Source organism: Argentina anserina, chromosome 3, assembly GCF_933775445.1.
Source record: "Argentina anserina chromosome 3, drPotAnse1.1, whole genome shotgun sequence".
Lineage (NCBI taxonomy): Eukaryota > Viridiplantae > Streptophyta > Magnoliopsida > Rosales > Rosaceae > Argentina > Argentina anserina.
The window spans coordinates 3,982,709-4,054,797 of record NC_065874.1 but is presented as its reverse complement, the minus strand read 5'-3'; the positions used below and the strand labels follow the sequence as shown (position 1 = coordinate 4,054,797).

General features: G+C 39.0%; 5 protein-coding genes, 1 long non-coding RNA gene and 1 pseudogene across 6 annotated transcripts; 3 read left to right on the top strand and 4 right to left on the bottom strand.

Annotated features, from left to right (window-relative positions):
- The first annotated feature begins 2,031 nt into the window (after positions 1-2,031).
- Positions 2,032-3,306, top strand: LOC126785833 (protein SRG1-like; annotated as a pseudogene).
- Positions 3,307-3,740: 434 nt separating this feature from the next.
- LOC126788618 (uncharacterized) lies at positions 3,741-5,776 on the bottom strand. Its single transcript, XR_007671391.1, has 2 exons — positions 5,525-5,776; positions 3,741-4,000 (listed from the first exon to the last, which is right to left on the bottom strand). It is a non-coding gene; the product is annotated as an uncharacterized LOC126788618 (long non-coding RNA).
- Positions 5,777-9,020: 3,244 nt separating this feature from the next.
- LOC126785830 (ABC transporter B family member 9-like) lies at positions 9,021-10,358 on the top strand. The gene is given in 5 exon segments (XM_050511480.1): positions 9,021-9,293; positions 9,382-9,646; positions 9,718-9,769; positions 9,771-10,198; positions 10,201-10,358. Coding segments are annotated over 5 exon segments (1,176 nt in total).
- An 11,966-nt stretch (positions 10,359-22,324) lies between these two features.
- Positions 22,325-25,500, bottom strand: LOC126785829 (uncharacterized). Its single transcript, XM_050511479.1, has 6 exons — positions 25,156-25,500; positions 24,925-25,037; positions 23,737-23,908; positions 23,498-23,623; positions 23,042-23,064; positions 22,325-22,715 (listed from the first exon to the last, which is right to left on the bottom strand). The coding sequence occupies exons 1-6, from the start codon at positions 25,498-25,500 to the stop codon at positions 22,325-22,327; spliced, it is 1,170 nt and encodes a 389-aa protein (XP_050367436.1).
- Positions 25,501-49,069: 23,569 nt separating this feature from the next.
- LOC126785827 (uncharacterized J domain-containing protein C17A3.05c-like) lies at positions 49,070-49,821 on the top strand. The gene is made up of 2 exons (XM_050511477.1): positions 49,070-49,690; positions 49,804-49,821. The coding sequence occupies exons 1-2, from the start codon at positions 49,070-49,072 to the stop codon at positions 49,819-49,821; spliced, it is 639 nt and encodes a 212-aa protein (XP_050367434.1).
- An 841-nt stretch (positions 49,822-50,662) lies between these two features.
- LOC126785821 (alpha,alpha-trehalose-phosphate synthase [UDP-forming] 1-like) lies at positions 50,663-58,949 on the bottom strand. The gene is made up of 19 exons (XM_050511471.1): positions 58,200-58,949; positions 57,814-58,133; positions 57,187-57,434; positions 56,955-57,052; positions 56,354-56,736; positions 55,779-55,893; positions 55,547-55,648; positions 54,903-55,053; positions 54,461-54,549; positions 54,043-54,091; positions 53,419-53,519; positions 52,751-52,938; positions 52,455-52,572; positions 52,145-52,321; positions 51,943-52,065; positions 51,782-51,869; positions 51,527-51,633; positions 51,330-51,425; positions 50,663-50,943 (listed from the first exon to the last, which is right to left on the bottom strand). The coding sequence occupies exons 1-19, from the start codon at positions 58,947-58,949 to the stop codon at positions 50,827-50,829; spliced, it is 3,420 nt and encodes a 1,139-aa protein (XP_050367428.1). The 3' UTR covers positions 50,663-50,826.
- Positions 58,950-64,312: 5,363 nt separating this feature from the next.
- Positions 64,313-70,509, bottom strand: LOC126785818 (eukaryotic translation initiation factor 4E-2-like). Its single transcript, XM_050511469.1, has 7 exons — positions 70,311-70,509; positions 70,158-70,237; positions 69,927-70,039; positions 68,736-68,907; positions 65,180-65,305; positions 64,681-64,746; positions 64,313-64,577 (listed from the first exon to the last, which is right to left on the bottom strand). The coding sequence occupies exons 1-7, from the start codon at positions 70,507-70,509 to the stop codon at positions 64,527-64,529; spliced, it is 807 nt and encodes a 268-aa protein (XP_050367426.1). The 3' UTR covers positions 64,313-64,526.
- Positions 70,510-72,089: the final 1,580 nt, after the last annotated feature.

Here is a 72,089-nt window from a genome sequence, read left to right as displayed (position 1 = left end):
CAGGTGACGAGTTCAGCACAGCTAAATGTTGTTCATAAAACATTGTTCACGGAACACTGTTCATGTTACTAATCACTGTTTTTACTAAACCACTGTTCACAGTTACTGTTTTACCAAAACAATGTTCATAGTACTGTTTTACCACGCACTGTGCACATTTACTGTTACAGATCACTATTCACAGTTACTGTTACATATCACTATTCACATTTACTGTTACATATCACTATTCACAGTTACTGGTACAGATCACTATTCATGCGGAGTTACTATTCACAGTTACTATTCATTCGGCGCTACTGTTCACCGACCGCCACCAATCATCACCAAATTTCACCACCACAACCTAAACAACATTTCCAACAACTTCCTAGTTGACACCAAGGTCTAAATCCGAGCCTAAACAGTCCAAATAACGAAGAACATAAAATCGGCACTATTCACAAACCCTAAAAATTGAATTTTTGATTTGGGTACTTACACTTCGATTTGGCTCGATTCCTTTTGTGAGAATGTTGCTGGGACTGAGACAAGCAAAACCCCCCAAGAATCTCGAGCCATGGTGGCCGGAGGAGGCGGCGCCGCCACAGCAGTAACTTCCGGCGGTTGCTACACCGTGTGTCGTTGTCGCCGGAGTGCAAGGCGTAGCCCAAAAGATGGAGCTCGTCGAGCCCGTCAGTTTAATAGGTGGCACGACACGAGGCGACGTCGGATGGTGGAGAAATCGGCCGGAGAAGGTTTTTGGGTCGGGTGAACAGTACCCGAGCTCGGGTGAACAGTACCCGAGCTGATTTTTAGAAAAAATCTGATTTTCTGATTTTTAATCTCCTCTCCTTCCTTTTATACTATTTCCAAAATCGGAAACGAACTTCCGACGTTAATAACTTTCGCGTCCGACGTCCGATTCGAACGCATGACATATCCACGAATTCGTATCGATGAGCTCTACGACTTTCGTGAAGGAAGTTTTTGCAACCGAGCGACGGAATAAAAGTCAATCTATACGTTGCGGTAACGTTACGTTTCTAATTAAACGATCCGAGAACGTTTCCGTTTTCGTTTCGAAATGTCGCAAACCTCCAATTGTCGTCTTGAATTAATTTCACAAGTTTAACACTTTGAAAATACTCGACATTTAGTTTCTAAAAATTCGGGTTATTACAGTACTCATGAGTCAAAGGACGGTCCATCTGGTTGTCCAATAATATCTGAAAATATAAGTGCTCATGAGAAATCAGGCAACCCATCTGTTTACCCGATTACAGTTATAATACGGGTACTCGTGAGACCCAGGTACTCATCCGTTATCCCTCATGCAGTACACCGCCGGGCATTGGGCAACCCAACTGTCACAAAAAAATCCCAAAAATATGGGTACTCATAAGCTGGTAAGTGGTAACCCATCTGTTTCCTCTCATGCCAGTACACCGGCAGACATACTAGAGCTCTAACTGTATCGTAACTATCGCCCGACCAAGGCTAGGTTCTGACATGCCAACACGTCCGAAGATAACAAATTTTTTTAAACATAACTGAAGTTAAAACCACGTACAAAACAATCATCATATGTTATTGTACAAAACCAAGTGACATGCTCAAATAAATAAATATCAATGCTATAAATGAACTTATTTTGCAAACGGAAATATGACAGTATATAATATAGCAACTCATATATATGTATCAATTTTACCAATTATACACATACACAACCCACTATATCATATACATATCATAGTTCAATCTTTTTAAATAAGTGTAATTATGAATCTCCGCTAAGGGTAGATTCATCACTGTGAGATTTTACTCACCTTAGTTTCCTGAGCGTATTTCTCACAATAATGAAAGCAATTCCTTCACTCGATTCATCGATCACCTAGTTTGAAGAAGAAATGATTAGAAACGTTATGTAAAACCTCGAATGCCGAAACAGTATTAATGTTTTACTGTTCAACAAATTTATTTTTTTTAACGAAATTACTGTTTACGTAAATTACTATTCACTTATTACTATTCAAATACGTACCGTCCATGTATTACTTTTCATATACGTACTGTTTATGGCCTCCTCCTGCACCCCTCACCCTCCCTCACGCACCGCCTAAGGCGGCGATACTCCCTCCACCTCCTTCTCCTCCGATTCTCCACCAAAACGTCACAATTTCAATCCAATTCAATCACAACTATCATAACACAAACCCTTACCTAAATCGAGCCTTGGAACTACCGGAGCGTCACCGGAGGAGCAGCTTGGACTGCGACGGTTTCTGCAGGATCTTTCTGTTCCCGGAGGAGCAGCTTGGACTCCCAATTGAAGAGAAGAAATAGTTTTGGCAGCGGCCACAAGATATGGAGGGTTTTGGACAGGCATTTGTTATGTCTGAGAACCAGAAACTTGATTGGTCAGACATGTTCTACTTGATCACACTCCCAAAACATTTGAGGAAGCCATATTTATTCCCCTAGCTTCCTCAACCATTAAGGTCTTCTCCTTTTTCTAATTATGACTTTGTAAGATTGTTTCAACACCCGATATTATACTATATTTCACTGATGTAGGGATAACTTAGAAGCGTACTCTGCTGAACTAGAAGGTCTTGCGAAGAAGATGCTTGAACTCATAGCAAAAGCACTGGAAATGGATGCTAATTATGTGAGAGTTATTTGAACAAGGGACTCAAATGTTTAGGATGAACTATTATCCACCATGTAAGCAACCAGAGCTTGTTATTGGCCTTAACCCTCACTCAGATGGTGGTGGATTGACCATCCTTCTCCAAGTGAATGAAATGGAAGGCCTTCAGGTTAGAAAAGATGGGAGTTGGATTCCGATAAAACCCCTGAACAATGCCTTCATCATCAACGTTGGAGATATTTTGGAGGTAAGGCACTAGATGCAAAATTTACTATTAATTTACTATATAACATTACGAATTATCATAATGTATATCTACACGTCTCAAACAGATTGACGAATGGAATTTACCGTAGCATTGAGCATCGACCTACGGTGAATAAGGAGAAGGAGAGGCTGTCAATAGCCACATTTTACAGTCCAAACCTGAAGGAGACGTGGGTCCTGCTCCGAACCTTATCACTCCAGAGAGACCAGCATTGTTCAAGAGAGTAGCTGTTGCAGACTTCTTCAGGGGATATTTTAACCGCAAACTCGATGGGAAGTCTTACATAGATGTGATGAAGATTCAACAAGGTGAGGATGGCAAGGGCACCTAAATTTAGAGATGTGCTCTCAAGTTCATGTGCCTAAGTTATCTCTCCAAAGAGGACAGCAACATCATGGGGGAGGTTAATAATATTTATGGAATTTTCTCATACTTCAGAATAAAAAGCCTCTAGCTTTATGATTTCGCTGGATCATCAACCTCAGGCTCTGTTGTTTCACTCGGGTAATTAGATTCACCCATCGTCGTATCAGCACCTGTACAGGGTTCCAAACTTACAATGTCTCATGAGTGAGTCAAGTAGTTAAGACAGGTGACAGATGTAAGTGCTACTCTACAACCAAAGAGCTAGAAAAAACGAAGTCTTCCGCAAGGAAGAAGAGGAAGTATTCGTTTTGTTCCAGTAAGACCAACTTCCCTACTGAATCATAATCTGGAGCCCCAGTTATACCTATCTCTATTGCTGAACCATAAATTAGGTCCAGTGACTCCAGTCCTGAGCCTTTTTACTAGGAAACACAAGCGCTAAATGACTTGCTGTCAAAGCAACGAGAAAAATTGAAGTTGCAGCACAAAATCTATTATCCATAAAAAATGTCAAAATAATAGGTGATTTACAAAAATTGTCATAGCTACGACATTTCTAAATATTAACTATGCTACACGGACCAATGGCTTCATTCCCCATTTCAAACCTTATGTATTCCAATTTCCAATACATAAACCCACAGTACCTTAGAGAGATTCAATCATCTATCATGTACAGTATTGGAAGGGAGCAATTCGCTGGAGCAGCATTACCTTCTCTGAACCTATCACTGACAGAGTTGAGAGAATGAGTGCAAGAAAAACTACACACAAATTTCCAAAAGTTAACAACATGGATAATATATATAAAAGGATAAAAATCACAAATCATCCCTCAGGTCATTCATAATGTTGCCAATCTCAGTTAGAAGTCTGAAGGAATAACAAATGGGAAGGAATTATGGGTTTGGACTGAGATTGGAAACATTCACGACCACAAGTTAACATTCTGACCGACCCTTCTGACACAGATGATTCACGACTTTTGGCCTACTTTGAAATTGTTCACGCACTACATAGATTGAAAATGTATCAGATGCCGGAATACAAATGTTCAACTAAACCTCAGTGCCTGATAATAACAAAGAGAAAGGAAGAAACAGCACTCATGCATTCAAGATTATTAACCAAAAGTTAAGATGCATCACAACATCAAGCAACAGGCTTTCATATATCTTAGCAGTCAGCACTAGCTATAAAAGATATCAATGCCTAAAATATAATTCATACAAGTCATATAGGCTTCACTGTATATATATATAGTAAAAGTAGTTTAAGCAAGGAAATCAGGTTCTTCTTTTGGCTTGAAAGATTCGTTTAGAACAATATCAATTCCAATCTATCACAGCCAAAATAATCAGCCACTAGGGGCGTAGAAATGTCATGTTAACATCAAGGTACAGATGAACCTGCTTCCATACCCTTAAGCCCACTCCATCAACAAGGTACAGTGCATGTGCTTTGATGGATACAGGTCTCAAATTTCAACGACCAAACACCTAAGCCAAGTCTACCAGAATTGCGGAATTTGAAATTGAAGTTGAAACTAACTTAAGAATACGCTAAAATCCCTATGGACCTTGTCATTGAATTCTGAAACTGACCCAAAGACACAGAGTGATTGAACTCTCATCATCCATAACAATTGCAAGAGGTATCCAATCCAGTCCATCTCCATATTAGGCTTTTAACACAAAGGAACTAGCATAGGCTTGGCATCTGCACTGTTTACCATATCAAAACCCATCTCCCATCTATCTAAATCTTCACGATCTCATCCACCTACATTTCCCCATGAGAAGACTTCGATTCCTACTCGTCATGTTATCTAATTAACCTTGATCCGCAAAATCCACCTACTCTAAAATTGTAATTCCAGTCTCCAAGCAAAGTAAGCCCATAACATCATGTTCTCTAGAACAACAAAAGACTCAAGCTTTAGATGTGACACGAGCTAAATTGAACACCCATGTAGAGGGCAACAGCAGATCAGCATTATCAATGAAGCTGCTCACATTAAAAAATATAATCTTTATCTCTCTAAACATAAGAAACCCAAAATGTACATTGAAACAAAATCAGATCAGTAAAACTCAAATAGACAAAAGCATCAACACCCACTTCAGAAAACAAACCATCTACCACATTAATCAAAGATCTTGAAGAGCCTAGCACAAAGAAACAAGCACATTGAATCTATCTCAACACATCCAGCTCAAGAAATACAAAACCAAGTGAGGAAAAAAAAAAGCTACCTCCTTTGAGCAGAGGAAGGTTCAGAGGAGTGATAGTGCAGGCCATGGGCAAGGTATGGCTGGGACTGAGTTGGAGGATTCATGAGGAAACACCCTAGTGTTTTCAGAGCAAAGAGAAAGGGGGGAAATGTGAGTAAAGGTGGCGTTGTGGGTTTAAAGAAGAGAGAGTGAGAGTGAGTGGGGTTTTGGTTGAATAGCACGATTACAGAGGCAGACAGAGAAGAAAGAGACTTGGGGGGTTTGCCGGTTTAATTCGCGAATCCGAGGTATTTTGTTTTGGTTTGAAATCAAGTGTGAAACCCAACCCCGCACTTTACACTTGGACCGAGGCTTCTCTGCAAATACTTGACCCGTCAGAAGTACATACCGGTTCGTCTTATTTCTTTGTTTCGTTTTTCAGATTGAAAAGTATTGAGTACTAGTAACAAGTAACAAGTTTGAATGTGGCTTTGCCAACATGTGAAATACTTCTCAATGGATTCACTGAGATTAGTAATAAGTTTGATGGCTTCACTAGTGCATTTGGTAAGCTTCATTTCATTTTTTCTTTTGGTTTGCTAAGATTAAACATCACTCTCGAGGTCTCTAATTACAAAAGAAAAAAGAGAAATTAAGAGAAAGAGAACATGCGACTTCTATCATGTTCACAAGGAGCATTTGTGCGCTAGAGAGTTCATTTGTGTAAAATGAGTGAAACATAGAATGTATATGACATATGATCAAAGTCATCTAAGTCATATAAACGCACCACATTCGGTTATGATAACATGAGTTCATTCCTAATCGAATATCCATAAGTACAATTAAACTCACACAATGAGAAGAAAATTAGAGAGGGTTGGAAATTTGAACATATCATAGTGTGACATGGGAAGAGCTAGCAATGGAGAGTACGCTTGATGGAAAATCTAAAAAATCCAAAAATCTTTTACCTTTTGATATTTTGCCTATTAACTGTTGATTTTTTTAATCTTAATTAAACGAAAATCTTCTCTCCTTTTCTTTTAATATATCGGAAGAAAATCTTAAGAATTACTATCATATAGATGCAAGTAGAATTTAGAAGAATATAAATGGAAGAGAGAATAGACGTAGCAGCTGATCTCAAGGACGGATTCGTCAACACCAACAAATTACTCATCTACTTGCGTCACACTCAGCACGAACCATGACAAATTTAGCTCCACATTCACTTCTTCAACATATATAAAGATTATCATCTGTATCTTTACTCGAACAATCGATCGAGTAAGACCGGCTTGTCATGGCAGATGGAGATGGAGATGGAAAAGCCAAAGCTAACAATTTAGACAAGCAGAAGGTCCCGTTGTACAAGCTATTTCAGTTTGCAGACCAATATGATGTCGTCTTGATGATCGTCGGGATTATCTCTGCCGTCGGAAACGGGCTGTCGTAGCCGTTTATGACGCTCATCTTCGGCAATCTCATCAATACGTTCGGAGCTACAGACCGCGCTCATATCGTCTCCACGGTTTCTAAGGCACATACATGCAATACGTATGTCAATATTGTGCCTCCATTCTTCATTATACATTGATCATGGTCAGCTAAAAAATCCTTCAAGTTGGCAAGTAATATTCTCCGATTGGGTAGTACGAATCTTTTTGGTTTTATAACAAATGCACTGTTGGGGTTCGTTTCATAACCCAATACGGGCATGAATGTGTTTATTTTCTAGAAAAAGCTAGGTTTCATTAATCTTCCGTATTGATCGAGTTCATTTTCCAAAAGAGATATAAATCTTTAAGATATGTACCCTAAAATCAATCGTTATGACCATATTTGCGAATTATGATAGTAACTAGTGATAAATTGATTTAGAGTTCACATCCAAAATCAATTGATAATGGATGAAGTAACCGAAATCTTTATAGACCCACATGTTAGGTCTTAATTCCCAATGTAAGATGTATATTCTCAACAACTAGTTCTCTTTTTTTATTTTCCACCATTTGAATCAAAAAATAAAATAAAAAATCTTGTCAAATGAAACAACTGGATCAATATTTAGTTAGGTTTTGTTTATCTCCTCTTATTGCAAAAGAATTTGGGGCAAACCTATTGTATAACTATGAATCTATCAATCTTTGTACGTATGAATGGTATAGCATTGTCTTTTATATCTAATGAACTTATTTTCTCTTCCGTACTTTGGTTTATGTGTCTCTACAGTCTGTATACCTGGGCATTGGCACTGGAATTGCTGCATTTTTTCGTATCTAATTAGTAATTACTTTGATTTTTTTTGGTTAACTTCGTGATTACTTTGATAAGCTAACCATAAGTTTGATGTTATTGACTTATGTCGTTTAATAGTCTATTAGACTTCATTTTATTGTCATCTACTATAGTATTTATGTTGTTTGATTGATATTTAAACTTCACCTTTGTTGTTTTATATAAGCAATTACGTTGTTTCCATAAACTTCAAAGAAAGTATTACTTAATTGATTCTTGAATAATCCACTTCAAAGACAAACCTTTGAAGTGTAACAATACATGCGTATAAATAAAATGAAGGAATAAACACTAAATGAGAAACCAAATCATTAATTTTAGATTTAAGATTTCTTGCATCTCAATTAAGCATTTGGAGCCTTGTACAACTTATCCACCATCTTCCTATAGTCTGTAAGAGACAAAGAAACACATCAATCGTCAGACAACTCATATACCCCTGCAAGCACAAAAAATTCCATTGCCAAAAACCAAATAACATTTTGAAAACAAATTAATAATAATGCAATTCCAGGAACATAAAATTGAAAATTAGAGGGAAGAAGAACATACAACTACTATAACCAAACAATCATTTCTCCACCATGGGGCAGCCCTACAAGGTCCTAATGCTTTCATCATCCGGAGGTTCCAGGGAGGGCGTAGGAGGCGGAGAGTATTCGCGGTTAACATCGCTCTTGGGGGATGGTGTCGTCGGAGTCGATGGTAAGGGCGGTGTTGCGGACCTGGACTCATGAGTACATTTATAATTGAATGTTTCAATATTTATTCTCGTTATTACGATGCACGATATTTTGTTGTTTTACTCATACGAGCTGCAAAGCTTACCGGGTTTGTGTTTTGCAATCTCGGTGCACCTATTCGATGGTGTATGAGATAGTTCCGCAGGTGTGGATTAGAAGAATCGACGAACAATTCTGAAGATTTCGAAGTTGCCTTGTTTTATTTTGTGGTGAGAATTGAGAGGATTTTTACATTTCCATTTGATATAATACTTGAATTATAAATTTAGTTTGTAATAATCAATTTGACTGAGTTGTACCATGAACTCAGTAATGATCCGCTGTGACGATAAGATGATTTCGATTTATTGATATTGTTTAAGAGTTTTCACGACTTCGAATTCGAGTTTCATACTTAAAATTTCGGAGTCGTGACAGCTGATGTCAAAATCAATCTAATCTTTCTGCAGTGAGTATATTTCAAACTGAACAAACAACTACTGATTGAATATTACATGCAGCTTATGTATGAAGAAGCAAGTCAAGTGGCAAATGATGCAATTGGTAGCATCAGAACTGTTGCGTCATTTTGTTCTGAAAAGAAGGTAATGGATGCGTATGAGAAGAAGTGTGAAGGTCCACTGAAACAAGGAGTACGATTGGGAGTTGTAAGTGGTACAGACTTTGGCGCCGCATTTGTTGTACTGTTCTTCACAAATGCATCAATTTTCTATGTTGGAGCTCACCTGGTGAAAAGCGGGCACGCCACATTTGAACAAATTTTTATGGTAAGCTTACATTTGCGTCCTCACTTCCTCACTCTTAGTTTTCTCCATGAAAGAGTTTGCTCTAACTGTAGCAAACTCTTATTTGTAGGTGTTTTTTGCTCTAACAATTTCAGCAGTAGGAGTTTCACAATCTACTGGCATGGCTCCTGACTCCACCAAAGCCAAGGACTCAGTAGCTTCAATATTTCAGATTCTTGATAGCAAACCTAAAATCGATTCAAGTAACGATGAAGGCAAAACACTACCGAGCATTACTGGAGAAATCGACCTTGAACATGTCAGTTTTAGGTACCCAACAAGACCAGATGTGCAAATATTCAGAGACATTTGTTTGAAATTCCCATCTGGAAAGGCAAGCACAAACCACCACCACTCAGTTTATGTCTAATAGTTAGACGATGGTCATATGACTCATTTCTCATCTTAATATGTTTGGTCGGAGAGAGCGGCAGTGCTAGATCAACAGTAATAAGCCTTAGAGCGATTCTATGATCCGGATTCAGGTCGCGTACTATTAGATGGAGTTGAAATCCACAAGTTCAAGCTAAATTGGTTGAGACAACAAATTGGCTTGGTAGGTCAAGAACCTATTCTCTTTAGTGAATCAATTCGTACCAACATTGCCTATGGCAAGCAAGGAAATGCAACCGAAGAAGAGATCATAGCTGCAACAAAAGCATCAAATGCTAACAATTTCATATCTTCATTACCTCAAGGATATGACACCTCTGTGGGGGAGCGAGGTGTTCAATTATCAGGTGGACAAAAACAAAGAATAGCCATTGCCAGGGCTATACTGAAGGACCCCAAAATCCTTTTGCTTGATGAAGCTACTAGTGCACTAGACGCAGAGTCGGAAAGGATAGTACAAGATGCTTTGGATAGAGTTATGGTGAATAGAACAACTGTGTTGTTGCTCACCGCTTGACTACGATAAAAGGGGCAGATATAATCGCTCTGGTGAAGAATGGTGTGATTGCAGTGAAGGGAAGCCATGATTTTCTAATGAAGATTACTGATGGAGCATATGCATCTTTGGTGGCACTTCACGCTAGCGCATCATGATGAGTGATAATTAGAAGAGTAATAACTGGACTAATGATCTAATTTAGGTGCTTCAGATTTTGTTTGGTTACTTTTGTTAGTTGTGCGGCACAGAATTGTGTGCTGCTAGATACAGGTTTAGATATTTCAAAATAATGTGCGATTGTCTCTGCTGACCTATCTGAGTAGGATGATGTTTAATTAGATAGTACAACTCCAGGAATGTTTACAATAGTGACAAGCTTACATCAAATGACAACCCCAATAAATCAGCACACAACTATGTGCATGGGGTTGTGACAAGAACGTGCATTCATATGATCAGGATCAGAAATACAGAATCGATCGCTCTGTTGAAAAGTTATCTTAGTTTTTTTTTGTCTTCCGTCTTAGTAAGATATGGATACGAATTACTCTACATATATGAAAATGAAAGGATGAACTTTCGTGCCACACATATTAGTGATATTACATCTATGTTTCCTCAATCAATACGAATTTACAGTTAAGATATGGATTTGTGTCAGAAAAAAAGGTTAAGATATGGATTCCTAGTTCTTCTAGGAATCTATTATTATGTGTGAAGATTTTATTCGACCCTGGCTAAGGAGCAAGGATTTGTTAATTTCTACTCAAAGAGGACCTCGACGGCTTATTCTAGTTGGTGATGGTTTCTATATATATTGTGATTCGGGAATTGGATTGCAACGTCTTATAAAATCAGGTCATCTATAAATCATACATAGGTTGCAGTAATCGATACGAACAAATTTTAACAGAAAAAAATAAAATAGAAACATTAATCAGAAAATTGTAAAACTTTTACTATAATTAACCACCCATTATGTGCAAATAACTACTCATTTCGTCATCTTCCTATGACTACAAAAGGTTAATTTTGGGACGGGACACTACTAACAAAAAGAACTCTCACATTGATTTTAATCAGTGATAATTGCAGGTATTTCATACGGATGTCAGTGTCGAAAAACTATTAGACACGGTGCGCATACAGAATGTCTATCAGTGTACTTTGGAGGAGGGGCTAATAGCTATTAGAAACGGATTTTAAAGCCCGTGTGAATTATTGACGTGGACCCCATGAATATCCACAACCATACTCAATTTGTACAAGTTTTCAGTGTGAATAAATTTTTTTATTCACATTGATATTTGTGTATCATACTACAATACACATTGATATTACTGTGATGTCCTGAGCCTTATATCCACACTATTTTGTGTGAGTAGTTATAATAGATTTAAAAAAAATCAATATTGGCCTAATATATATTACCATACTCATATATCTCTATTATATATATATATATATATATATATATTCAAGCTTTTAACAACAAAGCAAACAAATTCATAACTCCATCTAAAATATTACATTTAGCATTCAGACCAAATGTTTGTAGTTCGTATTCCTACCAAAATATATATTTTCAAACTAGATTCATTCTTAGATTACAAAAAACACAAGGATGGTCTTCTAGAATACAAAGTTGTTCAAGATGGAACATCACTAAGAATGTATAAGAAATATAAGCATTCTCCTCAGCAAGATACTGGATCAGCTATTTACTCCTTGTCTACTCAAAATGTTATTAGAATTTGATTTTTGAGAGGTACCTTCTCTGGCTTTATCTTCTTCTTGTTAATTGCAGTTCCATTTTTCTTTAGTTGAACTTTAGTTGTACCATTAATAATCTCATAACTCTGCAAACAACCATCAAAGTACTCATAATGTATTTTGCACATTAGTAGCACAAAAAGCCAATTTAGGAGCACCAATTTCAGTCAAACTTTGAGAACTAAGATCTGAACTAAGAGATATGGTAAGAATAGTTTTGATATCGTGCATAGGTTGTAGTAATCGATATGAACAAATTTTGTAAAAAAAAAAACAATAATCAAAAAATTGTAAAACTTTTACTATAATTAACCACCCATTATATGCAAATAACTACTCATTTCATCATCTGCCTATGACTACAAAAGGTTAATTTTGGGACGAATGGGGGCAAGGTGTGAGGTTAAGTGATCAACCGTGCAAGACTGGCCTCAAGCTGTCAAGCATCGGCTGGCAAATGTTGCATCCCTTTTTTTTTCTCATCCTTCGATCTGCTCTCTTTGGTCGAGTAGCTACGTCAGTGAACCGGCTTGGCATATATAGGTGTACGTCTTGTGATGGTACATACGTCGTTCGCCACGATTTTGGGATCATGGCTTTGGATGATCATTTTCTATACAACTAACATGGATGTTACTTCCCAAAAAAAAATGGATGTTACTTTATTAATTAGGATTCTATTCCACCCTGGCTTAGAATTTATTAATCAGCATATTACTTTAGAGTTTTCATTTCCTCCTAGAATCCTGTATGAATCCTGTAATACTTTGGAGCGTAACTTTTCTTTAGACCTTTTAATGATGTGAAGTGGATGGTTTGTAGAATCATGTATTAAAGTCCTCAGCTAAGTACTTATTTTCGATGATTTCACATTTTTTTTTTCATTAAAACAGTACAATACAGTATATGGGTTAAGATAAAGTATCTATGAGTTTGAGGTGTTTTGAAGGTGCAATATGCATATAAGAGTTAGGTTGTGCAAGATTAAATTCATATTAAACTCTAAAACTGATAAAATATGATTGCTAAATGATCTTACCGAAAGAGCGACAGAGAAAATAAAATGAATGACGCACGGGTGCGGATTTCTTACACGCGCATAAAGCGTGTAGAAATACTAGTATATAATAAGAAAATAAATAAAAAAACTCTTTAGATACCATGGTCAGCAGATTTTCTTACCATCTTGATAAGGCGGTGGGTGAGGTTCTCCTTCGCGGCCGACGTGGTCATCACCTTGTTCTTGAAGAACCTACATCCAACTATATCAAGACCTAGCAACACTAGAGCTACAAGAAGATTCTGACCACACCGACGTAGAGGAGAGACCACCTCTCTTCAGCTCGGAGAAGTCGCCAACTTGTGGACGTAGCGGATGATGGAGGGAAGCTCCAGGACAATGTTGTAGGGGAAGTCGAGGACATTAACTATCCATGTTGTTGTGGAGCAAGCAAGCGTGTGATTCCTCCTCAACTAAGCCTCAAACTCCTCCATATTTCTCTTTGCAACACCCCCAAGGCTGGAAAAGGTTGCCATTACTGATTTTTTGTTTGATTATGGACGAACAGTTATTGGGGATACTATTTGTAAGCACTGCTCCGACTTGGATGATACTTTGACTTGGATGGTACAGTCTTAACGTATGCATGCTCTCTCTCAGTTTTAGTAAATTGTCATCTTTATTGGTTCTTTAGAATCAAACTTGACATTCCACTTTCACAAGTCTCCTAGTGCCTTTGATTTCATGCGAGATGATTTAATTGAAAGAACTAAGAATTTTATTGGGGATTGTTATTTGTTTTTACTTTGAAATTGAATGTTGGTTTAATTATCTAAGACTTTAGATATTATGTTGTGGGATAGTTTGTAATTTGATTAATTTCTCTTATTGATAGAGTTCGATAGTTATATATTGCATCAAATGATAGAATGTATTACGTAGATACATAGTTACATATTCATTTTGGAACCGAATAGAACCGAGAACCGAACCGATTCATTTCGGACCCGGATCTGCTCTGGTCTTATCTTGAAAAATACAAAATCCAAACTGAATAATTAACATGGGTTGGATCTTGGTTCCATTTAAAAATAATTAATTAAGCCCCAAACACAACCCTACTCATCAGTCATGACAGTGGCATGCATGTTTTCTTTTTCTTTTTAGTACATAATTGTGTTTGTGAGTACTATGGCATAATACTTTTTATTTTTTGATGACTGATTTTTTCCATGATATTGTTGTGAAATGTGTGAACATCGTTCTATGCCACAAGAAAAAACTCATTTCTTGAAAATATATTAGATAAGAATAACTTTTGCATAAAAAATAGAGAATATTATAAAAAAGTCAATTTGAACATGCTTAATTAGAAAAAAAATAAGGCAAAAACCGAAAATTTAGATTTAGTCACTTTTCTAAAATCCTTATACCGTTGTCCTTGAATTTCAAGAAAATTACATTGTGCCATTGCAGCTAATCTCTCATTTCTCTCTTTAAAACCGAGATCTACAATTTCAAACTAGTTAAGAAAATTCCGATGCAGCTTCTCTCTCTCTCTCTAGGCGCGGAGATGACATCAGAGCAAGTGTGGTACGATGTCGGAGGTGCGGGACGACGCTAAAGGAGCGGTACTGGACCACATCAGAGGCGCATGTAGGACCTCTGAGATGCGGAGACGAGGTGCGAGGATGATCCGAGTTGCGGGGATGACATTGGAGATGCGGGGACGATGTCAAAGCTTCGGGAAAAAGTCGAAGCTGTGGGGACAACACTAGAGGCACGGTGGTACTGGACCACGTCAGAGTCGCGAGTACATGTACGACCTTTGAGATGCGGAGACGAGGTGCGGGGACGATTGGAATTGTAGGAAAACTCGGAGCTGTGGGGAAAGCTTAGAACTATGGAGATGCAGAGGAAAGCTTGGAACTGTGGAGATGTGGGCGGTTGATGCACATAGGCTCTAGATTGAACTCATCGGAGAAGATTCAGAAGATGGTGGATAGTGTAGCTGGGTGCCTAGAGTAAATTCATATATTTGTGTTGTTCTTTTTCTTTTCTTTGTAGATTGTAGTTAATCTGTACACTACTAGTTATAATGACAGTCACACTACTAGTCACAATGACAGTCACACTACTTGTCACAATGACAGTCACACTACTTGTCATAGAACAATGTTAATGAATTATTGTGTGAATGATAGTGTAGCCGACTAGTTTTTTTGTTATAAAAGTATGTAATTACCAATGTGACTACCGATGTAACTCCCAATGATGTGATTACCAGTGTGACCACAAGTGTGACTACCTGTATGGCTCCTAATGTAGCTATTGGTGTGACCACTGATGTGACTACTAGTGTGACAATGTCAAATATTGATATTTGGCTTATTTGAGAAGTTTAAGATCTTATAATAGGAGACAAAGGTTCTTATTCTTATTCTTCTTTTTCATATTTTCTTCTTATCACAACATAGTCACACTACCATATACAATAACAGTCACAATGGTGATATTGTAGCTACCAGTGTGACATCTACTATGACTGGTGGTGCGACATGCAGAGAGAAATTTGTAAATCCGTGTATTATGTTAAAATTCAAAGGAGATCGGTATAATTGTGCTCATAATGAAGCAAATAAATAGAATTATGGAGCCTTGGGCTCCGGTTTTGTCGAAAAAGCTTGGAGCACCGCCAGGTCGACAGTATCTCTTTTTGAGGATTTATGCACCTTGTACGATAGTCGATTCAAAGGGTATGATATGAAATGAAAGAGGGAAGAGAGATATTTCCAATGGTATCAATCACGCTAAAATCCATCGCCGGACGACAAAATTATGGCCGGAAGAAGAAGAAGAATGAAAAAGAAGAGAAAATGAGTGAGAAAATGCAAAACAGTCAGCAAATATATTAAAAAATGATTTTTTTTTCTAATTTTGTTTGAAGCTTGTTGACATTTTTGTAATTTTCAATTAAATGTGAAGACCACCTTTTAATTGGATTTTCTTCTTTAACTTTTTTATAATTTAAGATTTAATTTGGTACTAAACAATAATTTATCCTTAAAAAAAATAGAAACAATAATCAGAAAATTGTAAAACTTTTGCTATAATTAACCACCCATTATATGCAAATAACTACTCATTTCATCATCTTCCTACGACTACAAAAAGTTAATTTTGGGATGGGGATGGCGGCAGGGTGTGAGGTGAAGTTATTAACCGTACACGACTGACCTCAAGTTGTGAAGCACCGGCTGACAAATGTTGCATCCCTTTTCTCTTGTCCTTCTGCTCTCTTTAGTCGAGTAGCTACATCAGTGGACCAGATTGGCATATATAGGTGTATGTTTTGATGGTACATACGTCTTCGCCACGGTTTTGGGATCATGGCTTTGGATGATTATTTTCTATACAATTACATTGGATGTTACTTCAAATATCCCAATTTTTGGAGTATGTCAAATTTTATTTGTATTTTAAGAAATTAAAAGCAAAATTTACCACAAATTCGCAGTATTTTTCAGTAAAGTTTTTGGAATTCCGAATTAATTTTAACAATTTTTAGAAATTTTGTTGAAGTTAAATCGTATGGCGACTTGTCGCCGTTTTATTGGTCAAAAAGTTTATTTAGTGACCAAGTGTGCAGCCCCTGCGTGTCATATTAGTCCAAGGAGTCATTGGACACGTGTCATCATGTGGAGTAAGCTTAGTGTGCTTGCTTCTGGTGTTAACACGTGGTAGAAAGCTATGTATAGGGACCACCCCTCTTTATTTTGGGCTGTGCATTTTCAGACTCTCTCCTCCGTTTATATAGTTTTATATTATTTTATTAGTTTTGCATGAAATTTTCACGTATTATAATTTTTGATCCGTAACTCCGATTCGTAATTTGCGAGTAGGGGTACAGATTCGTATCGGTCTGATCTTTCTATTCTAGAGATTTGAGTTAGATCCGATGGTGATGTCTAAAAGGCTTGTTCTAAGAGGTTCAGTTTACAGTTTGGGTGATGATTCGTACTTTAGAGGTAAGTGGTTTATGATTAGTGTTTCAAATATGCTTATATGTTTTTAAATTAGTCGAAAAAAATGTTTTAGATCTATTTTAAAATATCTATATGTTTTTAAGTGAAGCATGTCGATTTGTGAACTCTGTTGAATTATACGTATTATGGTATTTGAGTTATTGTTTGACTAGTCATGGAACATGTGAACTTCTTGATTGGATTACGCCTAAGTAAGGATGTGGCACACGGAGGTAGATGACAAGATGTCATTAGGTGCTCGTGGGGATCACGAAATTGAAGGATAATCAATAAGAAAAGATTATGCGATGTGACGCATTGTTGTGTACTGTGCGTATATGATATACTGTTTTTCTTATAGCGTGGTAAAATTACATGACTTTACTAGCATATTACATTACACATTCACTGAGCGTGTAGTTTTGCTCATCCACCCATTTATACACTCTTTTGTAGAGAAGTGTAGATTAGTTGAGTCGGAAAGGGATTGGACGAGTCTAGAAAGAAGTTGTTTTTATTTTTACTACATTACGCACTATAACATTAAGTCGTTCCTCGGAACCGGCGTGTGGTAGGGTAAAATCCGCTAACCATCGGAACCGGGGCGTGACATGGATGTTACTTTATTAATTAGGATTCTATTCCAGCCTGGCTTAGGATGTATTAATCATTTAACCCTAATCAAACTGGGAGCTTTGAATTCTTATTTTATTTCCTTACGATTTCTTATCTACTGGGATTTAAGTCATTCAACAGAGGTATAAATATAAGTTATAGTGTGTAAGGGCGGTGCCAGGATTTTATAATGGGTTAGGTTAGAAAAAAATTTACTATTTATATGAACTATATATATAAATTTATGGTAGACTAATATTTAAAATTTAAATTTTTATACTAAAATTTAACTAGAAAGACAAGTTTTTTAATAATTTGAGGTGGACTCGTGTGTAGTTAGGTCCTTGACAGTGTGGTTGATTAAGTCCAAATCAAATTTAGCCGAGAGAGCAGAGAGGTCTTGGAATCTTGAGAGGTTTCTTCTACTATCATTACAGCTCGAAAACGTAGGCGAAAAAGCTCCTAGTGAATATTTAACAAGGAACGTTTGTAATGGAGAAGGAGAAAGTTGTCATAGATCACTTAGGGTTCTTGACTTACCATCTGGTGAGGAAGGCAGAAAGCTTGATGAGAACCAGATTAAAAAAGCATACAGAGCAAAGGTTTTGCATACACTGACCCAGTTCCAGAGGCTAAGCTCATCCTATGCCATAAAGGATCCAAAAGCCCGGAAACGGTGATGACTCTTTCCCTAAAGGACTTGTTCTCAAGAAGGACCAAAATAGTATATTGATTGCGTCAGGTTACCTTATCTATGTTGCTACTCCAATGGCTTTTCCGGCTGCAAGAAAAGCAAAAACCAAATTCAGCGGTGTATAGCGACAATACTTTGTCATCACCTTGCTTTTGAAAACTACGCAGACGTCAAAATTTGATAGAACTCCATTCGACGATGGTTCGAGATAGCAATCATGGCCAGGCTAGGACCAATCAAGAAACAAAATCAGAGGAAGACGACTCATATATCATTTATTTTATAGACACAAGTTTTAAGTAGATTATGATGTTCTTAGATTGGTACGCTAGCTTTATGGAGAAACATGGATGCCTAGGGGCTTCTGTCTTTACTCAAATTTCCTTCATAAAAATAAAAAACATGGAGAAACGTGAGTAGACTGATCGTGACATATATATGACATCTATGGCTTAGCTTGTTAATTATTTAGCTCTTTGAGTGCTCCTTTAATCAAAAATTCAATCTTTGAGGGTTTGGTCTAAGGGTCTGCAATGGGCTGGACTTTGACGATTTTTTTATTTTTTTGGGCCAAGTCGGGCTTACTAATAAAATCAAGGTCCACGGGCTATTCATGGGCCCGTGCCTTACGGGCTTTTCCGAGCTGGAAAAATTATATATATGTGTAATGTATGGTAATTATTTAACTAAATATAGTACAAAAAAAAAGAATTTTAACTAATTAACATATACGCCAAATAAATACATATAAAATTATTAATTTCAAAAAAAATGGGGTTTGGGCGGACTTTTGATAGGAGGCTTTGGTCTTATGAGCTCTAACGGGCCAGACCTAGAGCCGGACCGAGGCTTTGAACTCTCAACCTCTACCCAGCCTTACACCCATAAGACCAGACTTTGACTGAACTTTAACCGCACCGGGCCGGGTTGGGTCATGGGTTGGGCTACCAACGAGCTTTAAGGCCCGCAGGCAAATGATGACCCTTAGTTTGATTACAACTCAAATCGCTATATATGAGCATTGACTAATACAGTTGAATATTATAAATCGATTTTCTGATATATTATGTGCTTTTACAATATAAATTGATGTTTTTCATGATTGAGGTGTAACTCGCACAAATTAGCCTCGATATATACGACTCTGCACTCTAAATTGTAAAAATGCTCTGATTCTATTCGTAGGGAATCCTAGCTAGCTAGTTATAATAACAATCACGACCCCAAACTCTTCCGTACGTTCAGAGAATGTCGACTAGAAGTCAAAATTTTATGTTCGTATTTAATTAATATAAATTTTTTTTTTTCAGAATTGACGCTAAGTTATATATTAAGATAAGAAAAATGTATGAAATAACATGAACACATGCCGTCCTCACGGGCTACAATATAATTTGAAATGTGCAGAACAATTAAAACTCTAGACTATAATTCTAACTATCCCTATGCTGAATCTCTGAGTAGAGACCAAAAAGTAACCGAGAACTGTCAGCCGTAGCTAACTTATTCAGAGAGCTTGAGAAACCAATCAAGCTAGAGGAGCCACCCCATCCTGAGTGTCCTCATCAAAAACCACATCCTCCACCATTGTAATAACCTCGATTTTCTAGTTTATTTTTTTTATTTCTCGAAAATTATTATGCTTAGTAATTCAAGTAAAATCACATTATACGCCATCTCGTCGATGTTTCTATGAAACGAAAGTGATTTTGGAAATTCAAGGTTGAAAAACGTTACGTTTTAAGTAACTCAAGAGTCGATTTTTATTCCGTCGCTCATCTCTGAAAACTTCATTCACAGAAGTTATGGAGCTCGTCGATACGAGTTCATAGACACGCGGTACGCCTTAATTGGATGTCGTATGTGGAAGTTGTTAGCAACAAAAGTTTGGTTTCCGATTTTAGAAGGCTAGGAAAGGACATTTTTGGAAACCTAAAAATCAAAACAACCAAAAAGGAAACAGAGCCGGATCGCGTGACCCAATCCCGAATCCATTCACAGTCGGACCTTCATCGCCGCTGATCTCTCACTTCCGGCCACCGTGACCTTCACCGCCAGTCTCAAGGCAATCGCATGGTCGGCTGCTCCAGCCTGTGGATGTGGCACGCTGCCCATCGCCTCCTAGAAGCCATATCGGCAATTTGAAGTTTCAGTATATTTCGTCACCATCCAAGCTTCGTCTCCGGCGACGCAAGAGCTCGAGACCAACTTCTTCCCGTCGTTTCCCACCTCTGGTCTCGATTTCAGGAAATTGGAAGCTCGAATCGACCCACCACTTCGTGTTCCACGATTTCACCCACCATCGGCATCTTGGACGTTTCCGGAAACTTCCCGGTGGTTCTAGGTTCTGGTGCAGGTATGAAAAACATGTATCTCCTTGTGATCTACATTTTTGTTGTTGGAAGTTTGATGATTTGATGAAGTCTTTCGGTGGAGGAGTTGTGGTGTGCTTGCCGCCACCTAGGGCGGCGCGTGGGAGGAAGTGGAGCGGCGGTGAGTGGGTATGGGGCCTAGGACAGTTGTAGGAGGAGATTTGGAGGGTTTTGATGGTGGTAAGGGAGGCCACGCACGACTGTTTGGGAAGCGTGTGAGCGTCACACGCGGCAGCCTGTGGCGGCGCGTGAGCACCACACGCGTGAACAATTTTTTATGAAAACAATATTTTTAACTGTAATTAATATTCAAAGGCTGTTATGTCGGTCGTTTTCTAAGCACATTGTTATGCTACTAGGTGACCGACGAAACGAGTGAGGGAATCTCTCTTAGTGCCGTAAAAGTTGCACGTAGGAAATGAGGGAGTAAATCTCACGGTGACAAGTCTACCCTTGACGGTGACTTATATTTATGATTTCTTTAAATGAGAGTTATGTATGTGTATAAATAATGGTAAATACAATACATATATATGGTTTGCTATATTATATAATGTTACAGTTTTTATTTAAAATATGAAATTTATTGTTTTCGATTGTGGCGGATGAGACCGGAAGGGGAGGTAATGTACCTTCCGGTAGAATGGATTATTGGAGTGATTTTATATATATTGTTGTGCAAGAGTTGCTTGGTTGTAGTACATAAACATGCGTGGATTGTTATATTTTACGTGGGTTTAACATTGAGTCTTGTCAAAACGTTTTCTGGTCTTCGGACGGTGATGACATATAAATCGGAACCATGCCTTGGTCAGGTGTTGGTTATGATCAGTTAGAGTTCTAGTCTATCTACCTTGTATTCATGAGGGGTAACAAGGTGGGCTGCCCATCTCATGAGTACACATGTTTTTAAATGACATTCGGGTAACCAGGTGGGCTGCTTGAGTCTCATGTGCACACATATTTGAAAATGTTATTTGTTACGTGTAATCAGGTGGGCTACCCGAGTCTCATGTGCACATATTTTAATATGTTATATGTTACGGGTAACATGAGTACACATGTAAAAAATGTTAATTTTACATTTCCTTTGTTTGTGATGTATGTTTAAATGTTGGTTTACTCATACGGGCTAAAAAGCTTGCCGGGTTTGTGTTTATAATCCCGGTGCATCAAATCGATGGTGTAAGGGACAATACTGCAGGTGTGAATTCGCAGGCTCAGAGAGCTTACTCGGAAGATTACCGAGGGTTTTCTTCTTCTGTTTGTGGTGAGGAATGAGCAAATATTACATTTCCAATTGTTATAAAACTTGAGTGTATAAACTGGTTATATATTATTCAAGTCGACTGAGTCATACTGTGAACTCAGTTTCGATACACTGTTGCTATAAGATGATTTCAATATATTTGGGATTATTTTAGAATTTTTATGGCTTCAAATTCGAATTTTTGTCATTCGAAATTTTGGAGTCATGACAACCACCACCTCGGGCTCACCAGAAACTACTTGTTCCACCCCCATGGGTTTAATAGCAGAGTCAACAACCAGGCCTAAATACATATCTAGTTTCTTCACTGACCCAATGGGCCTAGACTTGTACTTATTTTTCAGAGCCCGCTTCTTCGGGGTTCTCTGCAGCTCAGTTTTCACTGACACTCTCAACCCTGGGATTGTTTGTCAAGCCCTTTGGGCGGCCCAGCTTCTGCTTTTTGCATGGGGAATGGCTAGAAGCCCATCTTGATGTGGCAAGCTCAGCTTTGCCGAAAAAGGCAGCACTAGGTCTGACTTCGACGCCACCCGTCCCACTACCGACCTCTGCCTCTTCACCAAAGTGGTAACATCTATCTACGTTGCACGCTTGGAGCCAACTAGAGGACCAAAGGCGGCAGGAACCTCCACAATAGCTGTCGAAAGATGACGGAGGAGGAGGGGGCATTGCAGCAGTCACCAGTCCAAAAGAAGCCGTCAGCTTGACCGCCAAGAATACCATTGCAGATCTTAACAATGAAGAAGCTCTAAATGAGCCCATACTGTCACAACCCCGAAATTTCAAGTGATAAACTCGAAAATCGAAACCATGAAAACTCTAAAACAATCTCAAAAATATTGAAATCAACTTATAGTCACAGCGTATCGTAACATAGTTCATAGGACGTCTTAGTCGATTTGATTATTACAAAACCAGTTTATAATTCAAGCATTATAACAAATATAAATGTAAAATCCTCACAATCCTCACCACAAATAGAAATAATAAACTTCAAAATCTTCAGAGTAGCTCGCCAATTCTGCTAATCCACACATGCAGAATTATCCCCTACACCATCGGATAAGTGCACCGGGATTGTAAAAATACTTCCATTGTTTGCCAATGCTCAGCTGCACATGAAAACGATATGAGACATCATCCAAATCTCAGTTATGATAATGCAACATGTAAACTGCAACAAACAAAGTTGAAAGTTTATGGTGCCCATAAGAGCCTGGTTGACACAGTAATCCCATACAGTTGCAAGGGACAATGCATATATAGACCATCTAAACTAGTGGTACCTTCCCCTTTATCTGATCCTTTATAATAAGGAAATAATTGAGTGACAATAGCTCAATGGTAATTGGATAAAGGAATTCACTACGATTCTAAATCTGTTGGCACTCTTTAAAGTTAGGAACAAAGATGAAGAAGGAAATGAACAATTGATTGACACTAGTTAGCAGTAACAGTTCATATCACATGTTAAAAAATCTCTGGAAAGTCCTTGATGGTAAAAATGTACAATAGATATGCAAATAAATGATATAGTAGGATCACCTGAGCATTCTCATTTGCTGCATTCTTGGTCCAAAGAGAGATTTTTTCTTGCTCATCTCTAACATTGACAACCGCTCCACATACATCATGCCGATGACGAAACTGTTCATTGACCAGTGCTTGCAACTAATACCAGTAAAGAAAAGGCAATCAGAGAACACATACAAGTGATACAACTACAACTATTTCAGGGTGATATTTGAATAGCAATTAAACCAAAAGTAACAGTTGGACCATACCGTCTGTTGCCAGGGAAAGTTAGATTCCCCTCTGGAGAAACTTAGAGTCCATTTCCCTCCCTCAGCATGAACAGATTCCTCCCCTTCCCACTTGGGCTCTATATTATCTTTGAAGAAATAAAAATCAAAACCAGGAGTCAACTGGCTAGGCTGGCACATGTTGTTGTAGAAACTGAAACAGGGTAGTTATAAGTTAGTACCAAGAAAACATGAGCAAAAGCACACAAGCTAGTATTACTGGTGGTGGATATGAGATATGCAGTTGCATGCGCACAGTAATATAATAAGCAACAAACTTCAGAACGAAATCCCTGTCCCAATAGAGTAGAAAGCACGGATATATGATTTACTTAACATATGACAAATCTAAATAATGACTGATGGAAACACCTCCCTAATCCACACATACACATAAGATATGACAAGTTTGTTACCACGCACTATCGATGGTATAAAATGCAACAAATCATGAAAGGAAAAAATAGTGAGTCAGCTCTAATATTATTGCTTGCAAGTTAAAGAAGATGATGTCCCATTGTTGTATCTTAGAACTATGCAAATAGTTTATGAAATAAGAACCGAGAAAACAAAAGAGGGGCACTGCAATGCGCAGTTGCACAGACTTGCAGCATCCCACTTCATTCTCTTCTCCTGTAAACTTTGCGGAAGGGAACACCTCCCATATTATACCTAAAACGTGTATCATAGAATAACTTACTTAGCATAATAAGCAGCTGAAACAAATACAACAAACCCAAATGCCCTGATTCTCACTCTATCTAATACAAAATCTGTAAGCCCTTATCAACATCACTATAATGGCAAAACGTTGGGCAGCTAGTGCCTTCTGTAACTTCATGACTACATCATACTGTAATTTAATAACGAGTTCAAAATGCAGACAGACAAACTATCACATACCATTTCAAACCCACACAGCCGTATCACTTAAAACCCCCAAATCCCGGAGATTATATGTTCAGACCCAGACCCCAAAACCCAAACTCAATCTTCAATAACTGGCTCCCAATTTACTCACCATCATCGTGTTAGTACCAAACCCATTACACATTTACACTAGAACCCTAAAAAACCACAAGAGCCCAAAATGGGGACACAATTCAAACGACCCAGTAGACTCATCAACAAGACAAACAAGAACATAGCGAAAATGAAAGAAACACAAACCTCCAGAAGCCCTCCACGGTAGTGAAGGTGTAGACCGGGCAAATTGAGCCGGGAGTGGCCGACCTACCGACCCAGAATGTCCACGAGTGGGCCGACGCCGTCTCCTTCGGACCCTACATTTTCATTTTCACGTATAGAGAAACAAATCGTGTTTACTCCGAAGAACAAGAAACAAAGAAAAAACACTAAATAATAAAAAAGGAAATGAATGAGACTCCAGTCAACACATACCAGAGTGATCAGGCTGCGCGTGAAGATCTCCGCCGCCGCCCGCTTGGTCACCTGCTTCTTCTTCAGTATCAAGGAACAGACTGTGTGAAAAAGCAGGTACATAACAGCATAGACAACAATCTTCCCGCTCCGGGCAAGAGACACGGCAACATCACGCCAGTCCGGCAAGCTCCAAAGCTTGCGGAGGACGGCGGGGAGCTCCGGGATGATATTGTAAGGAAAACCGAGCACCTGAGCTACCGATGTCGCCGCCGTGTAAGGGAGTTTCGGGTTTTTACGGAGGAAAGCCTCGGCCCTTTCCTTGGCCAGCCGGGAAGAGCCTCCAAGACTGGAGAAACTTACCATTTCGGTGGTGATTTGCTTTTTTGGGTCTCGGCTGATCCGATTTGGGTCAGTCCTCAGTACAGCTTTCACGTATGCATGGCCTCCCAATTTATTGTCATCCTGTGCCAGTCATTTCTATGTAGTCGCATATTCTGTTTTTTTTTTAAATAATATTTGTGATGGGCGAGTATACCGTAATACTGTACTAGTGTGAACTGTGAAGTGTATGTATGAAATTAAAAGAACAAAGTGACCAAGTTTTGTGCCACACATAAACGTGGAAGTTTTTTATTTCGTTTACAAATTTGAAAATGATACTAGAATTAATACATGTATGTTTATTTCAAAAATAAAGAAAAATTAATGCATGCACGTCAAACTTATAATTGTATATCTCTAGTGACACCGGTCTCTCTTTATACATGATAGGTTATGTTTGAGTTCTTTATTTTTTTATTAAACAAATAATGTATAGTTGTAAACAATAAAAGAAATTAGAGGACTGCTCACATAAGACATACAAAAGAAAGTCGTAATCAAAGATGTTGGGAGGGGAAGTAAATTGACTGGAATAGGTTCACTTTAGATCGTAGGATTTATTCATATAATGATCTAACGTCGAGTGTGTGTGTTGTGCTGGTGTTTATCATTTAGGTCATTCAGGGGAAGCCTCAATCAATACGAATTATGCAGTCTAAGCGTCAAGCAATACAATACCAATGGTAAACTGACAGAGTATTCTCGGTGCACGGCGTGCATTTTTATATACAGTTTGAGTTAGAGGTGACAAAGGGACGGGCCGAGCCGACCCAGTCCATTTTAAACGGACAAAATTGTGCTCGTGCCGTGCTCGGACCGGCCAATTTATTTATCGTGCCGAGCTCGGGCCAGGTCATTTGCTTAAATATTAAGCCTGAACCCGTGTCGGGCCAAGAAGCGGGCCGGCCTATTAGCATTATATAACACAATTAAAATAAAAAATATTATGTACTTTGAATATTTGTTTTATATAATTATTTAGAGTAGTAAAATAAATAAAATACTACACACATTTTATAATCTTATTTTTAAAATGTTCCGTATCTCAAAATAATGACGTTTTATTCACTATTTTGATAATATTTGTGAAATATTATAATTAAAATAATAAAATAATCAATATATTTTAATTTAAAAAGTATAATATTCAAGTTTAATAATGATAATTATTTAAATATTGATATAAATAATATAAAATTATGTGTTTAACGGGCTGGCCCATGAATTTATCTTGCTCGGGTTGTGCTGAGCTAAAAACGGGCTCGAGCCGTGCCGAGCCCATGAGCCAAAATATCTCGACCCGGCTCGGCCCATTACAATAACGGGCTCGGGCTGGGCTACTAACGGGTTCGGGCCGTGCCGGGCCGATTTTTAACGTGCCGGGTCCGGGCTGGACTCGGGCTTTTAGGCCCATTTGCCACCTCTAGTTTGAATGGCTTAGATTATGATTTATCATACAAATGCACGGTGGACTCTGAATATAAAATTATTTTCAATAACTAAGATTGTTTCATATACCATATACGCCGAGGTAACGGGTGGTTATCTGCTCATGGGTACTCAGTTTATTTTGGATGTTGGGTAGCGGGTGGCTATCCAATATCAGCGGTGTATTACGAGAGGGGTAACAGATGTGTACCAGCGTTCTTGGTACCCGTTGTAACGACCCTAAAATTTCGAGTCTAAAAACTCAAAATTTCAAAGTCGTTAGAACACCAAAACAATCTCAATGAAATCGAAATCATTTAACGTGCACAGCGGATCATTACTGAGTTCTCAATATAACTCAGAAAACCAATTATTACAAACCAAACATATAAATCAACATTATATCAATTGGAAATGTATAATCCTCACAAGATAATCACACCAAATCCTCACGCATGCTGGAGATAAATAACTTCAAGTCCTCTAAGCGGTCCGTCAATTCCCGCTAATCCACACCTGCGGAGTTATCCACTACACCATCGAATTGGTGCACCGGGATTGTAAAGACAAACCCGGTAAGCTTATAGCTCGTATGAGTAAAATCAAAATATAATTCGCATATCAAAATATACGAAAGATCACAAAACAACAAATATATATGCCCTCATGAGTCAATGGTCAGCCCATCTGGTTGACCCAAAGAAATATGAAACAAAACGCTCATGAGGAAATTAAGTAACCCTTCTGGTTACCCAATGCATTTATAATACGGGTACCAAAAACGCTGGTACACATCTGTTACCCCTCTCGTAATACACCGTTGATATTGGATAGCCACCCGCTACCCAACATCCAAAATAAACTGAGTACCCATGAGAAGATAACCACCCGTTACCTCACATGCAGTACTAAGGCAGACAGACTAGAGCTCTAACTGTATCGTAACTTTCGCCCGGCCAAAGGCTAGGTTTCGACTTGCCAAACACGTACAATAATCTCACATCATATTGTACCAAAAATCAGTGTCCGAAGACAATTCACATTTTAACAATCTCAATGTTAAAAATCACGTACAATAATCTCACATCATATTGTACAATTCAAATCACATGCTCAATATAATCACAATAAAAATCATAACAGTATATTATATAGCAAACTATATATATTCGTACTTATTTACCATTTATACAATATATATATAGTCCACTATATCTTATACATGTCATATTTCACCACACATGCTCAATTCACAAACTTCCGTCATAGAAATGACTATTTTTAATGAATTAATAACAGTACGTAATTTAATGAACTATATATATATGTATTTATTACCATTATACTGTATATATATAGTCCACTAAATTATATACATGTTGTAATTCATTCGATAAACACACTTGCAAAAATGTTGAATCACCACGAGGGTAGATTCGTAATTCAGTGAGATTTTACTCACCTTAACGACTCGAGCGTAATTCCACAATTCCCGATGATAATTCATTTCCTCGGTTTAACGATCACCTTGAAAAGATAAGAAAAGAATTTAGAATCGTTTCGTAACCTTTAAATGCCGAAACAGTAATAATCGGTTACTGTTCAGTAATTTTCGGTTTTACGAAGTTACTGTTCAGTGGTACTATTCACTGTTACTATTCCCGGATACTGTACAAATATGCAATTAATACGTATTTCTGTATGTATAATTATTCTATACGTATTTCTGTACGTATAAATATTAATACGTATTTCTGTACGTATAAATATTATATACGTATTTCTGTACGTATAAATATTAATACGTATTTCTGTACGTATAAATATTATATACGTATTTCTGTACGTATACGTACGATTTAAATGTAAATACAATCTCAGTAAATAAAATTTACTATTTACCTTTTACAATTACTTTTTTACATTTACTGAAAGTAATTTATATTTACATTTACCGAAGGTAAAATTTAATTACATTTACCGTAGTAAATAAAAATTACATTTACCGTACACAGTAAATTACCAAAATACCCTTAAGTCAAAACTGTTCCCACCGCCTCACACGGCGGCGCGTGTGGCACAAGCGCCACCTCCGGCCGGCCGCGCGTGGGGCCCACGCGCCGAGGCTAACCACGGCGCGTATCACGCCACCGCCACCCCAAAACTTCTCCTCTCTTCCTCCTCCACCTCCCCACGGCCTCAGGCCGCCCCCTACACCCTTCACGTGCCCATACGCGCCGCCTAAGGCGGCGGTAACCTCCCTTCGCCATTCCTCCTCCGATCTCCTAAACCTTAACTCCAATTCATCCAAAATTTCACAACAAGCATCACAACAATCCAAATACGTAATCCCTCACCTCAATCGATGTTTTGAACCGTCGGATTCGCCAGAGGAGCTCAATGAAGTCGCCGTGGAGTCTCGGAATCTAGGGGAAGTGGTTGATGCCGCTGCAGCCCAAATCGAACGTCTCCTCCTGTGAATTCATGTCGAGGGGTGAGGGTGAAGCTCGCCAGTATGCCTCCTAGCTCGCATGGTGCCGGCGACATCGAGATCGGCGGGACCGAAGTTATATGACGTCGTCGCTGCTTATTCCCCGCCTAGGGTGGGTCGCTGCTACCACCGGTCGACGTATCTTGGCCGTGCGGTCTCTTTGCCACCGGCGGTGTCAAGCACGGTGGCAGGTGGAGGGAGATCGCCGGCGGAGTGAAGGAGAGGGGAAGGGATCGGGGAGAGAGAGTGAGTGCAGAGAGAGAAAGGGGGAAAGGGGAGGCGCGGGTGTGGTTTCCTGAAATGGAAACCCTAGTTTCATTAATTATCTATTTATACTCGTTTCCAAAATCGGAAACAAGCTTCCGACGTTAATAACTTCTACATACATCGTCCGATTAAAACACGTCACATATTCACGAACTCGTATTGACGAGTTCTACAACTTTCGTGAATGAAGTTTTCGCAAACGATCGACAGAATAAAAGTCGATATAAACGTTACGGAATTGTAACGTTTTTCAAATTAAACGTTCCGAGAACGTATCCGTCGCTCGTTTTATAACATCGCGACCAATCACATTCATTCATATTAAAATTCCAAATTTTATAGAATTCAAATCAAACTTAAAATTGTTTGAAATTTAGGGTTATTACACCCGTATTATAAATGTATTGGGTAACCAGAAGGGTTACTTAATTTTCTCATGAGCGTTTCATTTCATATTTCTTTGGGTCAACCAGATGGGCTCACCAATGACTCATGAGGGCATTTATATTTGTTGTTTGTGATCTTTCGTATATTTTGATATGCGAATTTATATTTTGATTTTTACTCATACGAGCTATAAGCTTACCGGGTTTGTGTTTACAATCCCGGTGCACCAATTCGATGGTGTAGGGGATAATTCTGCAGGTGCTGATTGGTGGGGGTTGAGTGACGACTACAGAGGCTCGAAGTCGTTCGTATCCTACTTGTGGTGAGATTTTAGCGTGGATTTGTGTGTGAGAAGTGGTGTAATTTCATTTGTGAGATTTGTGAGTGATTTGTGATGATTATTACATTTCCATTTTATGTATGGATTACAAATTTGGGTTGTAATAATTGGTTGTCTGAGTTGTATTGAGAACTCAGAATTGATCCGCTGTTACACTTTAATGATTTCGATTTATTTGAGATTATTTTGTGTTTAACGACTTTAGAATTTTGAGTTTTTAAGCTCGAAATTTTGGGGTCGTTACAGTTGGTATCAGAGCCTAAGTGCGTATTTGGCGATTATCAATACCATCCGGGAGCGATGATCCGACTGCAGGCGGGCTCCCATCACATGCTCCTCGGTATTGATATGTCGTCGGGTACGCGAGAGTGTTTTAGGAGCCATACCTAATGGTTTGGTCCCCCGAGAAGTATCGTGATGATACTTCGATGATTCATCTTATCCTGAAATTTCATGTTGATACCTATTGAATCTGTTTTAGTTGAATTCGAGATTTCACAAGTATTGACTAAGTGTTTCGTTGTTTGAAGGTGATGAACGCTGATAAGGGCCGAGGACAGGGCCGAGGATGGGCGAGAGGCCGAGGTCGAGGTAGGACCACAGGCCGAGTCCGTAACGTGGAGAACCTTTATGAGGAGGCTGCTCCACAGGAAGAGCAGGTATGCCGAGGTCGAGGTAGGACCACAGGTCGAGTCCGCAACGTGGAGAACCTTTATGAGGAGGCTGCTCCACAAGAAGAGCAGGTTGAGCCAGCTCCTGCGGTTAGAGATGACGGTCGAGTGTTGAAGCTGATCAAGGATATTAGTGCACTGTCAGCTCCGACCTTCCATGGGGGACTAGATCATATGGTAGCTGACCATTGGATCGAGGGTATGGAGACTTATTTTGAGATGATAGAGTGCACAGAGTTTGAGAAGAGAAAGATAGCTACATTCTTTCTCAAGGGTGATGCTCTAGATTGGTGGAAGAGCATGAGACAGACTGTGGATGTGTCTACATTCACATGGGGAGGTTTCACCACCATATTTCGAGAGAAGTATTTTCCAGCCTCAGTACAGGAGGACTTAGAGTTGGAGTTTCTGGCATTGGTACAGGGAGTCATGACCATTAGAGAGTATGATTCTCGATTCTCGCAGCTGTATCGGTATGTCAGGCCTATGGGTACGACTGCTTTAGCTCAGAAGTATCTACGTGGGCTGAAACAAGAGTACAAGACCATGATATCAGTCCTTTGCCTGACTACCAGGGAGCAGATATTTGAGAGTGCTATGAGCTTGGAGCAAGCAGAGAAGACTCAAGCAGGTGATGTGGGGAACATAGATGCAAAGGGGAAAGGCAAGGCATTCCATACAGGCAACGAGCACTCAGGGCCGAAGGATAGGTCATGGAAGAGGCCAAGACCCCCCTATCAGGCCCCGACAAGGGCGCCACCCCTAGCTATCAGAGCAGCACCAGTCAGACCATTAGCAGCAGTGAGGTGTTATAGCTGCAATGAGATGGGACATTACGCCTCAGCATGTCCGAAACCGAAGAGAGCAGGCTGCCACCGGTGCGGGCAAGTGGGACACATAGCTCGAGATTGTACCCGACCACTTCCGGGTAGACAGGAATGGCCGCAGAGACAGCTACCAGCGGGCCAAGCTAGAGTGTTCGCAGTGGGTCAACGAGACACAGGAGTGGAAGGTACATTATCACTTTTTGACTACCTTGCTAGAGTGTTGTTTGATACGGGAGCATCGCATTCATTCATTGCTAGTTCAGTAGTGGAGATGCTAGGATTGATTCCTACACCTCTCGGGGACGTCTTATGTGTCACTTCACCCCTTGGTGTGTCACTTGAGTTAGAGACAATCTGCAAAGCTTGTCCTATATTGATTGGAAGTAGAGAGTTCTCTGCTTCGTTGATTGTGATTCCGGACCACACTTATGATGTGATCTTGGGGATTGATTGGTTGAGATCACAGCATGCTGTGATTGATTGTTTTGACATGGTAGTGTCCTTTCATAGACCTGGAGAGCCAGTGTTTCGTTATCGTTGCCTCAAGTCCGACAACGCCATGAGATCAGGAGTTTTGGCACATGTGGAGTCAGTGGATCAGAAAGTGACTATCGCAGACATTGTGGTAGTATCTGAGTTTGGTGAAATGTTCCAAGAGATACCGGGGCTACCTCCTCGAAGAGTGGTAGATTTCTGCATTGATGTAGTACCCGGTACAGCACCTGTGTCAAAGGCGCCATATAGAATGGGGCAGAATGAACTTAAGGAGCTGAAGGTGCAGATCGATGAGCTATTAGACCAAGGGTTCATTAGACCTAGTGTTTCACCTTGGGGAGCACCTGTTTTGTTCGTAAAGAAGAAAGATGGTTCTCTGCGGTTATGTGTGGACTACAGAGAGATGAACAAGGTGACCATCAAGAATAGGTATCCCTTACCTAGGATTGATGACTTGTTCGATCAACTCAAAGGTGCTACGGTGTTCTCTAAGATTGATTTGAGATCCGGTTATCATCAACTCAGAGTGAAGGAAGAAGATATAACGAAGACAGCCTTCAGGACCCGGTATGGACATTATGAGTTTGTCGTCATGCCATTTGGTCTAACGAATGCACCAGCTGTCTTCATGAGTTTGATGAACCAAGTATTTAGTCCATACTTGGATGAGTTCGTAGTGGTGTTTGTGGATGTCATTCTGATATACTCCAAGACACAAGAAGAACATGTGGTGCACCTGAGAACAGTGTTGCAGACCTTGAAGGAGGCGAGACTGTATGCCAAGCTAGAGAAGTGTGAGTTCTGGAAGGAAGAGGTCAAATTCCTTGGTCATGTTGTCTCAAAAGATGGAGTACTAGTGGACCCGGCAAAGGTAGACGCAGTGAAGAATTGGAGTCGTCCAAAGAACCCTACAGAGATACGTAGTTTCCTCGGGTTGGCAGGTTACTACAGGAGGTTTATCGAGGGGTTTTCTAGTATCGCATCTTCATTGACCAAGTTGACCAAGAAAGATACTCCGTTCGTGTGGACGGATGCATGTGAGGAAGCATTCAGCAAACTAAAGACTAGACTGACCACAGCTCCAGTGTTGACAATTCCCTCTAGTGGTGGTGGCTATGTCATTTACAGTGATGCTTCGCTCCAAGGTTTGGGTTGTGTGTTGATGCAGCATGGAGGAGTTGTTGCTTATGGCTCGAGACAGTTGAAGATTCATGAGAAGAATTATCCGACACACGACCTAGAGCTTGCAGCAGTTGTATTTGCCCTGAAGATTTGGAGACGTTACTTGTATGGTGAGAAATTTCCACTCTTTTCAGATCATAAGAGTTTGAAGTACTTGTTCTCACAGAAAGAGCTGAATATGAGGCAGAGGAGGTGGATGGAACTCCTCAAGGACTATGACTTCACATTAGAGTACCACCCGGGAAAGGCAAATGTGGTGGCTGATGCCTTGAGCAGGAAACCGAGAGGCGTGGTAGCTTCACTTATGGTTCAGGAGTGGTTCATGCTAGAAGCTGCATCAGAGTTTGATTTGGTACCATCAGGAGGAGAACCAAGGGTCTTTCTTGGTAGTGTCACAGTGCAACCCACATTGATCACGAGGATCATACAGGGTCAGGCGCAGGATAGACTCTCACGAGTTAGGTTGGCGGATCTTGTAGTTGATACGCTTGATGAGTGTCCTTCTGAGTGGAGAGTTGGACCCGATGGAGGGTTGAGGTTTGGGGCAAGATTGTGTGTCCCAGATTGTGATGATCTCCGGGAGGAGGTTCTTCGTACGGCACATCGTTCACGTTATACCGTCGACCCAGGGAACACCAAGATGTACAAGGACCTTTGCAGGCAATTCTGGTGGAACGGTATGAAGAAAGATGTAGCAGAGTTTGTAGCGAAGTGCCTTACATGTCAGCAAGTGAAAGCAGAACATCAACGACCAGCTGGCATGTTGAAACCACTGACTATTCCTCTTTGGAAGTGGGAGCAGATATCTATGGATTTTGTGACCGGGTTGCCTAGATCGAAGAAGGGTCACGATGCCATATGGGTGATTGTCGATCGATTGACGAAGTCGGCTCATTTTCTCCCAGTGTCGATGAAGTACTCAGTGGACGTGCTTGGGAAACTATATGTGGATGAGGTAGTGAGACTTCATGGTGCTCCAGTTTCTATTGTTTCCGATAGAGATGCACGTTTCACTTCGAAGTTCTGGGGTGGTTTGCAGAAGGCGATGGGCACTACATTGGATATGAGTACAGCTTTTCACCCTCAGACGGATGGGCAGACAGAGAGGGTGATGGAAGACATGTTGAGAGCATGTGTGTTGGATTTCAAGGGTAGCTGGGAAGATCATTTGAGATTGATTGAGTTTGCCTACAACAACAGCTACCATTGAAACAACCCTAAAATTTCGAGCTTAAAAACTCAAAATTTTAAAATCGTTAAACACAAAATAATCTCAATGAAATCGAAATCATTTTAAATGTCGCAGCGGATCACATCTGAGTTTAAAATATAACTCAGTCAAGCCGATTATTACAAACCAAATGATAATTCAACATATAACAAATGGAATTGTATAATCCTCACAACAACCTCACAAATAAAATTACACCAAATCTCACACACAATCCATGCTAGAGCCTCACCACTACTGGATGCGAACGACGTCGAGTCTTCGGAGTCGTCACTCAATCACCACTACTCAGCACCTGCGGAAGTATCCCCTACACCATTGATATTGGTGCACCGGGATTGCAACACAAACCCGGTAAGCTTTACAGCTCGTATGAGTAAAATATTAATATAACTCTTGTCTCATAAAAGACACAACTCCACATCAACACAGTATAATGAAAATCATGAGAAACGAGCAACCCATCTGGTTACTCTAATACTTTCACAAAATGGTAACTAATGAGCGCTGGTACACATCTGTTACCCCTCACTTAGTATACCGCTGATGTTGGATAGCCACCCGCTACCCAACATTCAAAATAAACTGAGTACCCATGAGCAGATAACCACCCGTTACCTCTCATGCAGTACTAAGGCAGACAGACTAGAGCTCTAACTGTATCGTAACTTTCGCCCGGCCAAAGGCTAGGTTCCGACTTGCCAAACACGTACAATAATCTCACATCATATTGTACCAATCACGTCCGAAGACAAATCAACATTTTAACAATCTCAATGTTAAAAATCACGTACAATAATCTCACATCATATTGTACGTTTTAAAACTTTCACGATATCACCACAATAAAAATCATAACAGTATATTATATAGCAAACTATATATATTCGTATTTATTACCATTTATACAATATATACATAGTCCACTATATCCTATACATGTCATATTTCATAAACACCTGAAGAATTACGTACAATATTCTCACATCATATTGTACCATTTAAATCACATACTCATGCACAATTTTTCCGTCACCGAAATGACTATTGTTAATGAATTAATAACAGTACGTAATTTAATGAACTATATATATATATATATGTACTTATTACCATTATACTGTATATATGTAGTCCACTAAATTATATACATGTTGTAATTCATTTGATAAACACACTTGCAAAAATGTTGAATCACCACGAGGGTAGATTCGTAATTTAGTGAGATTTTACTCACCTTATTGACTTGAGCGTGAATCCCACAATTTCCGAAGATAATTTCCTTTCCTCGCTTTATAGATCACCTTGAAAAGATAAGAAAGGAATTTAGGATCGTTTCGTAAACCTTTAAATGCCGAAACAGTAATAATCGGTTACTGTTCAGTATTTTTCGATTTTTTACGAAATTACTGTTCACTATTCACTGTTACTGTACAATACTCAATTAATACGTATAAGTACTATATACGTATTTCTGTACGTATAAGTACTATATACGTATTTCTGTACGTATAAATAATATATACGTAATTCTGTACGTATATATACTATATACGTATTTATATACATATACGTACTGTTTAAAGGTAAATACAATCTCAGTAAATAAAATTTACTAATTTACCCTTTTACAAATTACTTTTTACATTTACTGAAAGTAATTTATCAATTACATTTACCGTAGGTAAAATTTAATTACATTTATCATACGTAAATAAAATTTACATTTACATTTACCGTACACAGTAAATTACCAAAATACCCCTCTGTCGAAATTGCTCACACCGCCTCACACGGCGGCGCGTGTGGCACACGCGCCACCTCCGGCCGGCCGCGCATGGGGCCCACGCGCCGAGCCCAAATCCGGCGCGCGTGATGTCACCACCACTCCCAAAACCCTCCTCCTTTCTCCCCTCTTCCTCTCTCCGGTCCTAGGCCGCCTCCTACTTCTCCCACGCTCCTCCACGCGCTGCCTCTAGGCGGCGGTAACCCTCCTTCCACCTATCCCTCCGATCTCCACCAACAACCTCCCATTTCATCCAAAAAAAAACATCACACAACATCACAACCATGAATTAAAAGCCTCCTTACCTAGATCGGAGTCCAAAACCGTCGGGAACGCTTGAAAGGAGCTTCCTCTTCGTTGTGGCTCCTTGGCGGCAGGAGGAGGCTCGGCGTGCTCGAGGTGGTGGTAGGGGTCTCGCGATTCCCAGGGACGGTGGTGAGGTGCAGCTGCTCGGTGAGGAGAGGGAGAGGGAGAGGGAGAAAGCCGAGTGAGGGAGAGGGAGAAAGAGAGAACCGAGAGAGTGAAGAGAGAATGAGAGAAAAGAGAGAGAAAAGAGAGAGTGGGGCGGCGGAAAAGAGAGGGGAGAGAGAAGAGAAAAGAGAGAGAAAAGAGAGAAAAGAGAGAAAAGAGAGAAAAGAGAGAAAAGAGAGAAAAGAGAGAAGGGAAAAGAGAGAGAAAAGAGAGAAAAGAGAGAAAAGAGAGAAAAGAGAGAGTGGGGCGGCGGAAAAGAGAGGGGAGAGAGAAGAGGTGTTTTTTTTTTAATTTCAGAAACCCTACTTCACAAAATGTCCTTTATACCCCTCCCCTTAAAATCGGAAACTATCTTCCGTCAATAATAACTTTTACGTACGTCGTCCGATTAGAACGCGTCACATACTCTCGAACTCGTATCGACGAGCTCTACAACTTTCGTGAAGGAAGTTTTCGCAACCGATCGACGGAATAAAAGTCGATATATACGTTGCGGAAACGTAACGTTTTTCAAATTAAACGTTCCGAGAACGTATCCGTCGCTCGTTTAATAACATCGCAACCAATCACATTCATTCATATTGAAATTCCAAATTTTATAGAATTCAAATCAAACTTAAAATTGTTTGAAATTTAGGGTTATTACAACCATTCTAGCATCGGCATGGCACCTTATGAGGCACTTTATGGTAGACCATGTCGATCTCCGATCTGTTGGGCCGAAGTTGGTGATGAGGCACTGATGGGCCCAGAGGTGGTTCAGGAAACCACTGAGAAGATCTCGATCATTCGGGATAGAATCCGGACCGCGCAGAGCAGACAAAAGAGCTATGCGGACTTGAAGAGGAGACATGTGGAATTTGAGATTGGTGATCATGTATTCTTGAAAGTTTCACCTATGAGGGGTGTAGTGAGATTCGGCAAGAAGGGAAAGTTAGCACCGAGGTATGTCGGGCCTTTTGAGATACTTGAGAAGGTGGGCGAACTAGCATATCGACTAGCCTTGCCTACTAGCATGTCGGGCGTTCACAACGTCTTCCACATTTCCATGCTGAGGAAGTATGTACCAGATGAGTCACATGTGATCGATCATAGCACCATTGAAGTGAAGGAAAATGCCACGTTTGTTGTCGAGCCGGTTCGTATCCTGGATAGATCCACAAGGAAGCTACGGAGGAGAGAAGTTGGGCTAGTCAAGGTGTTGTGGAGTCACCATGATGAGGGTGATGCATCTTGGGAGCTAGAGTCAAACATGATGACCAGATATCCACAGTTGTTTGTTGAGTGAGCTTGAATTTCGGGACGAAATTCCTTTAAGGGGGGTAGATTGTAATAACCCCAATTTTTTTCAAAACGATATTGATTTGAAGTAAATTGTATAAAGTTTTGAAATTCATTTAAATTGAATTTGATTTGTTTGCAAACGTTACGAAACGGAAACGGAAGCGTTCCGAGAACGTTTAATAAGAAAACGTTACGTTTCCGAACGAATTTATCGACTTTTATTCCATCGCTCGGTTACGAAAACTTTCTTCACGAAAGTTGTAGAGCTCGTCGATACGAGTTCGTGGATATGTGACGCGTTCTAATCGGACGACGTACGTAAAAGTTATTAACGACGGAAGTTAGTTTCCGATTTTGGGAGGGGGTATAAAAGGAAATGATATCAGTTAGGGTTCCCATAATTGGAAACCCTTTCATTTCTCTCTCACCCCACGTCCCTCAGCTCTCTCACCCTCTCGACCCCGAGCTCACTCCATCTCCCTCTCGATCCGAACTCACTCTCTCTCTCTCCTCCTCGCACCCTCCCTCTCCTCACCGACGGCAGCTGTGCTCTCCGCCATCCCCTGCTACCACCTCAAGCACGCCGTGCCTCTGTCCGCCGCCAAGGAGCCACGACGAAGAGGGAGCACGAAGCTCTTCACCGATCCAAGAGTTCCCGACGGTTTTGGACTCCGATCTAGGTAAGGAGGCATTTGATTCATGGTTGTGATGTTTTTGTGGTGTTTTTGGATGGATTGGGAGATTAGGGATTCGATTTGGAGAGATTGGGGAAGAAATCGAGTGAAGGAGGGTGGGAGATACCGCCGCCTAGAGGCGGCGCGTGAGGAGGCTAGGGATGGCCTAGGGGTAGTCGGAGGCTGTAGGAAGGTAGAGGAGGAGGAGGGGGGAGTTTGGGCACGGCGGTGACGCAACACGCGCCGTGGTGGCGTCAGCGAGTGAGCCCCACGCGCCGCCTGCCGGCGGGTGGCGCGTGTGCCCCACGTGCCGCCACCTGCGGCGGTGTGAATAGTTTCGACAAGAAGGGTATTTTGGTAATTTACTGTGTAACGGTAAATGTAAACGTAATTTTTATTTACTACGGTAAATGTAATTATAAATTACTTTCAGTAAATGTAAAAAGTAATTTGTAAAAGGGTAATTTAGTAAATTTTATTTACTGAGATTGTATTTACTTTTAAACAGTACGTATACGTACAGAAATACGTATATAATATTTATATGTACAGAAATACGTATATAATATTTATACGTACAGAAATACGTATTAATGGTGTATTTGTACAGTAACAGTGAACAGTAACCCTGAACAGTAACTTCGTAAAACCGAAAATTTGCTGAACAGTAACCGATTATTACTGTTTTGGCATTTAAAGGTTTACGAAACGATTCTAAAATTCTTTTCTTATCTTTTCAAGGTGATCGTTAAATCGAGGAAAGGAATTATCATCGGGAATTGTGGAATTACGCTCGAGTCGATAAGGTGAGTAAAATCTCACTGAATTACGAATCTACCCTCGTGGTGATTCAACATTTTTGCAAGTGTGTTTATCAAATGAATTACAACATGTATATAATTTAGTGGACTACATATATACAGTATAATTGTAATAAGTACATATATATATATAGTTCATTAAATTACGTACTGTTATTAATCCATTAACAATAGTCATTCGGTGACGGAAAATTGTGCATGAGTATATGATTTAAATGGTACGATATGATGTGAGAATATCGTATGTAATTCTTCAGGTGTTTATGAAATATGACATGTATAGGATATAGTGGACTATGTATATATTGTATAAATGGTAATAAATACGAATATATATAGTTTGCTATATAATATACTGTTATGATTTTTATTGTGGTGATATCGTGAAAGTTTTAAAACGTACAATATGATGAGTGATTATTGTACATGATTTTTATCACGGAGAATGTTAAAAATTGTGATTTGTCTTCGGACGTGATGTGTGGTACAATATGATGTGAGATTATTGTACGTGTTTGGCAAGTCGGAACCTAGCCTTTGGCCGGGCGAAAGTTACGATACAGTTAGAGCTCTAGTCTGTCTGCCTTAGTACTGCATGAGAGGTAACGGGTGGTTATCTGCTCATGGGTACTCAGTTTATTTTGGATGTTGGGTAGCGGGTGGCTATCCAATATCAGCGGTGTATTACGTGAGGGGTAACAGATGTGTACCAGCGTTCTTGGTACCCGTATTATAAATGCATTGGGTAACCAGAAGGGTTACTTAATTTTCTCATGAGCGTTTCATTTCATATTTCTTTGGGTCAACCAGATGGGCTGACCAATGACTCATGAGGGCATTTATATTTGTTGTTTGTGATCTTTCGTATATTTTGATATGCGAATTTATATTTTGATTTTTACTCATACGAGCTATAAGCTTACCGGGTTTGTGTTTACAATCCCGGTGCACCAATTCGATGGTGTAGGGGATAATTCTGCAGGTGCTGATTAGTGGGGGTTGAGTGACGACTACAGAGGCTCGAAGTCGTTCATATCCTACTTGTGGTGAGGTTTTAGCGTGGATTTGTGTGTGAGAAGTGGTGTAATTTCATTTGTGAGATTTGTGAGTGATTTGTGAGGATTATTACATTTCCATTTTATGTATGGATTACAAATTTGGGTTGTAATAATTGGTTGTCTGAGTTGTATTGAGAACTCAGAATTGATCCGCTGTTACACTTTAATGATTTCGATTTATTTGAGATTATTTTGTGTTTAACGACTTTAGAATTTTGAGTTTTTAAGCTCGAAATTTTGGGGTCGTTACACGACGCGTGCATATAAGAAATCTGATAAACTGGACGTTTTTAAGTACTTTATTAATTAGGTTTCTATTCCACAGTGAGCCGTTGGATACGGATTTATTATTAATCCTTATTACAATAGGAGTTTTGAATTCTTTTTCTACTTCGTAACGGTTTCTTTTGTGATTCGGAATAGGTTTGCAACTTCGTATAAAATCAGATTATCAGATTGTTTATAAAAGACATAGGTGGTGGTGGTACCACTAGTACGTACCCTTCATTTATTTAGCCAATAGAGCAAGTCAGGTATTGAAAACATCTCAATAGATTCTTGTATTCTCGTTCCTGTTCTTATATTCTTGTGTTACAGCCCGAAGACGTAGGCGAACAAAGAAGTACCTCCGTAAGAAGAATTTTAGCGGGAGCAATATGGAGAAGACGAAAGTTGTCGTAGAGCACTACAGGGTTCTTGACTTACCTTCTGGTGAGGAAGGCAGAAAGCTTGATGAGAACCAGATAAGAAAGGCATACAGAGCAAAGGTTTTGCATTTACTGGGCAAGTTCCAAAGGCTCAGCTCTTCCTATTCCATACTGAAGGATCCAAAAGCCAGGAAACGGTTTGACGACTCTTTCCGTACAGGACTTATTCTCACGAATGACCAAAAGAGTATATTGATTGTGTTAGGTTACCTTATCTATGTTGCTACTCCGATGGCTTTTCCAGCTGCAAGAAATGTGGAAACCAAATTCAAAAGTGTAGCGACGATACTTTGTTATCACCTTGCTTTTGAAGAACTACGCAGACGTCAAAAATTGAAAGAACTCCATTCGATGATGGTTCGAGATGGCAATCCTAATCAGGCTAGCACCAATAAAGAAACAAAATCACAGGAAGACTACGATATTATGAGTCCATTAGATTGGTATTTTAAAATTTTTATTAAGTGTTTAGATTTCTTTGCTAAAGTTTTAGACGAGTATGATCCATATGATCGTCATCTATATACGTATGTGTTTTCGGAGAAATTTTGACAAATAACCTTTTTATGGTCACCGAGTTGATTTGTATCTTATTTGTAATTTTTGTTGAAAAATGTCAATTTGAGGATGTGAAAAGTCACGTAAGCTCCTATATAAACCTTATTAATCACAATCTAGAAATTTCAATGTTTACTCTACAAACACTTTTTTGAATTGATATAATCGAGGATGATAAGATGATCGGAGACTATAAATATGATTCAAGGGAAGTTCCATGGTTACTTGCACAGATGACGAATTCCTTCTTTTCTAGAACAAAGAAAAATAAAAGAAAGTGGTATAGATGACCAGATTCTTGATGATTGAATGTGGGGATTTTGCTAACACATCCTTCTCTATGGACTTAACAATGACCAAAAAGAGATAAATCCTAGATCCAAATTTTGCTCTTCTTCTTCCCCTTTCATAGTATAAATTTTTTTGTTGTTGCTCAATATATTACCCATATAAAATCTGTAAAGGCTACTTATTATGTTTGAAAGGTAGCGAGGTTAATTTGTTGTCGCAAGAAAGAATGGAGATGTAGTAGGTCATAGAAATTACAAGGGGCATGAAAAACTTTTGGTCTCTCTATTTGGTCATTTTCAACATTTTTTTACATTGAGGTTAAAAATCATTCTGAACGCTCAACATGGGTTAATTTTTAAAATATCTCATGGAAATTAATATGGAGATGAAGAATCGGATTCAGGTCAAAATTCTAAGAAGAGCAATATGGAGAAAGCTGTCTAGTGATCTACGGGTTCTTGACAAATCATCTGGTGATCGAGGAAGGTAGCTTCTGCCATCTGGTGATGAGGAAGGCAGAAAGCTTGATGAGAACCAAATTAAATCAAAAGGCATGCAGAGCAAAGGTTTTCTGCAGTTAATTACTGGCCAAGTTCCAAAGGGCTCAGCTCATCCTAGATCCATACAGAGCCAGTCATTGGATCCTTAGCTAGATTCACAACAGCGCGCACTCTAAACTGGTACTGATGTTATTAATATATGTGTGCACGTAAAACGTATCGTAGTGCTTTTAATGCATGTTTTCTTCGATCCCCTTCGATCTGGTCGATCTGCTCTGTAATCTGTACGTGATTTTTCTCTTTGTAATATGATCATGCGCGCATGCATGCATGTCGAATGAAAAGGGAAATCATCAACTTAATTACCGATTTCAAGCAGAGATATAATGGAATAATGCGGATCGACTCTGGATCATACTTCTAATGAAGGGAGCTATCTAGATTTTGTGACACGCATTATTACAATTTTGTTCTCCACTCCGATTCGGTGACAGTTCGTCATAATATTTAAAAATATAAATGAAAAGTGTTGTAGGAGAATTACTCTCCGTAATCTTCTATAAATTAGTCAAGATAAGGAATAGTGTATAATCCATGAATCTACGGGATACACAATGCAATGCATCTATAAAGACTCTCTTATCAATGAATAAAAATGATGTTTCTCCCTATTCAGATGCGTATAAAGATGATCATGAATCTACATGATACTCAATATAATGCCTATATACGGGCGAGACGATAAGCTACTTGAAGACAATACTTGTACCAACTTGTATCACCTATAAACTCATTGTGAAAGAGTTCTTATGTATCGCTTTTAATGACGGAGCGCATCTCAAGAGTCAAAATGTGAATTGTATTCTTTCACGATACTTATGATTCAAAATAATGAATCAATGACTTGTATAGGCTATTCTTTTGAGCAAGATGTTATATGGATCAATATAATTTCTCCAAAATAATGGAGACGTAATCTATGAGTTAAAAAATGTATAATGGAAACAAAAATCAGAAAGCCAAAAATAGAAACTCAAGTCGGCCCCACCCCGACCCGAGCCTCCATCGCTGCCGAATCTTCCATGCCGGCGATCTCCCTCCTCCGACCGCCGTGCTCGACACCGCCGGTGTCTTTGGAATCACACGGCGGGGCTGCATCGACAGGTGGTGGTGGCGACCCACCCCGTGTTGCGTTTCTACCACGCCCAACGAAGCACAATGACGGCTTCGTCGACTCGACGTCACCGGTGAGAGCAGGGCACGAGGCGACCGTCGCAGGTCCTCCCTCCTCCTCCTCAACACAATTCCACCGGCGGTGAGGCTCGAATCAAGCCGCTTCACTCTCGATCTTCAAATCCCGATCTGGGATCTTGCGGCAGCGATTCTGGCTATTTCTGGCCAAATTGGAGTGAATTAAAGGTATGGTTACGATCTCCACCATGTAATCAACTTTTTGATGTTGGGAATTTGTCGATTTGAGGAGGTTTTGGCGGAGGTTGTGGTGGTGCACGTGTTGCCGTCTGTGGGGGCACGTGGGAGTAAGTGAGGACGGTACGGGCTAGGCTATCGACCTAGGACGGTGTAGGAAGAGAAATGGTGGGGTTTGGGGGCTGCGTGTGAGGTCACGCGTGGCTACTGTGGGTGGCGAGTGAGCGCTACGCGCGGTCGTTTGTGGCGACGCGTGAACAGTATTTTATGAACAGTGTTTCAACTGTAATGAATAGTCACCTGAGATTTTACGTATCATTTTTCTAAGCATGTTGTCATGTTATTAGGTGACCGACGAAACGAGTGAGGGAATCAATTCGGTGTCGTAGAAGTTGCAAAATCAGGTGAGTAAATCTCACTGTGACACGTCTATCCTTAGCAGTGACTCATATTTACGATTTCTTAAAAAGAGTGAATTGTGACATCTATATAATATAATGGGTTGTGTATGTGTACAACAATGGTAAATACGATTTATATATATGGGTTGTTATATTATATAATGTTACGGTTTTTATTTCAAATTGATTGATTGTTTTTGATTAATTGTGGTGAAGGGGACCGGAAGGGAAATAACGTACCTTCCGGTATAACTAATTATTGGAGTGAATATATTTATATTGTTGTGCAAGAGTCACTTCGTTGTAGTATATAAACATGTGTGGATTGTTATATTGTACGTGTTTTAACATTGAGTCTTGTAAAACGTTTTCTGGTCTTCGGACGTTGTTGGCATTAAATCGGAACCAAACTTTGGCTGAGTGTCGGTTACAATCAGTTAGAGCTCTAGTCTGTCTGCCGGTGTACTGCATGAGGGGTAACAGATGGGTTACCTGGGTCTCATGAGTACCCATGTTGTAGAATGATATTGGGTAACATATGAGTTGCCCAGTGTCTGCCAGTGTACTGTATTAGGGGTAACATATGGGTACCTGGGTCTCATGAGTACTCATGTTTTTAAATGATATTTGGTAACAAATGGGTTGCTTAATGTCTCATGAGTACACATATTTTAAAATAATATTTGGCAACTAGATGACTGTCCAGTGTCTCATGAGTACACTTGTCTTTAAATGTTACTAGTTATATTTCCTTTGCATACGATGTATGTTATAATATTGGTTTACTCATACGAGCTAAAAAATTTATTGGGTTTGTGTTTACAATCCTGATGCACCAATTCAATGGTGTAGGAGATAGTTTTGCAGGTGGGGATTAGTAGATTCGAAGGGCTTACTCTGAAGATTTCTTTCTTCTGTTTGTGGTGAGGATTTAGTGAATTTTACATTTCCATTTGTTATGATACTTGATGTATAAACTGGTTATGTATTATTCAAGTCGACTGAGTCGTACTGTGAACTCAGTTTTGATACACTGTTACTATAAGATGATTTCAGTATATTTGAGATTTCTTTAGAGTTTTCATGGCTTCGAATTCAAATTTTTATCGTTCGAAATTCAAGGTCGTAACACCTTTCCAACCGGATAAGGCAGTGAAGTCAGTGGCATTGGATTCCTAACACCCCTTGCTCCTAAAATTTCATAGCATTCGGGGTTCGGAAAGTTAGTGAAGCATTTAAGGAAATGTAAAACAAAGGTTCGGTATTGGTTAATGATGTAGCATGTATATATTGGGACCTATATATATATTGATCAGTTTCATGCTTCACAAGATAAACCAAAGGGTTTTTTTATGAAGCATAAACTACGGCTTGTAGCGTGTCTTGTTTTACGGTATCCATATATATCACCATCATTGAAGTTATGGTTATAATGGTATGCATGTTAGTGTTTCAAGTCTAACGATATGCATGTTTGTTAATGGATTATGTTAACGGTTTATCGTCATATATTTTATGTGTCAAATTATGCCTCCACAAGCACATAATGATGAGTGATTTGATGTTGAATTTTGTCTTTAAATAATACATGAACTTCCACCTATGTCCGCTTATAAAGACCTTAACATGCGATCTCGTTTAGTCACTTTTGATGATCCAATCTCCCTATCGTTAGGGGGAGAGAAGAACAAATTTTTCAAGTTCAACGACTTAGTTTTATCGTGGTTTGTCCCATTGAACCTCATCATGTTCCTAATAGTCATATAAATAAAAGTGACGAAATTAGAGATACATGTTGTAATTATGTATGTAAGGATTGATGTCCGACAGATGGACATATAGGCACTCTTTGTTGGTGACATGGTCACTCCACAAATGTGGTAGATTGTGTCACTAGGCTGTGGCTCTCACGTAAGTGTGAAGAGACCATTTGGTTCGATAATACTTGCTGAATGCGAGTTATGGCACAACTTGATCTATTATCAATGATACTCACTCGTCTGTTTTCTTGGATGATGGTTATCATTAGGAGACGCCTCAATGTCAATACTAATCCAAATAAGAGATCTCGAAGAATGACGATGTTGAATTAGTTTGATGTCGAACCATACATACTCTGTTGAAGCAAAATTCTAACATTGTAGATTGGCCTACATGGAAAGTGTTATCGGTAGGAATTGATAGTGATGATCGACCCACGTCGTCGCCACAGCCTCTTGGAAAGCCGTAGGATCCAGATTTAACAAAGAGATAGGTCATTGGTCAGGTAGTGCCAACACCGTACATGTAAATTCTATCGGTTATACCTTTGTTAGGCGTAGTGAGAAAGAGAAGAGTTTAGACTCAACTAATGCGCAAACTCTCTGAAAAAAACACCCTGAAATCAAATATGAGACGGTTTGTTCTCATAATACCTTGTCAGTTAGGTGGTTTCTAAAACAACTGAATTTGCAGCTTGTGGTCACATATCATCTCTGTTTGGACTAAGTTAAGAGATGTAGATAAAGATCCTGAATTGATTGGTTTTAACCTAATTCAAGTGTCTCCAGACCACGAAGCGCGTTAACTTAATAAAGGTATGGATATTAAGATGAAGTGTCATGGACTCTTAATGAACAAAGAGCTGAATGTTACTTTTTTGAAGCTCTTTGCTCAAAGCTCAAGGCTCACCACCTTGACCATCCAATCAAGTCTATTAGACTGGATAATGCAGGAGAATTCACTTCGAAAACTTTTTATTGCCTGGGATAATGTTGACATCCCGCAACCCCATGTTCATTCTACATAATAGAGGAGCAGGAGCGACAGTTAAGTGGTTACATATTATAACTAGGGCCTAAGTTACGCATAAGTAATCTACCCATAACTGCCAAATATTTTGTACTCACACTATATATGGAGTCCTGGTGAGGAAGGCATATATAAAGCTTGATGAGGACCGGCTCATGTTAGATCCATGTTTTTTGGTATAAAGACGAAAAAAATTGGAAAATGACCTGTTTTAGGCCCCTAAAATGATTTTTGACCATATTTTTATAAACTAATGAAAACTGACCAAATTTAGGGAGGAAAATCATGAATACCCTCGCTAAATTTTCTTATCAACTATAATCAAATATTCAACTAAAATAAAACCTCTAAACAAATATAACTTTTCTTCTCTCTCATAACCCTCTATCGTCGCTCGCTCTCTTATGATAACTACTACAATAACCGGGGAGTTGCAACTACAATGGTAAGAAAAATGGAGTGGCTTCTACCATTAATTGTGCTAGGGCTGGTTGACCATCTCAAGAATATTGCATCCCCTGGATCAATAATCAAAGTTGATGAAGTGATAGAACATAACACCTCAAATCAAGTCATATTCAATAAGTAATCAAATTAATCGAAAAACTGAAATTTGGATTGAGATTAATCGTACTAATACTGTAAATTTGGAATACATTTTATCTAAAAAATTATAGGATATAGCATGAGCAATATATCTGATGAAACAGAAAAATATTTGGTATGTTATTTTTCCAGTCGATCCACAAGTACAGTATACAGTTTCACTTTTAGATAATCAAATGATAATACAATACTTGTGAGTCTACAAAAATTTGCAATAATTCTGAAGAAAGTAAAAGAAGGCTTATTAAGGAGAGATAAAATGATCGGTGCAAGATGAAGGATCAACAACTATGAAGAGTTAGCAAGGAATGATAGGCTTTAGGGTTCTTAGCCTTCTCGTTATTTGGTTTGTTACTGGGTTTTATCCATTATTTGACTGTGAGATTAACCAACCACTTTCAATCAATTACATTGGGAATATGGATCATTGACTAGTTCATCTTGATGACTGATGATTCAAACTTAAACAAATGACTAAAGAAATTAGAGGTCTAGCAAGGATAGTTAAGACTTTTCCTCCATAAATATGGTCATTTTTCATTAGTTTAGAAAAAGAAGGTCAAAAATCAATTTAGGTGCATAAAACGGATCATTTTTCAAAATTTCTCTATAAAGACTAGGATAGTATCAATTTTGGAGTGGAATTCGGTGACAGTTGGTGACAATATTAAAAATAAAATAAAAATAAGAATCAATATTTATTATTGGTTTTGAGATTTTTTTTTATATCAATTTGAGACCTTATCCAATTAGGGTTCTAGTTTACAAACTACAAACAAGGATTTATCGATCTCAGGGTCGTCTTTTCCCAGCAAGTAATAAAAGGCGCGGCAGGGTAGGGGTCAGAGATCAACCATATGGAGAAGGAGAAGAAGAAAGTGGTAAGGGATCACTACAGGGTTCTTGGTCTACCGTCGGGTAAGGAAGGCACCAAGCTTAACGAGATAACGATTAAGAAGGCGTATAAGGCAAAGGCTTTGCAGTTGCATCCGGACAAGAGGCCAAACGATCCCAATGCCAAGGACAAGTTTCAGAGGCTCCAGTCTTCCTATGCGATACTCATTGATCCAAAATCTCGGAAAGAGTTCGACGCTTCTCTTTTAAGACTCGATAGCAAGCCCTCATCTGAACCAAAGAAGAAAACCTCTGATGAACCAGAAGGGGAAGAGACTTTTTCTGAATGGTATGAGAGACAGAGCCATCATGACGATTTGTTTCTTTTATTAAACTACATCTTTATTATTGGCCCAATGATTTTTCCGGTTGGGAGAATACGCGCTGGCGTTCTCATCAGGTTGGCGTGTTTATTTGTTACTATGCAAGAACTAGATCGTCGTCAACAAGTGGATAATGTCTGGATGATGGTGGTTCGTGGCGTGGTTCGTGCATACAATTGTTTCAAACGCAATCGTCCTAGTCCTACTCAGGCCACCAATCAAGGATCAGAATCACATGGAGACGATCATGAAGATCTTGAGGTTAGCCTCGTCTGTTATATCTTTCTTTAACTATTCTATCTTTAACTAGTTAATATCTCGCTTTTTCCATCTATCAGTTCAAGCTTTAATTTTGTTTTTTTGTTTTGTCGTAGGACTGGGTGATGGTTTAGCACCAGTTCGATATACAGATGATGACTACAGTTTTGTAGGTTTGCTTGCTCTCTATGTACTCCCTGACTGTTGGATCTGACAGCAGATTTCCTGCGGATACGAATTGCTAATGAACTTCTACAATTTTCTACCGTTCATCCTTTCATTGCGCATGCACGTTTATGTTTTTTTAATGAAAAAACGAACTTAATTAGATAGAGGAGCCACGGGGCGTCCATAGTTTTCAATGTCGAAAACAAGAACTCAAGAGGCCACACTAGGCACTCGATCTATTTTCCAAATACTAAAGAGTTTGCCACAAATTGGCTTCTCTAGTCTCTAGGCTTGATAATTTGCTACAAGGTTTTAAACATCATCTGTGATCTCCTTCGCTCTCGGGGGGTTGATAACTCATATATACCCTGTAGGAGTATTGTTAAGAGAGTATGACTTGGAGACTCGGAGTCCCCCTAAATTACACTAGGAGGTAGGGTTCTTATGAATCTTATCCATCAAGGCATTAAGTATTTAAGTTAGACCTGCTAACTCAATATGGTAAAAAAAAACAAAACAAAAAAAATTGAGATGTGTTAACAGGCATGAAGATTGAAGAGTGATCTTTCTATCTCAAAGCTGTACGCACCTCCTATGAGACGATGGAAAAAAGAGGGCCTCCGAACAGAAAACAATGAACCAAACATATGAAATGTTAAAACCCTACTATTCAAGATGCTAGATTGCTTAATTGCTTGAGACTTGAAATCATTACCTTCGTAGTTAATGAAGGAAGCAAGATGGAAAATTTTGAAGCAGATTGAGCCAAGATGGGAAATCTTGACGTACCATGCAGAATGATCATTTTGCAAAGAGAAAAAAGAAAATAAAGCAACCAAACAATAACAATATTCGGCAAAATTCTGAGCATCATTATTTTGAGCCACTGTAAGTGCAATTTTTGGTTTTCTTCCTACAAAATACAAAACAAAGTCCTGCGGGTCTGAAATTGTTCAAGCCATAAATTTCATCTAGATATTCTCCGTGCTTTGTTTACCACCTTCTGAGTCGGCATCCTTTGGTTCTCCACCTTCATCTAGCCCTTTTACAGGAGTGTGGACGTCGTCAGTCGATTTAAGGTCGTCAACCTACAACAATTCATCAATGGCATGACATTACATATCCATCATTAAAGTCAACATCTAGAATGTATTGGCATGTGTATGCATCCTAATAATTCAGATAGTACTCTGAAAAGCTAATTGATATTGTAAGAACTGAGCAATTTTCAAAGTAGGAACAAACACATGCAGGACTTCTTCATTATATCAATTCTGGGGGGAAAAACACAAAGAACATACAGAATAAACTCTTAGCCTTCAATTATTGTGTAACGAGTGTTAACAAACACTATAACTATGGCAGTATGAAGGGAAGTGTTAAAAAGATGCACATGAAAAATATATGCAAAATGCTACTGTTGAAGCTTCTCGCTATGAAGATGTCAACTAAGTTAAGTCAAGAAGAAACACACCTTTGGTAGAAAGCGGCCAATACATAAAACATAATCAATTGGCGCCTTCATGCCCTTGTTATTTAGAACAACTTCTCCCAAGAAATCTGCACCCTGCTGCTCGAACATGGGAACAAAAAACATAATGTTACTGTGATAGATCCAAAACATAGAATCTAGCTAGAATAATATATCTTTGTTACATTTACTGTTCTAACCTCCACAGACTGACCACCCTGGACAACATCGACAGATGCATTTGGGATTGGGCCTGCCCAAAGATGCTGCAGCACATCCCTGGCTTGGAGATTCCTGAACTTAACACCTGATACCATAGCATACTGATGGCAGTTAATATATATGTATACATATAATGTACTATATATATAATGTATGTATCTTTGTAATGCACTACCGTTAATTAAACGTGAGAAATACTGCAATAAGAAGAAAACAAATAATTGATGTGCTACCTGCATCTTTGTAGTTCCATACAAGTGAAGTTTCACAACGCTCAAATTGAGATGTTGGGGTTCCCTCTGAAAAATACTCAAAAACATGCTGAAAAACAGATGTCAGAAATTTGAAATTAAATACAGAAGTCAACCAGAATAGAATGCATTATAATACAAACCTTTACGTTCTCAACCAAATCCATTTTTAAATTCTCTGGCATAGTCGTCATCCACTCTCCCGTTGTAAGACGCAAGCACATCCCAGTTTCTGCTGCTAACCACATGTTGTAGTCACCAAAGTCCTGTATAAGAAATTATTAGTCCCAATGCAAACATGCAAGATCCTAGAAATAAAACTTATCTGAATGAAGACTACTGTACATAGTCCAAGACGTTTTGGCCACTTCCACTAAGGATAGCAATTGTTGTCTTTGAGTCATTACAAAGCTTTTCCAAAGGTTCCTTTAGATCTGGGTGCAACTTGAGCTCCATTTCTCTAACCTGACCTCCCCTTCTCCCAAGGCTGTCCTTTGGTTCAGTTAAAGCGGCATTAAATCCCTGTAATGGAGGAAGAGAGACAATGAACATAATGAGAGACTATAAATTGAAACCAACAGACTCCTTCCTCCTGAATTGTTCTAGCAATTTCAAGTTGAACTGATAAACTACTGAGTATGAAAATATAGCATACCAGTATAAGCAATCGATTGTTTGATGGAAAGTAATCCTCAACTAATCCTTTGGTAGTAAGTAATGGAGGGGCTTGTTTCGTCCTTGATTGAGCTTCAGCAATAGTACTATTGAGTTCACTGCCAATATCAGTTTTCACAAAGCAGTTATTTGGCTAAACTTGGAGAACTATGAACTCTCACCAGAGCATCAATTTGACAAAAAGAACAGTGAAATTGTTCACAATGAGAAATATGAAAAATGAGTCATGGTATAAATGTATAACAACCTAGATAATTTTCAATATATGATCAGTACCTTACAAAGGTTGCAGCCCACTCTTGAGATGTGTGAGTTGTCACATGCATGAAGTTATGATGGTGACGCTTTTCTCTTTCATCAGCTGGCATGTTCAAAGCATAATCTATGGAAGCTGCAACTTCTGTGATGTTCCATGGATTCACCAATATAGCACCAGCATCAATATACTTTGCTGCACCTACAAACTAAAAATGAACTGAATAATTAGAACAGATCTGGCATAGCAATGAAACATAATAATTAGACAGACTGCGACTTAATATCTTTAATGTCCGCACTTTATACAAGTAGATGACCTTTTGATACCCTAAACAAGAAGCTCAAAAACTGTTTTCTTCTGTTAATGTCCGTACCCTACCTCTCCCTCACAGTTATTTTTCTTTGGCCAAGTTTCTCTGAAATTTTGTTGTCTTTTCATATACAACATATATCCAGATATCTCATATTTATTATAGTCCTGTGTGCAGAAATCAAACAAAAAAAGTAGAGTTGGTTTTACTGTTTTTCTTTTTCCTAATTATTGTAATTTTACAAATTGGACGAGAAAAGACAAAAGTAGACAAAATACAAGCTCAAAGCAACCAACTTTCTTGAAGCATTTTACAAAGTTCAATGAGGAAAACGCATGATATGTAATCAGAACTGCACATGAGAGTTTGAATTACCTCGCTTAAAACAACAACCCCTTTCTTTGAAGCTTGACAAGCAACAAACTCGTAGCTCACAAGATTCATCCCATCCCTCGAAGATGTAACTAGCGCTACATCTGAAATAGCGTTCAATTGCAAGTTAGCTTCTTATTTATTATACTAAAAGAGAATGTAAAGAAAAATATAGTATCCTGAGCAAATCTTTCATACTGATTGCAAGATAAAGTGGTTAAATATGTAAAGAGGACAACATTAATGCATGAGGACAGGAAGGTTGTTCCCAATTCCAATTTTAACCCACTATAACTGGCCTTCTCCATTTGAAGATCGGTTCAGAAGAACATACATGTAAATACATCTTTTCTGAGGAGGTGATATGCTATTTAACCATTAGTAACTACTCCTTTACTGAATTCTAATAAAAATTATCACCCAAAAATGGGACAGTAGTCTTTGTGTCGTTTGTCAAAAACATTTCAATTTTTGGTGGCCTTGATTAGCCATAAACGATGAAAAACTAGAATATATTATCCAACTCATATTGAAGCCGAGAGTTATCTAAAGCTTCAGCATTTCAGGATCATCATTGAAGAAAATAAAAATTAATGCTGTGAGTGAAAAACCTGAAAAAATAAGTACCTGTAACAGCGTACAGTGCACATAATTCGTGAAAGTCAAGAGATTGGTCCTGTAAATGAAGAAGTTGTATAAGAAATCTTCACGTATATGTATCACTAGCATTCTAGCAATAATCCATAATATTAATAATGATGCTATAGTACACAAATCCTAATACACACACACATGAAATCAGAAAAATCGGTTTTTAATGATAAGTAAGCAACTAAGCATGCATGATGCAAACATTCTATTGTAGGAACACTATTTTCTGTATTGAATTTCCATATCTCACATCCAGAATACTATTTTAAAACATTTTTTCTAGTTTAAATTCCATTTAGTCAATTAACATGGTCTTTTTCTGAGTTCATAAACTATTGTGAAGCAGCTTAATCTAACAGAATCAAAACAAAAGGTCAAGAGGATAAAAACAAACCAGATGATACATTGGAACCGCAGTGAGAGTCCCAAATTTCCCATTAATGCGTCCTACAATCTCATGGACCTGGCTAGTGAGCTTCTGGTCTGTGAGTGAAACCACATCATATAGAAAGATATATATTAGATTCTGGGAGTTATAGTAGATCACAGAGATTGAACTATTAAATGATAAAATTCATGAATGGGAGAAACTAGAGGAAAGACTTCAAGAGTATCGCTATATCCCAATGAAAAGACTTTTCAATTCGGATCATAAGAACAAATTTATAATGTGATCAACAATAAAACTGACTTGTTAAAAGCAAGGGAACCAAATTGGAAGCATGCTGCCCTTTGTCTATGTCAAACAAGTACTACAGTACAAAAGAAGAAAGATAGACTACCACTGATGAATACAATTCTAGTTTAGGGTACATATTTGAGGAAAAGGAACATACACTCAGGCACATCGGTTCTTGTCGGTACAGCAATTTGTAGCAAGACTACTTTATCACGCCAATTTGGATTTTCCTCGAGGAACTTTTCAAATGCCAAGATCTTTTGAGGTAATTCCTTATTCATATCAAGGCGATCAATACCCAAGATTACCTATCAACAGTTGAATTGGAAAAAGTATTTGGAAAATTAAATAAAATAGTAAAAGGGAATAAAGGAAGAATATGTACTCAACACGGGAACCATTGCCATAGAAGCAATTTCTCTGAACGATAGATTTACAAACCTGTGAAACGACAACCTAAATCCTAATTAGAGATGCATTACCTGACTCTAATAAAAGAAAACTATTAAGAGAGAGCACTTTAGTACTTGTAAGAGAGAGAGAGAGAGAGAGAGAGAGAGAGAGAGAGAGTAGCCAATTGAACTTGTGATTAGTCTATCAGTGATACAGATTACATTGTTGAAACATAATACAAAAGGACGTTGTGTTTGCAATCATATCTAAACAATAGCATATCAAGAAGCACGCTACAACTACAGTGCAGAACTCACTACTTAGATTAACATAGGGGGTTAAACGTAAATGACACATAACCAAATACCAAAAGGTGCTGTCACGTCTTAAAATGAAAGCAGTTCTTACCTTTCTGCCAGCATATTTTTCCTTAAATTCTTTCATGCGTTCCTGGACTCTAGGGAGTTCTAGAGCTTGCATAAATTGGTCGGAGTCTATCCCAATTGAAAACTGAATTCAAAGCGAAAAGAAATGAGCAACATGAGAATTGACCAAGTAAAGTAACTCTTGATAAAGATAAAAATAAACATTATATGCTGATAAACAGATAAAAATTTGAGGGACTAAAAAAGTGACATACCGCAGCTACACGAGTGAGCTTTCCTTGATCCTCTACTCCTTGAGATGTACCCTCTGAACCCAGAATATGAGTACACGCACTAATAAAATGTTCTGCATCATCATATGTATGAAATCTGGAAATGAAAAGTCTACTGATCAGAATCTATAAGCTCATAAGGTACAACACCAGATGGTAACTTATAAAACATATTCACAACAGACTATGGACAACATTGTCATGTAATAAAAGCTTACTGTGTTCATAAGCAGGAAAAATAGGCTCAATAACATTATCCTGCTATGGTGTATAAGGGCTATAGCTTTTCCGGATAAGAGTAAGTGATATTTGGATTCATGACAAAAAGAATCTGTCAACTATAGTTCACATCGACTTCTTTCAATTCCTTAAATATGATTAACATAATGATAAGTTGAATCTACATTCTAGCTCCTTTAGCGACTTCGCCTTAGATGTCACCACTACAACAGTTTTACCACATATCTTAGTCACATTTCCAAGATCAGAGCTGGAGAGCCTTTACACAGTTAATTATATCACAGAGTATGCAACAGATTAACAAAAAACCAACATACCCGACCAAATCAGCAGCGAGAACAGATCTCAGAAGTTCTGATCGAGATGATATTGTCCTATATATTTCTGATGATGGAAAAGGTGTATGGAGAAACCAGCCAACTTTCATGTTGCTATTATGTTCTTTGAGACATTTAGGAAGAAGCATTAGGTGGCTATCATGGCACCAAATGACATCTCCATCCTCGTAGTGTTCGTTAACAACATCAGCAAACATTTGGTTGGCCTTCTTATAAGCATCAAAGTGGGATTGGAAACTGTCGGTGGTTGCAAGGCGGTCTTCTTGTGGAAGTCGAAGATGATGGGAAAGAGGCCACAAGTTGTTACCATAAACATTGTGTTGATCAAAAATTTCTTCATCAAGAAACACTGGGATGCACCTCTGCAATAAATAATGTTTAGTGTTTTCTCCTTTAACAGTCAAGTGCATAATCATACAAATTGTGTGTGGTGTGTGCACTGAATGCCAGTGTGTCTGTGTTTTGAGGTAGGGGGACATGAATGGGAGTGAATCATTATCAATATTTTGCAGTAATAAATGGCCAGCTTATAAGCTCCAGTTCTGTAAAAATAACCAAGACGAAACTAAGACATTTTAACCTTTTCAGCTAAAGCTTCAGTCAGTGCTTTTTTTTCAATACCATCAGGTACATTCACTCCAGCCCAACCAATCAATCTGGCATCAAACTCTTTCAGACCTTCAAGAAAATAACACAGGAGTTAATTGAGCATTTGGATAAAAAAAAATTAACACACCTTTGTTTTGGGATTAGAATGAAGAAAAACAAATGATACCACAACCTATATACCTAAAAAAGAGACTCTGCTTTACCTAAAAGTGCAGTCAGCCATCCTGAAATCATCTCAAGCTGCCATGAGTGTTCACCCTTCCTAACTGCAGAGACAGGTAATCTGTTGGCTACAATCAATAATCGTTGTTTAGAAGGTTGTCCCTCTTGCCCTTCACATACATCCGCAAAAGCTCTTGCTGCTGCAACACCATTGGCACTGTGTTCATTTCTTTGTGCAGCAAGAATTGTTCTCCTTAGCTCTCCCCTCGGTAGCCATTTCGAGAATAGCCTGCCATTAGCAACGTGTAGATCAACTCTTAAGCACTTCAAATTTAAAGACAATTCAAAGTGAAACCTCATCATGTGTCAAATCCAGCATTTTATAGTATATGTTTCGACTCATTTCCAATCATTTCATCACCCATAAAATCTGCAGTAACTCAACTACTGTGAAAAGATATCAGGTAGATTCAATACCAAAAATCCACATAGCAGTATCCCTTAAACCCCAAGCACAAATAGCAGTACCACCTAAATGCCTAAAACCCCAACTCCAACAGAAATAACCAAATGTCCTACTTTCAACAATCACCAAAATCAGACATTACAAACACAACAGAGCAAATATGAAGAAAAAAGGACAAAAGAGGATGAGAAGAATCACAAACCTCCTCCACAACTCCTCCGTAGTCGAGAAGGCAAAGCCCGGCCGAACCAAGCTTCCCCAATCCTCATGGTTGGCCTCCGCGGACGTTTTATCGAGCCAGAAGACATGACCACGCGGACCGACGACGGTCTCTCCTTCAGAGCTCACCGGAGGACAGTGCACCCAGTCGGCCTTAGCCACTTTAGCCCCTTGTGTCAGCGCGGCGTGCCTTCGGAAAATTGTTCGGATGTCCTCGTCGGATAGATCATTGACGGAGAACCGCTCTCGCTTCACGTCGGTCAAGCCGGTCAAGGTCTTCACCGTCTCCCATATCTCGAGTGCCTGAGAAACACGTCACAACTCTCACAATTAACTTTAAAAATAAATATGTAAATTAAATAAATATACCTTCACTTTTTGCTTGGGGCCCTTCATCAATGGGGCCTCCATCAAACCTCGCTTCAAAACGTAAATGAGGCCTTTCATCACTGAAAATTCCCACCGCGCTAAACAGATCAGTGCGAAGCCACACACGGCGGATCCGACGGTCTTTGCAGACCGTTTAAGCTCATTCAACGCCTCTTTATTTGGTTTTTTGGCGAGATCACGTAGGTTCCGGTAGAGAGTAGGCAGCTCAAAAACTCCTTGAATGGGATATCCCAATTCCTTACCCATCTGAACAAGCATGTTCATGATCAGCGGATGATTTCGAGAGAGCTCATCATACTTCATATCGGCCACTCTGCCAAGATAGGAGAGAAACGACGCGTCGTTTTCAGCTTCGGGTTGCACGAACACCCAATCCGGGAACAATAATGCCGCCATGCCTTCCTCGTCGACGCCGTTCTTCTCTCCGGTCGAGCCTTCTGGAATTCCGGCGTCTTCTTTCTCTACGAATTCGAACTCCGAGGACCCCGGGCTACCCCTGCCGGCTTCGTCTTCGGTTGGTATTCCGTCCTCGCCTGCGTCATCAACGGTCGGTGTTTTCTTATCGTCGTCGGCGTCTGCGTCCTTCTTCTCTCCGGTCGAGCCTTCTGGATTTCCGCCGTCGTCTTTGTCCACGAATTCGAACCCCGGGGGCGGTACCTCTGGACTTGTTTCGCCGGCGTTGTAAACGGCCTGTGTTTTCTTCTCGTCGCCGTCGCCGTCTTCTTGCATGGCGTTGAAAAGTGAGGGGAGAGGTGTGCGTGAGGGAAGGAGGGAGAAGGTGACGAAGAATGTAGAATACTACTGTTGAAGGAGAATAGTAACGACTGAAGTGAGAGAATGTAGGTAGTAAAATTTGTGAGAGAAGAGCAGAGAGTGTGGAGGTTAATTCACTTTTCTAACAAACAAATTCGGTTAGAGAGAGAGAGAGAGAGAGAGAGAGAGAGAGAGGGAGGAGAGAGAGACGGTCACTAGATTCCCATTTTCTGTTACAGTCAATGAGTCATGGCATCTTCTTCTTTTTATTTCCATTTGTTACATAAAATGAGAAACTCGGGGGAGAATTATGGAAACTATAGTTAATCTTCTTAGCTAATCCAGGATTAATTTCTAGCTAGCTAGCTGATGTTGAAGACCGGCCTGAAGTAATAGTACCACTGTGCGCCATACATTTTATTTAGATGGCTTAAATATGTATGCATACTAACTATACTCGCTACATACATTTATGATGTCACAATTTTGTGCTACCTAATATTCGATATACATGCATGTTAAATTTGCAGCAAACAAGTAATAAGCAGGTCATCGTCTAAGTTTAATTTGTTTGGAACAAATGTACTTCAAAACTCCACCCCATTGATCAATGCAAGAAAAGATGGAACAAGCTTATCGAACTTGTATTACAAGTGTAAGGCTCTAATGAGTGTGTACTAAGATTTTTTTGATGATCAACGCGTATGTACAAAACTTGAAATAAATACGAACTCCTGAACGTACTATCACCGACTCACCAAGTAGGAATGATTGGAGGAGCTTGATTAATTAGGGGTTAATTGTACCTTGATCGATCTAAAACTTCATTCCGATAATTCGATTAATTTTAGTTATCCAACTTATCTTTGTATTGCTTTTTTGATCGACGAATCGAACGGCTCGATCGAGTTTCATTTTTGGGGTACAGGTTTGGTTTTTGCTGCAGGAATGGGCGATGGTTTAATAGCTAGCAGATACATTGTACCTTGCTTCCAATATTTCTCTTGTTTCATATTCTCTGAGCTTTGCTATATTTATCTTTTGGCAGTAGAAATATGTGTTAATTATGTTTCATTGGGGTAAGACTTAGGAGCTTAGGGTTGGCTAATCAGTAACAATTAACTGGGACGTTAATCTTGTAACGAGCAGCCAGTTAGCTAGTGATTTAACAGTAACACGTAGTGATATAATATGTGCTTGCATGGGGGAATATTCCGTTTGGATCAATCTTGGCCACGGATTCATAAACTCATAATTGACTAACTACCCAACCAAATGACCCCACTGTGGACCCCACTCTCCCCGAACGACTCGGACGACAAATAAAGCACAGTGCTCCTTTCATGGAAGCTTGAATCTGTGCAGTAATGGCTGAAAGTAAAACCCCGATATTGGAAAGAAGAAGAAGACGAAGATCAAATGGGTAATTAATTAGATTCTTTTGGTGACTGTAATTAACGAGTTGTTGCTGTGAAAAGAAGGAGAGAGAGAGAGAGAGAGAGAGAGAGAGAGAACGGTTTCAATTGAAGGTCTTGCGAGGTAAGGTCAATATTGTTCTTCTGACAGCTCAGCAAGCTCATACGCTCCAGTGTGAAGGAATTGTTGCAGGTGGGGATGGGATGTTGTAATCTTCTGTTCCCTCAAGATCGCTACACATTTATTGGGATGAAGAGATGTAAAATCATGTAATTCGTTTTCTTATACTTAACACTTTAATTACTTGATTAGCAACATGTACACAGAAGCTATAGATTCAATAGGAGATAACAAATTAGCAATTACCTGAGCATTCTTAGTCCAAAAATGCAATATTTTTCAGTTTTTCTCAAATGAGTTTTCATTGTGAAATGTATTTTCTAGTACTTATGAATTTTTGCTACCTAAAATGCTACACAAATTACCGTTTAAAAATGTTGCGCATTCGTTAGTGTTTCGTTGAACCAATGGTGTGACATGTATTTGGAAGGGCAAAACGGTCCATACACCACACACAATGATAGAATTTCCCTCTAAAATCTACCAATCTTTTATTAATTTGGGGTGAATGGATTTCAGACCCCAAATTGTAATTCACAAGATAAAAATGTTTGTATAATACATGTGTGTTCTTGTTAATCAACTATCATTGATGGCTTAATAACTTTTTAAGCATCTATTCACAAGATTAATTAAAATGTTTGCATGTAGTTTGTAATGCATGAGCTTACTCGGTCACACAAATATGTAGTTTGTATAGAAAAATTCTAATATACATCAATGTATGTTATATATCACACATCCGACGGTCGATATTATTTTGTGAGTGGGGTCAGAAATATAATATATATTGTTAACCGTCGGATGTGAGATACATAACATACATTGATATATTGTAGATTAACCGGTTTGCATTTGCCAATTCCACGTAATCTTCGTATACTACACTCTTTAGCCCCATGACACGCACTCCAGAATCGAAAAGTAAGACCTGAAAACGTCACATCAATATATCCATTTAAAAAAACTGGCCACTAAATATCGACAAAAAGGTCATGTATCACACAAGTTCACAACCAATTAATCCAGAAATGTAAGGTGTGTGTATTTGACAAAGGTGAAAGCAGGGGCAAGCATTCAAAAAATCGTATTAATATATCTACATCATCCTTGTTCTAACAACACATTCCTACTAGTATAGGTCTACTCGTGCAGAAAAGGTATACATCAAGTTTGTTAATCACAGTGCAAATTTCGACTTCAAAACTTTGGGTGAAATTATGAGTACGTGAATTGATCTATGTTGATTCCGCTTTCCATTTATATCAGCCACCTTTAACCTTTTGCCTTGGTTGGGAATGATTTGGCTTGGACACATGAGAATTCTTAGATTCCATAAACTCCATTTAACTGTGGTGCTATGTTAGGATGATATATGAGATGCTAAAACTGTTTGCGATATAAGTTGGCCAATTGCTCTAAATGACTCCTCAAATGTTTGGGAAATCTAAACATAAAACTTGCCTTAAAAGATTTCTTCAAGTGTCTTAACAGTTTCAAACATTCAAGTTTAGTGTCTTAACAGTTTCAAACATTCCAGTTATGGAGGAAAAGCTAAACAAGACACATAAGAGTTTGTGCTTGTTTTACACATCTATATAACTATATAAGAGATGGAGAGAACAAACTTCAATCACTCCATACAACTTTCAGCAACTTTCCCTGGACTTATATTGTTCACACTTCACACCTAGGTATCAACCAGTAGTTTTGTCTAGAAAAAAAGGTATATAGGATTGTAGATTTATGTGTAATACCAAGATATGCCAAATTTCGTTAAACAGAGGAGGGAACAACATCACAGAAGTACACAGTTTGATTACGATAATCGACTTGTTGGCCAGAATTGAATCCTCACTGCCTCAGGCGTTGTAGAGTTTAATGAATGCTTTTAGCTAAGTTGCCTTGCTGCACTTGCGCAATCGCCCGCACACATGAGATTTGACGCTCGACAGGAGGAAGAAAGAAGATGGGAAACGCAGAACCATTTTTTGCAATGATAGAAATAAAGCAACCTTAAAAAGAATACATCTGATGGCATTACATCACATATTTTATCATCAAAGTCAAGGGCAACATATGCAACTTATAATTCTGATGTAATACATCTTCAAAAGCTAACTGATCCTTTATTGAATTCCCTATGACAAACTCTCAGCTAGTTCTCAAAGAACGTAAACGAGCTACCCTAGCTCGTCCGCCAACTCATCGACCGTCTCGGAAATGACGGGAAATCCGGCGACGCACGCGTCATACTTGGACGCGAGGACGGAGAGAAACAGTAATCCTCGTCGTCGGCACCTACAGCGTTGTCGCCGACGTCTTCCTCGTCTGTATTATCAACCGTCGGTATCTTCGTTTCTTCGTCGCCGGCTCCTAAAGCGTTATCGCTTCCGACGTCCTCGTCGGTGTTTTCAACAGTCGGCATCTTCGTTTCGTCGTGGCCGCCTTCGTTGAGGATCTTTTAAGCTCACAAGCAAGTTGTCACACTTCAGGTCAAAATGTACAATATTCTTTGAGTGCAAATATTCCATTCCAAATGCTGCATCCATGGAAATTATCAATCGCTTGCGACGATCAAGATACCTGCATAAGTTTTAAATCAGAAAAAAAAGTGGCATAAATGACAGAAATAACTGTTTTCCATTCAGAAACACTGAGCATTTGGATAAAAATCAACTCCACAAGAAAATAGAAGATTGAAGGCTTTTTTGATGAGTATAATTTTAACTACTCAGTAATCTTTCGGATTGTATAGTAAAGGAGATGATCTGCAAGTACGAATAAAGGTGAAGCGCAAGGAACATGAGAGAGGAATTGAAGAAGGTGACGAAGACTGTTAAAAGATTACTGTTGAAGAAGGAGAGTAGCTAGTGACTGATGTGAGAGAATTTAGCTAGTAAAATTTTAGAGAGAAGAGTAGAGAGGAAGAGGGAGGAGAGAGAGAATTTAGCGTCTACTATGGTCTATGGGAAATCCATGATCCCTTACCGTAGTCAAGAATTAAGTCGCCGTCCAGTCAATAATTAAGTCGATGCAAGAAAAGCCGGAAGGAGCTTATAGATCTTTAACTTGTATTACAAATCGAGAAAATGACTCGAGGATCTACAGTACCAATGCAAGACGAAAAGAATTTCATGGTACGTACCACAGTTGTTGTTTGGCTTCCAATAAACTTCGAAATTAGAATAGCTATAATGTGGAGTATTTCTACTTTGTTAATATGTGTCCTTGTAGTGTTTTTTTTTTAAATGTCCTTGTAATGTTTCTATATACTAGTTAGATAGTGATTATACTTTAACACGTAGTGATATGTGCGTGCATTTTTTTTTTGACAATAGTGATATGTGCGTGCATGCATGCCAGGCATTATAATTGGGTGGAGTTTAAACGAAATCCTCGTCCGGCCATCACCAATGAAGAGCCAAAATCACAAGAATACGGTTATGAGGAGAATTGGGTGGAGTTTTATCATCAGGAGAGGCATATATGGACACATTTGAATTATCTGATGATTAACCTTTTCAAGTGACATCATCCATACTTGTGCATTCTTGTTGAACAGAATAAATTCATGTTTCTGTCCTATATTTCTGTGTTTTCCTTACTGTATATATCTCTAACCTGTTACTTTCTCTATTTGTGGCTATATATTCCCAGTAAATCTCAATCCTACAGCTTATTGGCTTATTGTCTATGCGAGACCTGGCTAGTCTAGGATCTCTGCCTTATTCAAAAATCAAAATAGGGTAGGTTTTTGCACACATGCATACACAAATAATAAGCACATATCATGCAATGATTCTCACCGGGTAAACATACCCTATTTGATCTCAGTACTTGTCTCACATATCAGTCATATAAGCAAACAAGTGCAGGGTTAATTGATCTCAGTACTTGTGTCACCTATCATAGTTATGTAAGCATATACCCTATAGTACCCTGTAGTAACAAGTGCAGGGTTTGGTTATGAGCTAAAGAGTTTCTTTCTATCAAATTACTATGATCAGACTATGATCAGACAGTGTAAATATTCTCGGCACTGCTATCCTCTTCATTAGCACCAACCTGCACACAGCCGATCCGATCAAAACACACTATAATTTCCTAACTTAACATTATGGATCGAGTACACAACAGGTAATTAAAACACAACAAAAGAGATCCTTACATGTACTGTGTACCCTATAGTTTCCTTGATATCCAAAAATCCCTTCCATTGTTTGCCAATGCTCAGCTGCACATGAAAACGATATGAGACATCATCCAAATCTCAGTTATGATAATGCAACATGTAAACTGCAACAAACAAAGTTGAAAGTTTATGGTGCCCATAAGAGCCTGGTTAACACAGTAATCCCATACAGTTGCAAGGGACAATGCATATATAGACCATCTAAACTAGTGGTACCTTCCCCTTTATCTGATCCTTTATAATAAGGAAATAATTGAGTGACAATAGCTCAATGGTAATTGGATAAAGGAATTCACTACGATTCTAAATCTGTTGGCACTCTTTAAAGTTAGGAACAAAGATGAAGAAGGAAATGAACAATTGATTGACACTAGTTAGCAGTAACAGTTCATATCACATGTTAAAAAATCTCTGGAAAGTCCTTGATGGTAAAAATGTACAATAGATATGCAAATAAATGATAGAGTAGGATCACCTGAGCATTCTCATTTGCTGCATTCTTGGTCCAAAGAGAGATTTTTTCTTGCTCATCTCTAATATTGACAACCGCTCCACATACATCATGCCGATGATGAAACTGTTCATTGACCAGTGCTTGCAACTAATACTGTACTAACCCGATTTTTCGGAACAATTTTTGGATTGTTTAATTTCTATTAAGTTGTGAAATTTAATAAAATGAAATTGGATCGCTTGCAAAATTTCGATACTCGAACGGAAACGTTTCAGAACGTTTATTTAGTAAAAACGTTACGATTCCGCAACGTATATATCGACTTTTACTCCGTCAATCGTTTGAGAAAACTTTCTTCACGGAAGTTGTAGAGTTCGTCGATACGAGTTCATAGACACGTCACGCGTTCGATTTGGACGTCGGACGCGAAAGTTATTAACGTCGGAAGTTAGTTTCCGATTTTGGAAACGAGTATAAATAGACATTTTTCAGATTAGGGTTTCCATTATTGGAAACCCCTTCTCTCTCCCTTCAGCCCGCCTCCCTTTCGCACTTTCTCTCTCTTCTCTCTCGTTTTCTCTCCCTCTCACCCGAGCTCTCCTCTCTCTCTCGGCTTCCACCTTCGATCTCTCTCCCCCGAGGGAGGTGTTCCTCACCGCCGGCTCCAAGGTGCTTAGCAGCCCGATGTGACGTTCCACCGAGCATGGCACGAGCTCCAGCGTCGTCGTGAAGTATCGTCGAACTTCACCGAGCCCAGCAGCGACGGGTTCCAGCCCTCCGCCGATGCGAGCACACGATCCACACCCCTATCCACCCTCTGACGCCACCACGAGTAATTGCAGCCCTAATCGAGCCATCACACGCCTTCCACAAGAAATCGACACGATCGGCGATTCGTTCCTCTCCGACGATTTTCGAAGCCTCCACCGTTCGATCTAGGTATGAGATGATGATTATGATGCTTATGTGTGATTGTGTGGTGATTTGAATTGATTTGGGGAAGATTTGGAGGAGGATCGGAGGTAGAGGTGGAGTGTGGAACACCGCCGCCTTAGATGGCGTGTGTGAGTGCGTGGAATAGCCTAGGGGCGGCGTGAGGCCGTGGGAAGGGCAGAGGAAGGAAGGGGAGAGATTTGGGGCGGCGGTGGCGTCATACGCGCCTTGGTTGGTATCGGCGCGTGGACCCCACGCGTTGCCACAGTGAGTGGCGCGTGAGCGCCACGTGCGGTGGCGTGAACAGTGATTTAAAGAAGGGTAATTTTATAATTTATTTTTACGTACGGTAAATGTAAAAAGGTGAATTACATTCGGTAAATGTAACTTTTATTTACATTCGGTAAATGTAAATTTAAATTACTTTCAGTAAAGATAAAAGTAATTTTGGAAGGGTAATACGGTAATTATTATTTACTGAAACAGTACGTACTTTTGAATAGTAGTTATACATACAGAAATACGTAAACAGTATGTACTCGTACAACAATACGTATTGGTTAGGTATTCGTACATTAATACGTGATTAGTACTGTGAATAGTAATCGTGAATAGTACTGTGAATAGTGATCGTGAATAGTAACAGTAACGTAAATAGTGACGGTGAACAGTAAATTCGTAAAACCGAAAATCGCTGAACAGTAACCGACTATTACTGTTTCGGCATTTAAAGGTTTACGAAATGTTTCTAAATTCTTTTCTTATCTTTTCAAGGTGATCGATAAATCAATGAAAAGAATTATCTTCGGAAATTGTGGAATTACGCTCGAGTCGATAAGGTGAGTAAAATCTCACATATTTAGGAATCTACCCTTGCGGTGATTCCAAGATTTTTGCAAGAGTTTTATATATTGAAATACGACATGTATATAATATAGGTGATTATATATATTGTATAAATTGTAATAAGTACATATATATAAAGTTTGCTACATTATATACTGTTATGAATTCATTTGAAATAGGTCATCTCGATGACAAGTATGTGATTTTATTATGGAGTTTGTTAAACGTTTTGTCTTCGGACTTGTTGATAAAATTATGACATGTATATGATATAGTGGATTATATATATATATATATATAGTATAAATGGTAAATAAATACATATATATAAAGTTTGCTACTTAATATACTGTTATGATTTTATTGTGTTGATGTCATTTTAATGACAAGATTTTATCGAGCATGAAAATTTGGATTTGTACAATATGATGTGAGATTATTGTACGTGATTTAACATGAAGATTGTTAAAATGTGATTTGTCTTCGGACGTGATTTTTGGTACAATATGAAGTGAGATTATTGTACGTGTGTGGCAAGTCGGAACCTAACCTTTGGCCAGGCGAAAGTTACGATACAGTTAGAGCTCTAGTCTGTCTGCCAGAGTCCTGCATGAGAGGTAACGGGTGGTTATCTGCTCATGAGTACTCCTGTTGTTTTGATATTGGGTAGCGGGTGGTTGCCCAATATCGGCGGTGTATTACGAGAGGGGTAACAGATGTGTATCAGTGTTCTTGGTACCCGTATTATAAATGCATTTGGGTAACCAGAAGGGTTACTTAATTTCTCATGAGCGCTTTTTTTCATATTTCTTTGGGACAACCAGATGGGCCGTCCATTGACTCATGAGTGCATTTATATTTGTTTGATTTGTGGATTTTCGTATATATATTAATATGCGATTTATATTTTCATTTTACTCATACGAGCTGTAAAGCTTACCGGGTTTGTGTTTACAATCCCGGTGCACCAATTCGATGGTGTAGTGGATAACTCCGCAGGTGTGGATTAGCGGGAATTGACGGACCGCTCAGAGGACTTGAAGTTATTTATCTCCAGCTTGTGTGAGGATTTTGTGTGACTATCTTGTGAGTTTGTTGTGAGGATTACGCAATTCCATTTGTTATAATATTGAATTATAATTTGGGTTGTAATAATCGGTTTAACTGAGTCGTATTTTGAACTCAGAGATGATCCGCTGTGACATTTTAAATGATTTCGATTCGTTGAAATTGTTTGGTGTTTAACGACTTTGAAATTTTGAGTTTTTAAGCTCGAAATTTTGGGGTCGTTACAGTTGGTATCAGAGCCTAAGTGTGTATTTGGCGATTATCAATATCATCCGGGAGCGATGATCCGACTGCAGGCGGGCACCCATCACATGCTACTCGGTATTGATATGTCGTCGGGTACGCGAGAGTGTTAGGAGCCATACCTTATGGTTTGGTCCTGTAGAGAGTATTGTGACGATACTCCGATGATTCACCTTCTTCTGAAATTTCATGATTGATATTGGTTGGATCTATTTTGTCGAATTCGAGACTTCACATGTATGACTGAGTGTTAATTGTTGAATGGTGATGAATTTGGATAAATGGCCGTGAACAGGGCCGAGGACGGACGAGAGGTCGCGGCCGAGGTAGTGTTGCAGGCCAAGTCCGCAGTGTGGAGAACCTTTACGAGGAGGCTGCTCCACAGACAGAACAGGCAATAAGAGAACACATACAAGTGATACAACTACAACTATTTCAGGGTGATATTTGAATAGCAATTAAACCAAAAGTAACAGTTGGACCATACCGTCTGTTGCCAGGGAAAGTTAGATTCCCCTCTGGAGAAACTTAGAGTCCATTTCCCTCCCTCAGCATGAACAGATTCCTCCCCTTCCCACTTGGGCTCTATATTATCTTTGAAGAAATAAAAATCAAAACCAGGAGTCAACTGGCTAGGCTGGCACATGTTGTTGTAGAAACTGAAACAGGGTAGTTATAAGTTAGTACCAAGAAAACATGAGCAAAAGCACACAAGCTAGTATTACTGGTGGTGGATATGAGATATGCAGTTGCATGCGCACAGTAATATAATAAGCAACAAACTTCAGAACGAAATCCCTGTCCCAATAGAGTAGAAAGCACGGACATATGATTTACTTAACATATGACAAATCTAAATAATGAGTACTGATGGAAACACCTCCCTAATCCACACATACACATAAGATATGACAAGTTTGTTACCACGCACTATCGATGGTATAAAATGCAACAAAACATGAAAGGAAAAAATAGTGAGTCAGCTCTAATATTATTGCTTGCAAGTTAAAGAAGATGATGTCCCATTGTTGTATCTTAGAACTATGCAAATAGTTTATGAAATAAGAACCGAGAAAACAAAAGAGGGGCACTGCAATGCGCAGTTGCACAGACTTGCAGCATCCCACTTCATTCTCTTCTCCTGTAAACTTTGCGGAAGGGAACACCTCCCATATTATACCTAAAACGTGTATCATAGAATAACTTACTTAGCATAATAAGCAGCTGAAAAAAATACAACAAACCCAAATGCCCTGATTCTCACTCTATCTAATACAAAATCTGTAAGCCCTTATCAACATCACTATAATGGCAAAACGTTGGGCAGCTAGTGCCTTCTGTAACTTCATGACTACATCATACTGTAATTTAATAACGAGTTCAAAATGCAGACAGACAAACTATCACATACCATTTCAAACCCACACAGCCGTATCACTTAAAACCCCCAAATCCCGGAGATTATATGTTCAGACCCAGACCCCAAAACCCAAACTCAATCTTCAATAACTGGCTCCCAATTTACTCACCATCATCGTGTTAGTACCAAACCCATTACACATTTACACTAGAACCCTAAAAAACCACAAGAGCCCAAAATGGGGACACAATTCAAACGACCCAGTAGACTCATCAACAAGACAAACAAGAACATAACGAAAATGAAAGAAACACAAACCTCCAGAAGCCCTCCACGGTAGTGAAGGTGTAGACCGGGCAAATTGAGCCGGGAGTGGCCGACCTACCGACCCAGAATGTCCACGAGTGGGCCGACGCCGTCTCCTTCGGACCCTACATTTTCATTTTCACGTATAGAGAAACAAATCGTGTTTACTCCGAAGAACAAGAAACAAAGAAAAAACACTAAATAATAAAAAAGGAAATGAATGAGACTCCAGTCAACACATACCAGAGTGATCAGGCTGCGCGTGAAGATCTCCGCCGCCGCCCGCTTGGTCACCTGCTTCTTCTTCAGTATCAAGGAACAGACTGTGAAAAAGCAGGTACATAACAGCATAGACAACAATCTTCCCGCTCCGGGCAAGAGACACGGCAACATCACGCCAGCCCGGCAAGCTCCAAAGCTTGCGGAGGTAGCGGAGGACGGCGGGGAGCTCCGGGATGATATTGTAAGGAAAACCGAGCACCTGAGCTACCGATGTCGCCGCCGTGTAAGGGAGTTTCGGGTTTTTACGGAGGAAAGCCTCGGCCCTTTCCTTGGCCAGCCGGGAAGAGCCTCCAAGACTGGAGAAACTTACCATTTCGGTGGTGATTTGCTTTTTTGGGTCTCGGCTGATCCGATTTGGGTCAGTCCTCAGTACAGCTTTCACGTATGCATGCCCTCCCAATTTATTGTCATCTTGTGCCAGTCATTTCTATGTAGTCGCATATTCTGTTTTCTTTTTAAATAATATTTGTGATGGGCGAGTATACCGTAATACTGTATTAGTGTGAACTGTGAAGTGTATGTATGAAATTAAAAGAACAAAGTGACCAAGTTTTGTGCCACACATAAACGTGGAAGTTTTTTATTTCGTTTACAAATTTGAAAATGATACTAGAATTAATACATGTATGTTTATTTCAAAAATAAAGAAAAATTAATGCATGCACGTCAAACTTATAATTGTATGTCTCTAGTGACACCGGTCTCTCTTTATACATGATAGGTTATGTTTGACTTCTTTATTTTTTTATTAAACAAATAATGTATAGTTGTAAACAATAAAAGAAATTAGAGGACTGCTCACATAAGACATACAAAAGAAAGTCGTAACCAAAGATGTTGGGAGGGGAAGTAAATTGACTGGAATAGGTTCACTTTAGATCGTAGGATTTATTCATATAATGATCTAACGTCGAGTGTGTGTGTTGTGCTGGTGTTTATCATTTAGGTCATTCAGGGGAAGCCTCAATCGATACGAATTATGCAGTCTAAGCGTCAAGCAATACAATACCAATGGTAAACTGACAGAGTATTCTCGGTGCACGGCGTGCATTTTTATATACAGTTTGAGTTAGAGGTGACAAAGGGACAGGCCGAGCCGACCCAGTCCATTTTAAACGGGCCAAAATTGTGCTTGTGTCGTGCTCGGACCGGCCAATTTATTTATCGTGCCGAGCTCGGACCAGGTCATTTGCTTAAATATTAAGCCCGAACTCGTGTCGGGCCAAGAAGCGGGCCGGCCCATTAGCATTATATAACACAATTAAAATAAAAAATATTATGTACTTTGAATATTTGTTTTATATAATTATTTATAGTAAAATAAATAAAATACTACACACATTTTATAATCTTATTTTTAAAATGTTCCGTATCTCAAAATAATGACGTTTTATTCACTATTTTGATAATATTTGTGAAATATTGTAATTAAAATAATAAAATAATCAATAGATTTTAATTTAAAAAGTATAATATTCAAGTTTAATAATGATAATTGTTTAAATATTGATATAAATAATATAAAATTATGTGTTTAACGGGCTGGCCCATGAATTTATCTTGCTCGGGTTGTGCCGGGCTAAAAACGGGCCGAGCCCATGAGCCAAAATATCTCGACCCGGCTCGGCCCATTACAATAACGGGTTCGGGCTGGGCTGCTAACGGGTTCGGGCCGTGCCGGGCCGATTTTTAACGTGCCGGGTCCGGTCCGGACTCGGGTTTTTAGGCCCATTTTCCACTTCTAGTTTGAATGGCTTAGATTATGATTTATCATACAAATGCACGGTTGACTATGAATATAAAATTATTTTCAATAACTAAGATTGTTTCATGTACCATATACGCCGCGTACATATAAGAAATCTGATAAACTGGACGTTTTTAAGTACTTTA

Excerpts from the sequence above, each read along its gene's own strand:
- LOC126785821 (XM_050511471.1), bottom strand. The coding sequence starts at position 58,949 with ATGCAAGAAGACGGCGACGGCGACGAGAAGAAAACACAGGCCGTTTAC. Across the intron at positions 58,134-58,199 it reads GCCCCAAGCAAAAAGTGAAG|GCACTCGAGATATGGGAGAC; the intron begins GTATATTTATTT and ends CGTGTTTCTCAG. Across the intron at positions 53,520-54,042 it reads TGCACTGTACGCTGTTACAG|ATGTAGCGCTAGTTACATCT; the intron begins GTACTTATTTTT and ends ACGCTATTTCAG.
- LOC126785829 (XM_050511479.1), bottom strand. The coding sequence starts at position 25,500 with ATGGTAAGTTTCTCCAGTCTTGGAGGCTCTTCCCGGCTGGCCAAGGAA. Across the intron at positions 23,909-24,924 it reads ACCGTGGAGGGCTTCTGGAG|TTTCTACAACAACATGTGCC; the intron begins GTTTGTGTTTCT and ends ACCCTGTTTCAG. Across the intron at positions 23,624-23,736 it reads ACTTTCCCTGGCAACAGACG|TTGCAAGCACTGGTCAATGA; the intron begins GTATGGTCCAAC and ends TACTGGTATTAG.
- LOC126785827 (XM_050511477.1), top strand. The coding sequence starts at position 49,070 with ATGGAGAAGGAGAAGAAGAAAGTGGTAAGGGATCACTACAGGGTTCTT.
- LOC126785818 (XM_050511469.1), bottom strand. The coding sequence starts at position 70,509 with ATGGTAAGTTTCTCCAGTCTTGGAGGCTCTTCCCGGCTGGCCAAGGAA. Across the intron at positions 68,908-69,926 it reads ACCGTGGAGGGCTTCTGGAG|TTTCTACAACAACATGTGCC; the intron begins GTTTGTGTTTCT and ends ACCCTGTTTCAG. Across the intron at positions 64,747-65,179 it reads CAGCAAATGAGAATGCTCAG|CTGAGCATTGGCAAACAATG; the intron begins GTGATCCTACTC and ends TTTCATGTGCAG.